General features: G+C 39.1%; 1 protein-coding gene and 1 long non-coding RNA gene across 5 annotated transcripts; one reads left to right on the top strand and one right to left on the bottom strand.

Moving 5' to 3' along the window:
• Nucleotides 1-39,167: 39,167 nt before the first annotated feature.
• On the bottom strand, nucleotides 39,168-53,308 carry sall1a (spalt-like transcription factor 1a). 4 transcript variants are annotated; one of them, XM_073070026.1, is made up of 3 exons: nucleotides 53,154-53,308; nucleotides 41,964-45,373; nucleotides 39,168-40,745 (listed from the first exon to the last, which is right to left on the bottom strand). In XM_073070026.1, the coding sequence occupies exons 1-3, from the start codon at nucleotides 53,224-53,226 to the stop codon at nucleotides 40,305-40,307; spliced, it is 3,924 nt and encodes a 1,307-aa protein (XP_072926127.1). In that variant the 5' UTR covers nucleotides 53,227-53,308; the 3' UTR covers nucleotides 39,168-40,304. The 4 variants fall into 4 exon arrangements, with proteins under 4 accessions (XP_072926127.1, XP_072926130.1, XP_072926129.1 ...); XM_073070029.1 differs by lacking the exon at nucleotides 53,154-53,308 and adding an exon at nucleotides 51,668-51,813; XM_073070028.1 differs by lacking the exon at nucleotides 53,154-53,308 and adding an exon at nucleotides 51,320-51,442.
• On the top strand, nucleotides 52,728-68,910 carry LOC140740653 (uncharacterized). Its single transcript, XR_012101895.1, has 3 exons — nucleotides 52,728-52,865; nucleotides 63,485-63,693; nucleotides 66,661-68,910. It is a non-coding gene; the product is annotated as an uncharacterized lncRNA (long non-coding RNA).
• The last annotated feature ends 3,179 nt before the right edge of the window (nucleotides 68,911-72,089 follow it).

Below are 72,089 nucleotides of genomic sequence, written 5' to 3'. Positions count from 1 at the left end.
GGTTTTGGGTTTTTGATCCTCCACATCAAACCAGCACGGTGAAGAGCACACTTGGGAGCGGTCTGTCACTGTATCGAACCTGGCGCTGAAACATTGGTTCTTAAGTGTTTTATATGCTGTTGTGATGGAAAATAACTGGTTCTTTGAATCTCAACAGTAGAGGCCTGGACACACACAGTTTTAATACTAAGGAATTTATTTACAAGGGGAAGTCGGGTCAACACAAACAAGTACAATACACAGGAAGCGGTGTGGGGACAGGGTACGGTTACACAAACAAAGAACAAGGGAAAAGCACTACAACAGCTATCCCCCCTTGACCTTGGATAGCTGTGGCTCCCTTATCAGGACAAACGATAGACCTTACCAAGCATAAATCAATGCACTTACCTCCAATTTGGTGGCCTGTAAGAGAGGGCGAGCTAAGGGCAAGTCTCACCTTTTAAAGCATGGGGCTGGGCGAGATAATCCAATTAAGGTGACCAATAATTTAGGTGTGCATTGATTAGTTGGGAGGGACCAAATGTTGATTGGCATGTGGTGTGTCCTCCGACCAGCCAGGTGGCAGTGCATCTGTCACGTGGCCAGTATCTCTGGATACATATGCATAGAAAGGTAAATTATATACTATATACTAAGACAAACGTTTGACTAACTGACTCTAAATAATACTGGATGTACCGGTTCGTAAGTAAGGTTCTTTTACTAACAGGTTCATTGTACCTGTTAGTAAGAGAACTTCCAATTTTTTTCAATCCAGATCCACAATAACCCACGCACATCCTCCTGTATACTTTAAATCATCTCTAGATTACTTATAATACCTAATACAATGTAAATGCTATGTAAATAGTTGTTATACTGCATTGTTTAGGGAATAATGACAAGGAAAAAAAGTCTGTACATGCTCGAACAACAAGTGCTGGAAGAGCACTTCCAGGTTTTCGTGATTCACGGTTGGTTGAATTCGCGCATGCGGAATTCGTGGATAAGGAGGGCTGACTATATACAGTTAACATTTTGGGCTGAGACCCTTCATCAGGACTGGACAAAAAAGATGAGAAGGTAAGGGGAGGGGAAGAAGACGTACAAGGTAGTAGGTGATAGGTGAAACCAGGAGTGGAGGAGGGGTGAAGTAAAGTGCTGGGAAGTCAAATAGTGGGAGAGATAAAGGACTGGAGAAGGGGGAATCTGATGATACAGTTTTACACATAGCTAAAGAGCTGGTGTAGGAGAGAGGATGTCAGAATTTTGGATCATCAGGCGCTCCTCCAGGGAAGGTGGGACTTGTACAGAAAAGATGGTTTGCAGCAGAATGGAAGGGAACTAATATCCTAGCAAGGTTTGCCAGTGCTGCATGGGGAGGAAGTGGGGATTTAAACTTGAGCTGCCAGAACAGATAGTGGAGAGATTGTGAACACAGATGTTGTTAAGATCTCAGACAAAGTCAGGAATCAGAACGTTGAACATAGTGTGACTGATGTTCTGAGGTGCATATAGAGTATTTCAATGCAAGTGGTGTTCTAGGAAAGGCAGATGAGCTCAGGGCATGGATCAGTACCTGGAATGATGACATTGTAGCCATTACAGAGACTTGTAAACTCATCCAGTGAGGCTTTATGAGTGAAACTGAGGAATGAGAAAGATACAATCACATTAATGCTGCTATATTTTTGGCCACCCAACAGTCAGTGGGATTTAGAGGAGCAAATCTGTAAAAGAGATCGCAGACTGTTGCAAGAAACTTAAGGTTGCTTTAGTAGGTGATCTTAACTTTGCACATATTAATGCAAACTCCCATATTATAACAAGACTACATGGGACAGAGTTTGTCAAATATGTTCAGGAAGGTTTCTTTAATTAACGCATATAAGTCCTAATGAGGGAGCATGCGATACTTGAGTGAGACAGGGCAGATGACAGAAGTTTGTGTAGGGGAATATTTTGCATCTAATAATCATAATGCCAATAGTTTCAAAGTAAAAATGGAAAAAAGATAGATCTGGTCTGTGGGTTGAGATTCTAAAGCAGAGAAAGGTCAATCTGGCAAGTGTGAATTGGGACAGGCTGTTTTCTGGCCAAGGTGTATTTGATGGGTAGGAGACTTTGAAAAGTGAAATTTTGAGAGTATAAAATTTGTCTGTGCCTGTCAGAATAAAAGGTAAAGATAGTAGGTCACAAACAAGAGAAAATCTGCAGATGCTGGAAATCCGAGCAACACACACAAAATGCTGGAAGAACTCAGCAGGCCAGACAGCATCAATGGGTTAAAAAGCACAGTCGACATTTTGGGCTGAAACTTGTTTAGGGGTTCTTGGTTTTCAAGAGATATTGAGGCTCTGGTAACTAAGAAAGTAGGTGCATAACAGGTATAGGTAGGTAGGAAGGAACAAATGAGGCACATATGGAGAATAAGAATTGCAAGAGAACACTTAAAGAGATCAGGAGAGCTGAGAGGAGGCATGAGGTTGCCCTAGTAGACAAGGTGAAGGAGAATCCCAACAATTCTACAGATATGTTAAGAGCAAAAGGATTGTTAGGGACAAAACTGGTCCTCTAGAAGATCAGAATGGTAATCTATGTGTGGAGCCAAAAAAGATGGGGGAGTTTTTAAATAGGTTTTTTGCATCTATATTTACTCAGGAGATGGACACAGAGTCTATAGAAGTGAGGTCATGGACCCGATAGAGATTACTGAGGAGGAGATGTTTGCTGTCTTGAGGCAAATTAGGGTCGATAAATCTCCAGGGCTTGACAAGATATTCCCTCGGACCCTATGGGAACAAGTGCAGAAATTGCAGGGGCTTAGCACAGATATTTAAATCATCCATAGTGAGAGGTGAGGTACTGGAGGATTGGAAGGTAGCTAATGTTGTTCCTCTGTTCAAGAAGGCTCTAAAAATAAACCGGAAAATTACAGAATCGGAATTAGTTTTAATATCAGCAGCATATGTTGTGAAATTTGTTAACTTAGCGGCAGCAGTACAATGCAATACAAGATAAATAAAGAAAAATAATAAATAAATCAATGAATTACAGTAAGTGTATATATATGTATATTAAATAGTTAAGTTAAAAATAGTGTGAAAACAGAAACAATAAAAAAGTGAGGTAGTGTTCATCGGTTCAATGTCCATTTAGAAATCACTTGGTAGAGGGGTGAAGCTGTTCCCGAATTCCTGAGTGTGTGCCTTCAGGCTTCCGTACCTCCTTCCTGACAGAGGGTAGTACCCATGACGGAGCTACTGGCCGGTGAGCCTGACATCAGTAGTGGGATAGCTATTGGAAGGTATTCTAAGCAACCAGAAATATGAGTATTTTGTCAGACATGGACAGATTTTGGATAGTCAGAATTACTTTGTACATGGTAGATCATGTCTAAACAATTTTGTAGAGTTTTTCGAGGATACCACCAGGAAAGTTGATGAAGGCAAGGCAGTGGATGTTATCTACATGGACTTCAGCAAGGAACTTGATGTGGTCCTGTATGTGAGGTTGGTCAGGAAGGCTCGGTCGCTTGACACTCAGGATGAGGTAGTAAATTAGATTAGACATTGGCTTTGTGGTTGTCTCTCAGTCTGGAGGCCTGTGACTAGTAGAGTGCTGCAGGGATCAGTGCTGGGCTCATTGTTGTTTATCATCTACGTCGATGATCTGGATGATAATGTGGTTAACTGGAGCAGCAAATTTGCGAAAGAAGTCAAGATTGGGGTTGTGGTGGACAGCAAGGAAGATTATCAGAGCTTGCAGTGGGACCTGAACCAGCTGGAAAAATGGACTGGAAAATGGCAGATGGAATATAATTCAGACAAGCGTGAGGTGCTGCACTTTGGTAGGAACAACAAGGGTAGGCCTTACATAGTGAAACAGCAGGGCACTAAGGAATGTGATAGAACGAAGTGATCTGGAAATACAGGTCCATAATTCATTGAAAGTGGCAGCAAACGTAGACAGGGTCATAAAGAAAACTTTTGACACATTGGTCTTCATAAATCCAAGTACTGAGTACGGAGATGGGATGTTATGTTGAAGTTGTATAAGACATTGGTGAGGCCTAATATACAGTATTGTGTTCATTTTTATTCACTTACGTATAGGAAAGATGAAAATAAGGTTTGAAAGAGTACAGAGAGAATTTACAAGGATATGCTGGGTCTGGAGGACCTGAGTTATAAGAAAAGATTAAACAGGTTAGGACTTTATTCCTTGAAACACAGAAGACCGAGGGAAGATTTGATGGAGGTATACAAAATTATGAGGGGTATAGATATGGTAAATGCAAGCAGGCTCTTCACACTGAGGTTGGGTGGAACTACAGCTAGAGGTCATGGGTCAAGGGTGAAAGGTGAAATGTTTAAGCGGAACATGAGGGGAGTCTTTTTCACTCAGAGGGTCATGAGAGTATTACATGAGCTGCCAGCACAAGTGATGCATGTGAGCTCAATTTCAAAGTTTAAGAGAAATTTGGATAGGTACGTGTAAGACATGGGTATGGAGAGTTATGGTCTGCATGTAGGTCGAGAGGACTAGGCAGCTTAAGTTGATCAGCATGGTCTGGATGGACCGACTGGCCTGTTTCTGTACTGTACTTTTCTCTGAATCTATATTCGTATTACTGGAGTGGAAGCTGAACATAAACCACCTGATTCGAGACAAGGATGCCAACAACAGAGTGTAATGGATGAAGTGCTCAGGGAGTGCTTTGATACATCTCGCAAAATTAAAGGTTATTTACAATGTATGTCAATGATTTGGACTACGGTATTAATGGATTTGTGGCTAAATTTGCAGATGATACAAAGATAGGTGGAGGTGCGGATCGCATTGAGGTAACAGAGAACCTGCAGAGACTCAGATAGTTAGGGGAATGGGCAAAGAAGTGGCAAATGAAATACAATGTTGGAAAGTGTCTGGTCATGCACTTTGGTAGAAGAAATAAATGGGCGGACTATTACTTAGATGGGGAGAGAATTCAAAATGCAGAGATGTAAAGGGACTTGGGAGTCCTTGTGCAAGATACCCTAAAGGTTAACCTCCAGGTTGAGTTGGTTGTGAAGAAGGTGAATGCAATGCTGGCATTCATTTCTCGAGGTACAGAATATAAGAGCAAGGATGTGATGTTGAGGCCCTAAAAGGCACTTGTGAGACCACACTTGGCGTATTGTTTGCAGTTTTGGGCTCCTTATTTTAGAAAGGATATACTGACATTGGAGAGGGTTCAGAGAAGATTCGCGAGAATGATTCCGGGAATGAAAGGGTTACCGTATGAGCTACGTCTGGCAGCTCTTGGGCTGTATTCCCTGGAGCTCAGGAGAAGGAGGAGGGATCTCTTAGAAACATTCCAAATGTTAAAAGGCCTGAACAGATTAGATATGGCAAAGTTATTTCCTATGGTAGGGGATTCTAGGACAAGAGGGTACGACTTCAGGATTGAAGGACGTCCTTTTAGAACTGAGATGTGGAGAAATTACTTTAGTCAGAGGGTGGTAAATCTGTGGAATTTTTTGCCACAAGCAGCTGTGGAGGCCAAGTAATTGGGTGTATTTAAGGCAGAGATAGATAGGCTCTTGATTAGCCAGGGTATCAAAGTGTATAGCAGGAGAGTGGGGATGACTGGAAGAATTAGATCAGCCCATGATCGAATGGTGAAGCAGACTCGATGGGCTGAATGGCCTACTTCTGCTCCTATATCTTAAGGTCTTATAAATACAAGTGTGCGTGATTGCGGAAGTGTCTGTATCCATGCGGTTAGTGGTAGCGGTTAGTGTGAAGCTACGACAGCTCAGGCTAATCTGAAGATCAGAGTTCAATTCCAGGACTGTTCTCTAAGGAGACTCCGTACATCCTCCCTGAGGAATGCATGGGTTTTCTCCAGGTTCTCCAGTTTTCTCCCACAATCCAAAGACATACCAGATAGGTTAACTGGTCATTGTAAATTGTCCCATGGGCTGAGATGGCTTGGCTCAGAGGGCTGGAAGAGCCTATTTGGTATTGTGTTGCTAAATAAGTAAATAAGATAAAATTTTAGAAAATCAAAAACTGTGTTACAAACTGAACTTTACAAGATATTTCTGGATAACAGACAGACAATTTAAGCAAGAGAAGGAAATGTTCTTCCTGCTCTATTATTACAGCTTCACTAGAACTGAGTCCAAGTGGCAGGTGGTTGAGTGTTGACAGGTACATAGGAACCACTTTATCTATGAGAGAGAGAGATTTACTCAAAAAAATCTTAATAATTATTTAAGTCTTAAGTTAATGCCATAATTAATTCAATTGAACCAATAGCTACACAAAGTTGAAAGTTTATCAATGTGCTATAGTCAACTTCAGATTGAACACTTAATACCAATGTTCACAAAGTCCATGTGCATTCTGTATGGAAGTCTTTTACATCCATGCCCACTTTTTCCACAACTCCATGTATTATGTTTGAATTGGGTTTCCACCCCTGCTGCAGTAGAGAATTAATCCTACCTAGTCATAAATGCTATCCAATATTTTTAATGTCTCTCCCCATTCTTGTCAGCAGCTTGATTATTCTGTACATTGTGTAATATCTAGCACAAGATTAGATGATTTTTTTTCAAAGTAAACATTTGGAAAAATGGGCATTATCTTAAAACTAGTCTATTTTGAAGCCATGGAAATTATTTCCTTCTCTGGCTACTGTCTTATGCCAAATTAGACAAAATTAAAAGCAAAATCTTGATCTTTCTTCTGGGTGTGGCTACAGCCAGTATATTTACCAGCCAAGCTGATGAAAAGACTACCTCATATGCCCAAAGGACATTTGAGGAGCAACATCTCATCAATACATCTAGAACGCTGCAACCCTCGCTTCTCAGCAATGAGTTCTACAAGTTCCACAATAACCAGCTTTTCCAGTTTGGACTATATCCAGTTTTTCTGATTCTTTTTGGATGCACTCAGTTCAACAATCTGTTATGTTTTGTAACTCCAAAACATAAAACTAATTGAAAGAAAGACAAGGGAGCCCGAGGGATGTATGTCTTCTTTAGTTTTGTTTGTATTTTTAGTAGAGGCACATACATATGATGTGGTGGTGTACTGCTGTATGGTATTCACATAACCCATAATGAAGTACATAAGCAGTAAAATAATCATACAATATATTTACAATATTACTCAAATATTATTTACACAACACAATCACAATAACTTATGGCACACCTATCCAGTTTGGCTGATTCAGGTATATAAGTATGTCACGTTGGGGATGTCCTATTTACCTTTCCTCCAAACAATTAGCTGTCATAAACAAGCCTTCAGAACCCTCTCCTAGCTAGCTGACACCAATCTATGTCATATATCTTCCTATGCTCACCCTATCACTTTATTTTCTTCATTTCTCTCCCTTCCCTGCAAGACTAAACATGCCTTTTTCCTAAAATTTTCACGTTCTTTATAATGCTCATTTGACTGAAACGTTAACTCTTTTTCCTCTCTTTTCTCGTTCAGTGTTTCTAGCATTTTCTTTCATTATTAATGAGGAAGTTAGCCATTCCCATTTTCCCTTAGATCATATCAAGCCAGTAATTGAGGATAACATAATCAGAAAGGGAAATGTTGGGAGCTGTACGTAAAGAGAGGGCCCCTCAGCTTTCAAGCATATGTACTTTCTTTAAAACTATGAAGAAAGTAACAACTATTATCTGCATGCAAATGAAACAGAATCTCCTGAAGAATCTATTTCAGATAACTTCCTTCAAGATTATCAAACTGTTTAAGAATAGGTATTTTTGAATCAGGCTGGATTCCTTCATTTTTCTGCAATATTTTTGATACCATACGAACCATGTTTATATCTTAATACCAGATTTAGAGAATTTCAAACCAAGTTTGAGAAAGTCTTTTAAATTTGGGCTATGCATTTACTACTCATTTCAATTAATAATCTGCATCAGAAATTCCTGGTGAAGGCACATCTCATCTGGCACAGCTGCTATGCACCATGCTGAACAGAATTGGGCCCCTGAGGAAAAGAAACACCAGGCAGTCTCCATCTGTGGCTTTATTTACTAGGAATCTACTGGAAATCCTATTTAATAGTTTTGTACTACTTTAAACAGGGCATCAAGACAGAATAGTACCGTGATACTTTCAATCAACCTCGTAATATTTCATTTGCATTATAAAATTAGTATTGTCTCAAATTCTGTAATTCACATTTTTTAAATCAGTTTGCATTTTCTTAAATTACTATGTAATTTAAACATTCAACTTCTAATGTTCAGCACCAGAAAATTAAAGTCAGATCGGTGAATAAAAATTCAAATTTGTAATGTACAAGTCTTTTTATAAGGGGGAAATTATTTAATCAAATATTGAAATCTTGAAGTCAAAATTCCTCATTTTTAGAAGCAATGACGATTTCATGTATAAACAATTAAATGAAAACACGCTTTGTGGTTAAATTTACTGAAATGTGTGTTACCTTGGTAATGGGCAATAAGGAAGTTCAATCCAGAGATGAAGTGGTAAATTGGATATCAATTGTATGTAAGAGTGCTAGAGCAAGCTCAAATGGAGCACTCAGCTGGATTGTTACGGACACATTCTTTTCTACAAGGACCCCCACTTCACTGTGACAGCAGCAAGATTAATGCACAGAAGCCGAGAAATGTTATGGCTAACTACCCATGAAATAAAGGGAATAAAGGGAATAAAGGGTTTGCACCTTCATTCTAAACTGGCCTTAGCCCAGCTTCAACCACCCATTCTTAGTGTGCTCATGAAATCAAATAGGAAGATCACACACAGTGATTAATCAATCAAATCATAAATATGTTGTAAAAATACCCAAGAAAAATGGATACTGCTGTGTGGAAAAAATGCCAACAGGACCTTCCCTGCTACTTTCTCAAATTTAGAAATGCCTTTTTTTTTAATACATTGAATATTGGTTCTCATATACAATTAAATAGATAGTTCGTCCTAAAAACAGGTTTAGTAAAAGAGGGAATGAAACTGAGTCATTGTCTCCAAGGTCATTGACCTGAAATATTTGTCCTAGGTTTTGCTGAATGGGGTTACCACCCATACCCGCTACTCAGTTACTGACTGTAATGTAATTAGAAAACATCAAGCTTGCCATGTGGAGAATTATAAGGACTTTAAAAACATTTTTAAAAGTAGTTCATAGTTTGCATCAAATATGTTTCCCTTGAAGGAACAAAAGCTCTAGAAGTGGTCTGCAGCTAACAATATACATAAAAGATAAATTAGACCACAGAAAAAAAACATATAGTGTCGCGATCTGGGAAACTTCAGTCTTAAGCAAAGAAATTGATAGGAAATTGAAAACAGAATTTTATCCCCTGGTTTAAATTGCCTCTTCCAACAGACAAGTAACATCTTGCATTAGCTATATTAAAGTTCATCTGGAATCGACTGTTAGTGGTAGGCTGGTGCAATGGGGAGTTAGAAAGCACAGAGGTGGATGTGGTCAGTGTAGACAGATTCAATCATGGCATTCAGAGGTAACTATTAAAGTACTTGAAAAGATAAAATCTAGGGGTGTGGGTGAGGTAAGGACAAGTGAGTGGAATTAACTGGATTACTCTTTCAATGGAACCAGCAGAAAGCAAGGGTCAAACGGTCTGCTTCTGTGTTATAGTGACTGCATGTTTGCCTGAGGTTTGATTAACCAACAGAAAATTAAGTATAGGCACATCTTCAAGTTGGCAGGTTGGAATAGTTAGACACTGGGGTCTCAACTTTTTACAATTTATAGTGATGACTTTGAAGGAGGTGCAGAGTGTATAGTAGTTAAGCCTGCTGACAATACTATGAAAATGGGCAAATGCTTGGTGAGGAGAAAATAAACATTTTCCAAAGGAATATAAGCAGGGTAAGAGAGTGAAAAGATGCCAGATGGGAGTTTGGAGACACAAGAGTTTGAAGGTGTTCGAATCAGCATAATTCAGGGTTTCAACCTAAAATGTCAACAGTTCCTTTCCTTCCATAGATGCTGCTCAACCCATTGAGCAGATCCAGCAGATTATTTCTTACTCCAGATGGGAGTATGATATGGTGAAATATCAGGTTATCTAATTTGATATGTAGGATATTATTTAAATAGCATGATTACAATGAATTCTGGTACTCAGTGTCGTTGGATATAGAGTTCTCCAAGTTAGTATACAGCTACAAGTACCTAGAAAGGCAAATAGAAAGCTGGGCCATTATTACAAGCGGGGCAGAGTTCAGAAGTCAGTCCAAGTGTTCAAGGTTTTGGTGAAGCCACCTGGGGCACCAAAGTAGTGCCAGTGGAGTTCCACAGCTCCAGAAACCCAGGCATCTCAAACTCAAATGGTGTCTGTGTTGACTGAGCTAGTTGACCACCAAATTAACTAACTCACAAAGATGTGTGACTGAGTCAATTAATACCATGAAATGGCCCCTACTGTACAGGTAGCAGAATCTGGGGGGGGGGGGGGGGGGGGGTGGAGTTGAGAGATTTGCAAGAGTCTTCGATGACATGCTGAATCTCCTCAACCTCCTAACAAAGTCGAGCTTCTGGCGTGCCCTCTACATGACTGCATCAATATGTAGGGACCAGAATGGATTCTCGGAAAGGTTGACATCCAGGAACTTCCTGCTGTTCACACTTCCTCCCACTGCCCTCTCAAAGACGATTGGTGCATATTCTCACGTCTTCCTCTTCCTGGCGTCCACAATGGATTCCTTGGTCTTGCAAATGTTGAGTGTGAAGTTGTAGCCATGACACCACTCAACCAGCCAATCTATCTCACTTCTGTGCAGATCCTCACCACTGCTTGAGATTTAATCAACAACAGCGGTGTCATCTCAGAATTTATAGATGGTGTGTGAACGAGAACGATGCTCAGTGTACAGCGAGTAGCGTAATGGGCGTGAGATGTGCCTATGTTAATTGTCAGTGAGGAGGAGACGTGGTCTCCCAATAAGAAAGTTGAAAATCTAGTTGCAGAAGGATGTACAGAGGCCCAGGTTTAAAGGCTTGGTGATTAATACCAATCGGGTGACGGTGTTGAACTGAGCTGGAATTGATAAACAGCAGCCTAACTTGTGTTTTGTTGTTGTCGTCTAGGAGCTCCAAAGCAGAGTGGAAAGCTAGTGAGATTGTGCCACTGTAGAGCTGTTGTGGCAGTAGGCAAATTACAGCAGGTCCAGGTCCAAGTTATCTCTAGTCATAACCAACCTCTCAAAGCTCTTCACTATGATAGGTTCAGTGCTACCAGTAGACAATCATTCAGAAAGCTCACCCTGCTCTTCTTGGGCATCAGTGTGACTGATGCCCTTCTGAAGCAACTGAGAACCTCAGGCCACAGCAACAAGAAGCTGAAGATGTCCACGAACACTCCAGCCAGTTGGTCAGCACAGATTTTCTGTACCTGGTCAGGTACACTGTTGGGGCTTGAAGAGTGTTCTGACATCGGACTCCAAGACAGAGATGACAAGGTTACTGGATGCTGAGGGGATTCACATAGGTATAGTTTTTTTGCCCATTCAAAGTCTGCATAAAAGGTGTAGAGCTCACTGGGGAGTAAAGCACCACTGCCATTTATGATGTTTGATTTTGCCTTATAGGAAGTAATAGCATGTGAACCCTGCCACAGCTGTCCATAATTTCACATGGAATTGTCTTTTCATTCTCTCACCTGTGCCTGTCTTTTCCAGTCTCTTTCTTAAGCACTCCAGGACTGGCAAAATCCTTGTGAATCTTTTCTGTACCCTCTCTAGCTTAATCAGATCTTGTATTATAAAATGACATATGACACTCCAATTGGTAGTTAAATGGGCCCCTATGCTTCACATTGTTTCAGAATTGTCTTATATTTTACTAAGCACAGTGAATCTAGGTATAGCTTCTGGGTTTCAATTTAGCAGCTGTAAGCAAATAGAATATTGACCTAGATGGAACACGTCTGAAGTGTTTCTACTCTCTATTGGAAAGATACTTGCTGCCATGGCTTGTTTTGTAGGTCCGGTGTAGTTCATCTTGGCTGAACCAAGCAAGAACACAATTTCTCTTTCCCCGCAGTACTGAGAATAGTGCCATTTCACCTAATTTATTTATTTATCGACACAGAGCGCAGAATGTGGCCCATCCAGCCACGTAGCCCAGCTACCCGTGATTTAACCCTAGCCTAATCATTGGACAATTTACAATGACCAATTAACCTATCAACTGGTACATCACTGGACTGTGGGAGGAAATCAGAGCACCTGGAGGAATCCCATGCGGTCACGGGGAGAATGTACATATTCCTTACAGGCTTTCAATAAGGAAACAAGAAAATAAAGGCCACACATTAATTGAAAAAGTACATTTACTCTGCTCTTTGTCTCATCACTCATCATATCATGGTGAGAATATTTAGAGTACTTGAGTGTGTGCTTTACAAATGAGATGTGATCACATGCATAACAGAAGTCTATTACAATATTTTTATTTAACAAAAATACATTAGTGATATTTGGGATCTGAATTTGTAACATGAGGCTCATAGCTATTATGAAATAGGAACATCCCTCTTCTCCAGATGCATAAGGACGGTGTGTAGAGCTGTGGTATTTCATCATCTGTCGACTGATTGTGTCGGTAGGCAAGTTGTAGGGGGTCCAGCGTGGGTGGACAAGAAATAGGAGCAGAATTAGGCTAATTAGCCCATCAAGTCAGCTCAACCATTTTATCATGGCTGATCCATGTCCTTCTCAACCCCAATCTCTTGTCTTCTCCCTGTCTCTCTTTATGCCCTGATTAATCAAGAATCTATCAACCTCTGCCTTAAATATACCCAATGACTTGACCTCCATAGCCGCTGTGGCAACGAACTCCACAGATCCACCACTCTCTGGCTAAGGAAATTCCTCCTCATCTCCGTTCTAAATGGATATGCACGGCACAACTGGCGGGTGTGTTTACAGACATTTTTAATCTCTCCCTCTGCCAGGATAGCGTGCCCTCCTGCTTAAAAACATCCACCATTGTTCCTGTACCTTAAAAGACCAAGGTAACATGCCTGATCGACTGGCGTCCTGTCGCACTCACCTCAATAATAAGAAAATGTTTTGAGAGGCTGGTCAAGGACTACAGCTACAGCATGCTACCACCCATGCTGGACCCTCTACAATTTGCCTACTGACACAATCAATTGACAGATGATGCAATAGCCCCAGCTCTACACACTGTCCTTACACATCTGGAGAAGAAGGATGCTTATGTGAGAATGCTGTTTGTGGACTACAGTTCAGAATTCAACACCATAATTCCCTTCAGGCTCAACAACAAACTCAAAAGACCTCAGCCTTCACCCTGCCTTGTGTAGCTGGATCCTGGACGTCCTGTCAGATCGCTGGCAGGTGGTAAGAGTGGGCTCCCTCAACTCTGCCCCTCTGACCCTCAACACAGGTGTCTCTCAGGGCTGTGTCTTAAGCCCTTTCCTTTGATCTCTGTATACCCATGACTTTGTTGCCACCCACAGCTCCAATCTGCTAATTAAATTTGCTGATGATATTACACTGATTGGTCTAATCTCAAACAATAACGAGGTGCCCTACAGGGAAGAAGTCATCACCATGACAGTGTTGTCAAGGAAACAACCTCTCCATCAACGTTGCAAAAACAAAGGAGCTGGTTGTGGACTACAGGAGGAATGGAGACAGGCTAACCCCTATTGACACCAATGGATCTGGGGTTGAGAGGGTGAACAGCTTTAAGTTCCTTGACATACAGATCACCGAGGACCTCACGTGGTCTGATCACACCAGCTGTGTGGTGAAAAAGGCACAGCAGCACCTCTTTCACCTCAGACAGTTGAAGAAGTTTGCTCCCAAATCCTAAGAACTTTCTTAGATTCCAGGAGAGCATCCTGACAGGCTGCATCACTGCCTGGTGTTACATACCCCGTGGATATCTTGTTACTGTCTTATGACCATGATGTAATTGAGTATCTGGTGAGCAGGATGTAATGGTCTTGTGATGGTGGGGTGATGTAATTTCCCGCCAGTGTGAGGTCACATGATGACATGTTCTCAACGGATATAAAACAGGAAAGCCTGCTGTGACGCAGGAGTTTTGTGTTGAGTCATCGTTCAATTCGTCAGTTACTCCGTTATGCTGTGTATTTGGTCTCATGACGCAGTTTCGTTTTAAAGTGGAGTTTTACTTTCTACCGTAAGGTACAGAGTCGTTGTGCTGGCGGTTTTGTTAATCGCTGCCAGTTATGTTAGATGTATTTTTGATTTAATTTTAAAGTCTAAGTATTGGAGAGTGAAGACTTTACCGAAGTACGGGAACCCGAAGGATCGGGCAAAGTGGTGTCGTCAGCGGTTTGCAACAGGATTGACCTTATAGTGACCTGCATCTGAGATAACCCCTACCTGTAAGAGTAGAAAGGGTTATGCAGTGTTCATTCACCAAGGAAAAGGTCAGTTCCTTTAAGCCGTTTTTTATTTCCTTCGTCAGGAATCCTTCGGACAAGGCCTATTTCGGCAGCAACGTCACGTCGTCGAGGAATTTGTTACATCAGGAAAGTCTCTCCTAATTGACTGTATAAATCACTTGGACTTCCGTATTTACCACGTCTAAGACTGTGTTCGCATTTACCATTTTAAGATTGTGTTTGTATTTACCACTTTAAGAACTGTGTTCCAGAGTTGCCGTATAGCAGTTAACTTCCGGATAAGTTAGTCGTTTGTTTACTTTTCATTTTTGTTGAGCAGAGTTTAATAAAATGTTTATTTGTTTATAAAAACCCCGACTCAATTCTATATTCATTGTGGCCGGAGACGTACCGTAACACTGGTATGGGAAATGTACTTCCCTCAATCGCAGGACTCTGCAGAGAGTGGTGTGGACAGCCCAGCACATCTGTAGATGTGAACTTCCTACTTTTCAGGACATTTGCAAAGACAGGTGTGTAAAAAGTTCCCAAAGGATCACTGGAGACCCGAATCACCCCAACCACAAACTGTTCCAGCTGCTACCATCCGGGAAATGGTACTGCAGCATAAAAGCCAGGACCAACAGTCTTCTTCCACCAGGCCATCAGACTGACTAATTCATGCTGATATAATTGTATTTCTATGTTATACTGACTGTCCTGTTGTACATACTATTTATAACAAATTACTATAAATTGCACATTGCACATTTAGATGGAGATGTAACAAAGATTTTTACTCCTCATGTATATGAAGGATGTAAGTAATAAAGTCAATTCAATTGAATGTCCCTCTATTCTGCGTTACTGGACAATGCTATTTTATAAGCACACGCAAGACTAAATTCTGGGGGACACAAGAGACTACAGATGCTGGAGGAGAATAAAACGAGCTGCTGGAGAAAGTCAGCGGGTCAGGCAGCATCTGCAGATGGAGATCTGGTGTTGATAAATGCCCACTGAGTTCTTCTAGCAGCTCATATTGTTGCTAAAGACAAAAATCCATTTAGTAGTGTTAATCTGCTCTTAGCCTTCCCATTTTTATTTTGAAAGAAAATTTTAAGAATTTTAATTGTTTTTCACTTTCATATCAATGCAACCAATTGTCATAATATAATTAAAAATACCAAATTCATTTTTTGGCATAAATTGATAAACAAAGCTACTCCAATTTTTTTCTGTTCCATTTACATATGGTTGGAGTTTAATACCATATCAAATTAATATCATTGAGTGGTTAATTATTTTTATAAGTCTTTTCATTATAGCTTAGAGATAGCTTGTCATGAAGAGTGTTTGGAATGAAATGTTCGGAAATTGTTAGCTAATGCATGACAATGAATTTTCATCTGTGAATGAGAATAACTGTGTATCACCATGCTAGATGAAAGCATGGATATTCTTAACAGTTTAGATTGGTTTGATATATCACCATAATTACTTGCTTCCCCACCAGGATGATGATACCCCTTCAGAACATAACAAACCATTTGATTAGAAGATGGTATTTCAACGTGAATTGCTGTTTATAAACATTTGGAGTAAAAGTTCAGTGTAAGGGAATTGTCCACTTAACCCTCAAAATGACAAGTCACAACATTTGTAATGCCCTCACGTTCAACAGAGATAAATATGGCTTTTCCCTGCCTAAATATAGGCTCTCCCCAAACTGCACCATTCGGCTTCCAATAGGAGGTATGTCTCAGTCCATCTATGAGACATACAGATTAATAAGCTACATCTTTAAACCGTTTCACAGAATAAATATCTGCAACAAGTAAAACATAAAGTTTGCACTATAATAACTAGTGATAAAGCTGGTGCAGTGAATGAGAGGTATATTATTTCAGATGTATAGGAACAGACAGTATTCAGGCGAAGATAGGAACTTTCCCCAAGAAAGATAACAAGATGCAATACAGTGGGCCATAAATGTAACTAGTTGTTGGAACACTTTAAACCCATGGGCCTATTCAATAGAGGCACGAAGCATCCCCAACTTCTCTTCAGTTCCAGATATTAGAGTAAAACATTATTAAATGGAAAAGGATAGAAAGAGACCTTAAACACAAGAGATTTGCAGATGTTGAGAGATCTTAAGCGATAGATACAAAGTACTGGAGGATCTCAGCAGGTCAGGCATCCTCTATGGAGAGAAATGAACAGTCAGTGTTTCAGACCGAGACTCTGCATCAGGGAATGGGAAGTTGAACTGAGATGGGTGGCCACTGGGAAATACCAGCTTTTGTTGCGGATGTAGCAAAGGAGCTTAAGTGGTTCCCAATCTACGTCAGGTCTCACCAATGTACAGGAGGCCAGACCACAACAGATGACCTCGACAGACTCTCAGATGAAGTGTTGCCTCACTTGAAAGGACTGCTTGGGGCTCCAAATGGTGTTGAAGGAGAAGCTATAGTAACAGGTGGAGCAATTGTCCCCCTTGCAGGGATACGTGCTGAGGGAAGATCAGAGGGCAGGATAGGAAGAGACTCTACAGTTGTACGATCAGGATGTTGTAATCACGTAGACTTTTTATAAATCAGTCAACCTGTTGGATCACGGGGTTAATGCCACTTTTCAAACATTGTTCTGCCAATCATGGAAAAACAAAGAGAAGAGGAGAAACAGGTGTCAGACAATCCAAGCTCATTACGAATATCTTTTCAGCACAAATAAAATAGTCCCTGGTTTCAGAGAAACAATAGGATGCAGTACTAAGTACAGTACAGGATATATCTCTAAATTAATAAATATAAAAACACTGCAAGATGATCTGTACCTAAATTAGCAGCTTCCTTCATTTTCTTCTGAATGTGTCTTTGAAGCATAATTTTATCTGCTGGCACAAGTAAAATAATTCTCTCTGTTTCTACGTATCAGGAAGATGGATCTATCTCGATCATATCTGCTTCGATGTAACATTCAAGCCTACCATCATGATAGACCTATTTGATCTGATTTGTTTTCATGTGATGATGATTGATCTCCAACAACTGCAATCATCTTCTTAGTGTGAAGTACGTTTGCGAATGCTGAAGTGTTCTTTTCCCACCAATGCTCAGTGACTCCACTTCCACTGAGCTTCTTAAATAGCTCTCTCTCAGTCAAGTGTTACCTTAATGTCAAGGATAGTCACTTCCACCTCACTTACAGAACTCAGTTCTTTGGTTGTTGTATAGATGAGATTAGGATGAGGTCTGGAGCACAGTGGTCCTTCCAGGACCCAACCTGGACAGTGTTCCCATGTTATTGATAAGCAAGTGCCTTTTGCTTGCTTTGTCAATGAAAACCTCCATCAGTCCTTAGAGTTCACATGCTGGGTCCTACCATCTCTGAGAATAGAGAATTTCTCAGGGCCTCTTCCTGCCATTAGCTACTTAATTGTCTACCACCATTCACTGTGACCTTGAATGTAACAGACAGTAACTGTACTGTGTTACGAACCCCGTAACTGCGTGTCTTACCAGCAAAGATAGGAGTAGCCGTTGAAGTCTGATGATACTATTTTTAACAGTATTTATTAGTAAAAATAATATCAATGCAAATATACAGATAATATATGTCATCAATACTAAACCTAAAAGTGCGGGTATAATAATCATCAATAAGAAATAAGCTCTATCGTTGTCTAGGGGATAATGAATTGTCTGATGGAAATATAAAGTTCGTTTCAGTTCACACAGGCTCCAGTGTTTGTTTGTCGCTGTGTTGCAGTTGTTGGAGAGAGAGAGAGAGAGAGAGATAGAGAGAAAGCAGTAACAGCTATTAACTTGCCGACTTTCCTTTTTACGATCTTGATCCGTATCCGTCCTTTAGCGAGACCGTTCCGTGGAGGACTTGTCACCCAGGCAAGGGTGGACACACACACAAGCCCCCTCACCGATCTCATAGCATTTCTCCTGGTGCGTCTGAGGGGTGTTCCCCAGACCCTCCTTTTATCCTCACTCACGGGGTCTCGGAGGTCAATCAGGTTGGGATGATGCAATCCCTCAACCAGACCACTTTGGTTGTCCCTGAGGGGTTTCAATGAATAGTACAGTACTCAATACACAATTCCTTCTCCAAGAGACAATAGCAGTAATCAGTGGTTTTGTTCCGCTTCTGTTAGGAGACATTCCACCCTGTTGTGTATTCTGCGTCTCTCTCTCTCTCATTTCCTGACATGCTGTGTATCTCTCTCATTTCCTGACATGCTGTGTATCGCTCTCATTTCCTGGGTCTCAGACCCGAAATAATAGTGATCTTGCGATTCTCAAAAAGGGGTGGGGGGGCCACTTTGCTCCCTTCATTCGTAACAACTGGTTGTGGCAGTGGATTGCAACAGGATTAGAAATTCCTTCAGCCACAAGAAGTGCTTTGAAATTATTTAAACATAGAGAAAAATAAACAACAAAATATTAGCATTTTGTCTCCCACAGCCTTCCAGTCTTTCACCTGATAACAGCTGAAGAGCACTGTAACTAATGTTGGAATTATGACCAAGCAGTGGTAAAACACAGAGATTATAATGGCAATAGAAGTCTTGACCAGTCAACTAGATCCTAATTTCCATTTCTTCAATAGCCATCATCTTTTCTAAAATTAATCTCAAAAACCAGAAAAAGACTACACGTAAGTATCAATGATCCCATTTCCCACTCAACACTTGTCCTAGTTTGAAGAGGTAATAGCATGCTAGTACACAAAAGTCACATCCTATGCTGAAGCCATAATGCCCTTTCTAAAAGAAAAAATTAAGATTACAAATTATCAAGGTAAAATTTGTTCCCTGTTAACCTGTGACAAATGATGTTCCATGCTTGTTCATACACTTTGAACTTAAGATAAATAGATTAACGAATTTCTAAATAGTGTGATGGAATGAAAGATTTAGTGGTCCAAATAGAGAAATGTGAAAAGCAAAAACATGGGCAGAAAAAAACTTTAAAAGAGCTACTTAAAGTTAGTGCTTAGGTGAAGGAGACAGATAGAAATTACGTTGCAATTATAGAAAACTTTAGTTAAATCAGATGTCTGTTCACTCTCTGAATCTGTGCTTCCTAAACTTCATGAATTCCCATTGCAACATCTTAATTTTAAGATATTCATCTTGTACTTTCCCATTCCACTTCTGTAAACTCTTCCAGCCCAACAAGACTTTTAAGATTGTTTTCATTCAGGACTCATGCATAATCTGATCTTCAAACATGCATTTAGCATACCTTCAGCTGCCATGACCCTGGAACTCATCCCCCCACCACCATCTTTTCCTTTAAGACACTTTTTAAAACCTATCTTTGCCCAGCTTTTGGTCATCTACCTTTCCATAACTCAGTACCAAATTCTGTGAATACTCATGTTGAATGCTTTAAACATCATTTTGTATTTGAGGTGCCAAATAAATGAAAGACTTGCTCTCGTTGACACTGGGATGAGAAAGATACAAGAAGATAAAAATAAAAATATATTTTTGGTATTGCAATTCATTATCATAAGTCAATATGCTCCTCCATTGCAATGAAAAGAATTTGCACAATTAGAGGAGGAAGCTTGAAATTTCTCAAAATTTTGTTAAGTTAGGCCATCTGAATATGTGAAACTTTAGTTTACTAGATATTTTTAAGAATATTAAGGATTACGGAATTAAGAGTGGTTGGAATTAAGATACAGATCAATTATATTCTAATTACATAGCAGAACTGCTTCAAAAAGCTGGAAGGTCCATTTTTATGTATATAGTCTATTCCTAGGGTCTTTTAAAAAACTAAACTAGTGCCTGAGAGTGCAAAATTGCTTCAAAAACTGCTGAATCTGCAACCTTCTATCTAGCGAGTAATCATTGCACTAAAGACACACAGACTCTAAAAGTATGAGCAAGAATATACTCTTATCTCCCTGGAAAAATACAATAATTGCCATTTATGTCAGCATAAAAACAGTAACAAAATACAATCTGAAGCTGATCAGTGAGTAATTAACAATTGCCTCTTCATAAACCTTTCCTCTTAAGCTGCCAACAAACATAATTCAACCATTCCAAATGTTATATGAAAAGCATTCAGAATGTTCAGTAAAAATCAGGGCATGGATGATCAGAAGGCAATGCCAAAAAATATACTGGGAGAGCATTAATGAGTTAAATCTCCTTTTAATTTTATTGAAAAAGGACAGCACACTACAACAGAAATTTCCCATTCTAATAATGCTATTGTTTTCATTTGTTTTCAGAAATAAGACGAATATGAAAGGAGTAAATGAACGTGCACATCTGAAGAATTGTATCTTTCAAGATCCCAGCAAACTCCAGATTATTTTATAGCCAGTGAAGTAAATCTGAAGGTTTACCCTGATTGAAAGAACACTGGAAAGACTACAGGTGAAGACTCCATTTAAGGCCTTGATTTCCTTTGGTATGTGCTTAAGTATCTCTGGAACAACCTGGGCACCAAGAGCCAGCCTGAGCATCAGGTCCTGGACATAGTCAGGTGTCTCATTGAAACTATCAGCAACTTTATTTTTTAATGACCTGTTACAAGAACTGTGAACTGGTAGATCCCTGTCTAATTTCACTCACAGATTTACTCTTGCCAGCGTCCAGAGACAGGAACATGCATGTAAAATTTAGTGATTCATAGATAAAGCTGATGCTCAAATGGCCATGGTTTTGAATATCGATAGGGGCAAGAGTTAACAGACTGACCTTCTGAGATTGAAAAGGTGGACTGCTAACTTGGTGATCCAGGAAAATTTGGCTGCATGGATTCAGAGTTGGCTTGCCCACAGAAGGCAGGAGGAGGGAATAGTAGGTGTGTATTCTGTCTAGTCCATTATTAGTGGCATCCCGTAAAGATCTGTTCTGGGATACTTGGTCTTTGTAATTTTATACATGACTTGGATGAGGAAGTGGCAGGGTAGGTTAGTAAGGTTGGTTAAATCGCTGAAGAGCTAACCTGATCCAAAAATATCGATGCCGCAATAAAGAAGGCAAGACCATGGCTATATTTCATTAGAAGTTTAAAGAGATTTTGTTTTTCACCTAAAACACTTGAAAACTTCTATAAATGTACCACGGAGAGCATTCTGACAGGCTACATCACTGTTTGGTATGGGGGATGGGGGGGGGGTGCTACTACACAGGACCGAAAGAAATTACAGAAAGTTGTAAAATCCACAGTATCCAAGACATCTTCAAGGAGCGGTGCCTCAGAAATGCTGCCATTATTAAAGGCTCTCATTACCCAGGACGTGCCCTCTTCTCATTGTTATTGTCAGGAAGGGGATACAGAGCCTGAAAGCACACACTCAGCAAGATTGGTGCAAACTATATATTCAATTCATCCGCTAATTCCTTGGTCCCCGTTATTACCTCTCCAGCATCATTTTCCAGTGGTCCAATATCCACTCTCGCCCCTCTTTTACACTTTACGTATCTGAAGAAACTTTTGGAATTCTCTTTAATATTATTGGCTAGCTTACTTTTGTAATCCATCTTTACCTTCTTAATGACTTTTCTAGATGCCTTCTGTTGGCATTTAAAAGCTTCCTAATCCTCTAACTTCCCACTAATTTTTGCTCTATTATATGCCCTCTCTTTGGCTTTTATGTTGCCTTTGACTTCCCTTGTTAGCTATGGATGTGTCATCTTGTCTTCTGCTTTGGGATGTACACATCCTGTGCCTTGTGAATTTCTTCCAGAAATTGCAGCTGTTGCTGCTCTGCTGTCATCCCTGCCAGTGTTCTTTTCCAATCAATTCTGGCCAACTCCTCTCTCATGCCTCTGTAATTTCCTTTACTCCACTCTAAAAGTGAAACATCTGAGTTTAGCTTCTCCTCAAAATTCAGGGTGAATTTGATCATATTACATTCACTTGTCCCTAAAGGTTCTTCTACCTTAAGCTCTCTAATCAATTCCAGTTCATTGCACAAGACCCAATCCAGAATAACTGATCCCCTAGTTGGTTCAACCACAAGCTGCTCTACAAGGCTATCTTGTAGGCCTTCTGGAAATTCCCCCTCTTGGTATCCAGCACTAAAGTAATTTTCTCAATCTACCTGCATATTGAAATTCTGAGGGACTATTGTAACATTGCCCTTTTGGCATGCATTTTCTATCTCCTGTTGTAACTTATAAACAACAACCTTACTACTGTTTGGGGGTCTGTATATAACTCCCATCAGGGAGTTTTTACCCTTGCAGTTTCTTAGCTTCTATCCACAATTATTCCACACCTACTGACCCCATGTCACTTCTTTCTAATGATTTAATTTCATTTTTTACCAACAGAGCCATGCCACCCCCTCTGCCTTTCTGCCTGTCCTTTTAATACAATGTGTATCTCTGAACATTAAGCTCCCTACTACAATCTTCCTTCAGCCATGATTCAGTGATGTCTACATCATATTTGCCAATCTGAAACTGCTACAAATTCATTAACCTTATTCCACATACTGTGTACATTTAAAAAAAAACCCATTAGTCCTGTATTCAACCTTTTTGATTTTGTCTGCCTTTTATGTTGGAGCTCATCCTGTTGACTGTAATTTTGCCCTATCATCAGCCTTTCCTTGCAAGGAATCTCTCTGCACATTGCCTCAGTTTGTAACCCAACTACTTCATCTTTAGCTCTAACACTCCAGATCCCATTCCCCTGCCAAATTAGTTTAAATGCATCTGAACAACTGTAACTAACCTGCCCACAAGGACACTGGTCCTCCTCGGGTTCAGGTTTAACCCATCCCTTTTGTATAGGTCATACATTGAGATCCCGATGATCCATAAATCTGAATCCCTGCACCTTGAACCTGCCAAATTATTCTATTCTTACCCTTACTGGCACGTGGCACAGGCAGCAATCCAGAGATTACCACCCTGGAGGTCCTTTTTCTTAGCTTTTTACCTAGTTCCCTAAAATCTCTCCTCAGGAACCTCCTCACCTTGACTACCTATGTCATTGGTGCCCATATGTACCTAGACTTCCAGCTGTTCACGCGCACCCTTAGGAATGCCATGGACGTGATCCAAGACATCCCTGATCCTGGCATCAGGGAGGTAACGGGCCATCTGGGTGTCTCTATCACACCCACAGAACCTTGTCTCTGTTCCTCTGACTAAAGAATTTCCTATCACCACTGCAGTCCTCTTCACCTCTCTGCTCTTCTGAGCCACAGCTCCGGATTCTGTGTCAGGGACTTGGTTACTGTGGGCTCCCCTCTGGTTGTTTGTCCCCCTCAAAAGTATCTAAAATTATATATTTATTATTGAGGGGAACAGCCACTGGTGTGCTCTGCACTGACTGTGCATTTTCCCTCCTTCTCCTGACAGTCATCCAGTTACCTATCTCCTGCAACCTAGGGCTGACTAACTCTCTGTAGCTCCTGTCATGAAGCTTCAGCTTCGTTTCCTTAATCCATTCTCTCAGAAAAATGGCCACAAAACTCTGCTTTTGAAATCTTGACTGCCACCCTGTTCAAAAAGTAGCTCTCTTCATGCACTCCTGATGTGGATTGTCCAACTCCAAGGTTTAACTTTAAGGTTGTCCAACTTTGAGAAAAAATGTGAAAACAATGGGGTTGTTGTCATGAGGGACCCCAACTATCCCAATACAAACTGAGACTTTCTGAGTGCAAGAGGTTTAGATGGGGCAGGATTTCTTAGGTGTATTCAGTAGAGCTTCTTAAAGCAATATGCAGATAGCCCAACAAGAGGAGGGGCTGTGCTGGACCTCGTGTTGGGTAATGCACCTGTCCAGGTGACCAATCTTTCAGTGGATGAGTAGCTGGGGAAAAGTGACCACAACTCCTTAAGCTGTAAGCCAGTTGTAGATTAGGATAAGCATGGACCTTGTGGGAGAGTATTAAATTGGAGCAGGGCAAATTACTAGACCATTAGGCAGAAACTAGGGAGAGTTAATTGGAACAGCTGTTTTTGGGTAAATCCGCATCTGACATCCAGAAGGAGTTTAAAGACCAACTATGCAGAGTACAGGATCAGTGTTCCAGTCAGAAGGAAGGACAAGGATAGTAAGGTAAGAATACTTTGGATGTTGAGCAAGCTAATGAACTTAGTCAAGTAGAAAAAAGAAAAGTATGTAAAGATAGGCATCTAGAATCAAACAGAGCCCTTGAGCATTATAAAAAAGCCAGACAGGAACTCAAGAAGTGAATTAGGACAACCAGGAGAGGCCATGAAAAGTCCTTGGCAAGTAGAATTAAAGAGAATCCCAAGGCATTCTATACATCAAGAATAATAGAATAATTGGAGAGAGGGTAGGGCCACTCAAGGATGTAAGGGGGGGGGGTAACATTTGTCTAGATACAAAGGATGTGGGTGAGGTCCTTAATGAGTATTTTGCATCAGTATTTACCAAGGAGAAGGATATGGAGGAGATAGGGAAATCAGTGCCAAGCATATTGGTATGCTAGGGTATTTTGAGGTAAAGGCAGTTGGGTCTTTTAAAGAGCATTAGGTGTTAAGTTCCCAGGGTTCATTGGGACATACCCCAGGATATTGAGAGGCAAGAGAAGACTAATAACATTGCGTCCTCTCTATCTATGGGTGAGGTCCTGGAGTACTGGCAAGTATCTAATATTGTTCCATTATTCAAGAAGGAAATCAGGGATTATCCTGGAAACCTCAGTGGTAGGGAAGTTACTGGAGAGTATTCTTAAGGATAGGATTTATGAGCATTTGGAAAACCATGGCTTAATTATGAAGAACAAGGATGGCTTTGTGTGGGGCAAATTGAGTCTTATGAACATGACTGAGTATTTTGGCAAGATGATGAGGGTGACTGATGAAGGTGGAACTGCAGAAGTTGTCTACCTGGATTTTTGTAAGGTGTTTGACAAGTTCATCCCGACTAAGATGCATGGAATCCATGGCGAATTGGCTATTTGGATTCAGAAGTGGCTTGTTTATAGGAGGCAGGGGGTATGTTCAAATGGACTGACTCGAACTGGAAGTCTGTGGTTTGTGGTGTTCCACAGAGATCTATACAGGGACCCCTACTGTTTGTGATGTATGTAAATGGACTGGATGAAAATATACATGATTGGGTTACTAAGTTTGCTGATTGGTGGTGTTGTGGATAGCATGGAAGTCTGACAAAGAATAATGTGGGATATAGATCAGTTGCAGATATGGGTGGAGAAATGGCGGACGGAGTTTAAACTGGCCAAGTGTGAAATACTACACCTTGGTAGGTCAAATGTAAAGAGGAAGTACATTGTTTAGGGCAAGTCCCTTAACAGTGTTGATGAGCCCAGGGATCTCAGGGTCCAATTTCTTAGCCCCCTGAAAGTGGCAACACAGGCTAATAGTATGGTTAAGAAGGCATATGGCATCCTTGCCTTAATAAGTCAAGGCACTGAGTTCAAAAGTCAAGAAGTCATGTTACATCTTAATACGACTCTGGTTAGCCAGCATCTGAAGTATTGCGTACAGTTCTGGTCACCCCATTACATGACCATAAGACCTAGTAGCAGAAACAGGTCATTCAGCCCATCGAGTCTGTTCTGCCATTCCAACAATTTATTATCCCTCTCAACCCCATTCTCCTGCTTTCTGCCTGTCTTTGACATCCTGATTAATCAAAAGCCTATCAACCTACACCTTAAATATACCCAATGACTTGGCCTGCACAGCCACCTGTAGCAAAGAATTCCACAGATACACCACACCATCCTCTGTCTAAAGAAATTTTTCCTCAGCTCTGTTTTAAATAGACATCCCTCAGTTCTGAGACTCTGCCCTCTGGTCCTAGACTCCCCCACTATAGGAAAAATCCTCTCTACATCCACTCTATCCAGACCTTTAAATATTCAATAGGTTTCAATGAGATTCCCCCCTCATTCTTCTATACGCTAGCGAGTATGGGCCTAGAGCCATCAAATACTCCTCATATGTTAACCCTTTCATTCCTGGGATCATTCTCATGAACTTCCTCTGGACTCTCTCCAATGCCAGCACATCTTTTCTTAGGTAAGGGGCCCAAATCCATTCACAATACTTGAAGTGCACCCTGACCAAAGCCTCAGCATTACAACCTTGCTTTTGTATTACAATCCTCTCAAAATTAAGGTTAATATTGCATTTGCTTTCCATACTGCCAACTCAGACTGCAAGTTAACCTTTATGGAATCCTGCACAAGTACTCCTAAGTCCCTCTGCACTTCTGATTTTTTAAATTTTCACCATTTACAAAATAGTCCACATCTTTATTCCTTCTGCCAATGTGCATAACCACACACTTCCCTACATTTTATTCTATCTGCCACTTCTTTGCCCATTCTCTTAATCTGTCTAAGTCATTCTTTGACCTCCCTGCTTCCTCAACACTACCTGCCCCTCCACCTATTTTTGTATCGTCCACAAACTTCACCACAAAGCCAATTCCTTCATTCAAATCATTGACTTACTATGTGAAAAGAAGCAGTCCCAACACCAACCCCTATAGCACACCACTAGTAACCGGGAGCCAACCAGAAAAGGCTCCCTTTATTCCCACTCATTGCATGCTGTTAGTCAGCCAATCTTCTATCCATTCTAGTGTTTATCCCATAATTCCATGGGCTCTCATTTTGTTAAGCATCTCATGTACGACACGTTTTCAAAGGTCTCCTGAAAATCCAAACAAACAACATTCACTGACTCTCCTTTGTCCATCCTGCCTCTTATTTCCTCAAAGAATTCCAACAGGTATATCATGTAAGATTTCCTCCTTAGAAAATCATGCTGACTATGGCCTAATGATGTAATCATTTATCATTATAGGAAGAATGTCAAGGCTTTGGAGAGAGTGCAGAAGAGGTTTACCAGGATGCTGGACAAACTTGGGTTTTGTTCTCTGGAATGGCAGAGGCTAAGGTGAGACCTGACTGAGGTTTATAAGATTACAAGAGGCACAGATAGGGTAATCAGACAGCATCTTTTTCCCAGGGTTGAAATGTCTAATACCAGAGGGCATGTATTTATGATAATTTCAAAGGAGATGTGAGCAGCATTTTTTCTTCAGTTTTTTTTTGGTGACGGGAATGTGTTGCCTGGGGTGGTGGGAGAACCAGAAACATTAGGGACTTTTAGGAGGCATTTACATAGGCGTATGGATGTGAAGAAAATGGAAGGATACGGACATTGTGTGGGCAGACTTCAGTTAGCCATTTAATTTAATTGGTTCAGCACAACATTGCGGGCCAAAAGGCCTGTTCCTGCACTGTGATAGTATGAGTAAGATGGCAGATGGTATATTGGCCCTCAACAGTCAGGGAATCAAGTTCTTGAGCTGTGAGCAGCTGTATAAAACTCTGGTTAGACCACACTTGGAGCGTGGGTGTTTGGCTCTGGTCGGCTCATTATAGGAAGGATTTGGAAGCTTTTGAGAAGTTGCATAAGAGATTTACCAGAATGCTGCCTGGATTAGAGAACATGCTTTATGAAAAAAGCTTCAGTGAGCTAATGCTTTTCTCTTTGGAGTGAAGGAAGATGAGAGGTGACTTAATAGAGGTGTATAATGTGATAAGAGGCTTAAGTAGAGAGCAGCGCCTTTTTCCCAGGATAGAAAAGGCAAATGCGAAAGGGACATAATTTTAATGTGATTGGAGGAAAGTACAGGGAGGATGTCAGCAGTACATTTTTTCACACAGAGTAAGGGTGTGTGGAACACTGCCAGATTTGATAATAAAGACAGATACTTTGAGGACATTTATGAGACTCTTTGCTAGGCACAAGAATAAAAGGAAAATGGAGAGCTATGCAGGAGGGAAGCTTTAGATTCATCTTAAAGGTTAAAAGAGTAGAGGGGCCTGTATTGTGCTGTTCTGTTCTATGATTTATGTTGTATGTTTATTTGCCATCATCCAATCTTTGGGTACTACTTCTGTAGCCAGCGAGGAGACAAAGACCACTGCCAACGGCATAGTATTCTCTTCCGTCAATTTCCATAATAGCCCTGGAGATAAACAAAACATCCTACGCTGCCTCTTTCTTAACTGTGACATATTCTAGCACAATGGCCTATTCCACACTGACCTCACATTCTTCAAGGTCCCACTCACTGGTGATTATCAAAGCTAAGTATTCTTTAAGACCTTTCCCTAACTCCTCCGACTTTAGGCATATGTCTCCTCTTTTTACTCATGATTGGTCCTACCCTCACTCTAGTGATCCTCCTGTTATTCATAAACATTTAGAATATTTGGGGTTTCCCTAATTCTACTCACCAAGGCCTTTTCATGTCCACGTCTAGATCTCTAAGGTTCTTTCTTGGCTAGCTTCTTCTTGGTTCCCTTATTACTCTCAAGAGCCCAGTCTGATCTTTGCTTCCTAAACCAGAGGCATGCTTCCTTCTTCCTCTTGACTAAATATTTCACCTCTTGTCAATAAAGATTCCTTCACCCTACCATCTTTGCCCTGCCTCATTGGGACAAAACTACCCTGAACCACTCCATATTGCCCTGAGAACATCTGTTCCCTACTTACACTCCCAAGTTTCTGTCTAATTTATTCAGGTTTCATTATATCACTGATAAGCTAAAATACCACGTCCAAAATTATGAACCATGTGCCACATTTTCTTAATGTCTAATGTACAACATTGTTTTTTTCTGTACTAAATATTTTAATCAGACTTTGGTAAAATTGTAAAACTTCATGATCACTAACAGAAAACAAAATTCTGCATTTATATAGAATTTAGTATTACTATAGATCATCCAAAACAAAGAACTAACAATTAACCTTTCCTGATGCATTGTTACTGTTGCAGTTTAGGAAATCCAACAACCTAATTGTGAATAACTAACTCATCATACGTTATCAGAGCAATCAGCTAACCTCATTAATCACCTTCATTGAGGGGTATATGATGCATAGGACATTCAGGATAACTCTCCTGGTCTTTTTCAAATAGTGTGTTGAGTTTCTATTTCTCATCCACCTGACAGCACAGACGAGCCCTGGTTTAATGAATAATCTGATTACCTCTACAGTACAATATTGAAATTTGGTTCAACTCAACTCAATGAAAGAGACCTTTTTCCCCCCTTTTTAAAATAAAATCATTCTCCTATTGAGAGAACCATCAGTTATAGAGGAGGGAATATATGTTTGGGGAAAAGGGAAATCCTGTCAGAGTTACTGGGGTAGAAAGTAGGGTTTTCAGAACTAATGCAATGAAGATGGAGAAACAAGAATGGAAATAAGTCTTTACGGAACGCAGGCAAAAGGAATTGTGTTTAGGGCCAATGTTGGAGTCCATGAATTTATAGTGAATACTTATTGCAAACCTAAATGGAGAAAGGCAAGTCAACAAAATGAGTCAGAAATGTACAGTAAAAGGGGAGCAAAGGAGACTAGTTTTACAATCCACCTTCGGGCACCACTGCTTGGATCATTCAACCCCCTTTTATTTTCTCCCCACATATCACGTTTTTTTGAAGTTTCGTGCAGATCATTGGCCTCAAATGCTAAACATAAGTACAAAAGCTCAGCAACTAGGGCAGCATGTGTGGAAAGAGAAACAAAGTTAATGTTTCAAATTAATGACCTTTCATCAAAAACCTGAAACATCACTCTCATTTCCATCCACATATACAGCCTGACGTGCTGAGGATATCCTGCATTTTCCCATCTTCAGATTTCCAATATCTGCAATATTTTGCTTGAGGGGAAGTATTATTGAGAATGACATCATTATTTTCACATTTTGAATAACAAAAATTATTTAAGTTTATAATTAGTCACACTATAATCTAACTGAACTTAAAATAGTAGTTTAGTTTGGTAAATCTAATATGCTCACCAAGTCCTAAGAATTCTGAATACAATGTCTATTTTACAGGCACATGTATGAACTGGTGCAGAGAACTATTTACGTAAAAAAAACCTAAAGCCTGATGCAAATCGAAATCCTAATTGTCAATTAGCCCCATGAAATCTTGAGTAACTGCCCCAATAATGTTACTTCCCCAAGAAGACCATAAACCAATTTAGCAAGTGACCCAAATAACTTATAGTTTAATGTAAAAGTATAGAAGTTAAGAAGATATGGGAAAAAAAGTCTTATTCTTAAACTGTGGCCTCTAGTTCTGGACTCACCCATCAGCGGGAACATGCTTCCTGCCTCCAGCGTGTCCAATCCCTTAATAATCTTGTATGTTTCAATCAGATCCCCTCTCATCCTTCTAAATTCCAGTGTATACAAGCCCAGTTGCTCCAATCTTTCAACATATGACAGTCCCGCCATTCCGGGAATTAACCTTGTGAACCTACGCTGCACTCCCTCAATAGCAAGAATGTCCTTCCTCAGATTTGGAGACCAAAACTGCACACAATACTCCAGGTGGGGTCTCACCAGGGCCCTGTACAGCTGCACAAGGACCTCTTTACTCCTATACTCAATTCCTCTTGTTATAAAGGCCAGCATGCCATTAGCTTTCTTCACTGCCTGCTGTACCTGCATGCTTGCTTTCATTGACTGATGTACAAGAACACCTAGATCTCGTTGTACTTCCCCTTTTCCTAACTTGACTCCATTTAGATAGTAATCTGCCTTCCTGTTCTTGCCAGCAAAGTGGATAACCTCACATTTATCCACATTAAACTGAATCTGCTATACATTTGCCCACTCACCCAACCTGTCCAAGTCACCCTACATTCTCATAACATCCTCCTGACATTTCACACTGCCACCCAGCTTTGTGTCATCAGCAAATTTGCTAATGTTACATTTAATCCCTTCATCTAAATCATTAATGTATATCGTAAACAGCTGCGGTCCCAGCACCGAACCTTGCGGTACCCCACTGGTCACAGCCTGCCATTCCGAAAGGGACCCGTTAATCGCTACTCTTTGTTTCCTTGTCAGCCAGCCAATTTTCAATGTCAGTACTCTGCCCCCAATAACATGTGCCCTAATTTTGCCCACTAATCTCCTATGTGGGACTTTATCAAAAGCTTTCTGGAAGTCCAGGTACACTACATCCACTGGCTCTCCCTTGTCCATTTTCATAGTTACATCCTCAAAAAACTCCAGAAGATTAGTCAAGCATGATTTTCCCTTCATAAATCCATGCTGACTTGGACTGATCCTTCTACTGCTATCCAAATGTGTCGTAATTTCCTCTTTTATAATTGACTCCAGCATCTTTCCCACCACTGACGTTAGGCTAACCAGTCTATAATTCCCTGTTTTCTCTCTCCCTCCTTTCTTGAAAAGCGGGACAACATTAGCCACCCTCCAATCAGCAGGAACTGTTCCTGAATCTATAGAACATTGGAAAATGATTACCAATGCATCCACGATTTCTAGAGCCACCTCTTTAAGTACCCTGGGATGCAGACCATCAGGTCCTGGGGACTTATCAGCCTTCAGACTTAACAGTCTATCCAACACCGTTTCTTGCCTAATATAAATTTCCTTCAGTTCATCCTTTACCCTAGTTCCTTTGGCTACTATTACATTTGGGAGATTGTTTGTGTCTTCCCTAGTGAAGACAGATCCAAAGTACCTGTTCAACTCATCTGCCATTTCCTTGTTCTCCTTAATAAATTCACCCGTTTCTGTCTTCAATGGCCCAATTTTGGTCTTAACTATTTTTTTGCTATTCACATACCTAAAGAAGCTTTTACTATCCTCCTTTATATTCTTGGCTAGTTTACCTTCGTACCTCATTTTTTATTGGTGTATTGCCTTTTTTGTTATCTTCTGTTGCTCTTTAAAAGCTTCCCAGTCCTCCGGTTTCCCACTCATCTTTGCTATGTTATACTTCTTCTCTTTGATTTTTATCCTGCCCTTTACTCCCCTCATCAGCCAAGGCCGCCCCTTACTCCCCTTAGGATCTTTCTTCCTCTTTGGAATGAACCGATCCTGCACCTTCTCCATTATTCCCAGAAATACCTGCCATTGTTGTTCAACCGTCTTCCCTGCTAAGGTATTGTTCCATTGAACTTTGGCCAGCTCCTCCCTCATAGCTCCATAGTTCCCTTTGTTCAACTGTAATACTGACACATCCGATTTTCCCTTCTCCTTCTCAAATTGTAGGTTAAAACATATCATATTATGGTCACTACCTCCTAATGGTTTCTTTACCTCGAGGTCCCTGATCAAATCCGGTTCATTGCACAACACTAAATCTAAATTGCCTTCTCCCTGGTAGGCTCCAGTACAAGCTGTTCTAAGAATCCATCTCGGAGGCACTCCACAAACTCCCTTTCTTGGGGTCCAGTACCATTCTGATTCTCCCAGTCTACCTGCATGTTGAAATCCCCCATGACAACTGTATCATTACCTTTGTGACATGCCAATTTTAACTCTTCATTCAACTTACACCCTACATCCAGACTGCTGTTTGTGGGCCTGTAGATAACTCCCATTAGGGTCTTTCTACCCTTAGAATTTCTCAGTTCTATCCATACTGACTCTACATCCCCTGATTCTATGTCCCCCCTCGCAAGGGACTGAATATCATTCCTCACCAACAGAGCCACCCCACCCCCTCTGCCAGTCAGTCTGTCCTTTCGATAAGATGTATACCCTGAATATTCATTTCCCAGCCCTGTCCACTTGAAGCCATGTCTCTGTTATTCCCACAACATAGTACTTGCCAATTTCCAACTGAGTCTCAAGCTCATCTACTTTATTCCTTATACTTCGTGCATTCATATATAATACTTTTAATTCATTACTCCCCTCTCCTTTCATATCAATTCCTATTTCCCTTACAAAGCTGGGAAACAATTTCAAGAGCATAATTATATCCAATGCTTTCATTTCTGCATCATAACACTCCAAAAATAACATTCTCAATCAGGTTCTCTTCCAATACTGAAGCAAAGTAATGTGCAACCTTTCAGAAAAAGATCTTTGTTTTTGCTTAGTATCAGGCATAGAGTAATCGCAGCACAATGTTTTGGCAAGGTCGATCAGACTAATTTATAAATTCAAACAGAACTTATTTAAACATTTCGCGAGTGTGGGTCCTCTCCCTATTTAAATCTGTGCCAGGAGTGGAAGTTTGCAACAAGGAACCAAAGACCTCTCTCCTGGCCAGGAAATTCCAATTTCACAGCCAGGCAGAATAAACAAAATGTTACCTGCCAAACTGCAAATTGATTCTTCAGCTATTGATTTAGGTTGTACTCGGTTCTACTAACCATTTTAGAGCTTGAAACTATTTTTTTCTTCAGGATTCTCAGTTTTATTTAGCTATTCTGCTGTCAGAACACAATTCCTTCTGCAGCAGCTTTGCATTTTTGAAGTGATGTACCAACACCCTATCTCTCACACTAACCTCCACTTCAGCAAGGGGCCAAAGTGATTCCACTTCCTCCAGCCGGCGGCCTCTCAGAAGCGTGGCGTGTGGCGTCAAGGGACGAGGACGAGCTGGGCGCGCGTGCTACCTCCGCAGCGGGAACGCGCCGAGGTCTGGGTACGCGCAACGCCGGGAGCTGCGCTGGACAGAGTAGTGAGTTCCGGAGCAGCCGGCATTTCTGCAGCATAAACTTACCCACAGCAGGTTTATCAATGCTTTGTTATTTCTTTCTAAATTACCAGCAAACGTGCATTGAAATGGGCGAATGAACAATAAGGGTGTGTTGTCATTCTGCCCACTCTCCGCAGAGAATGCGGATCCAGGAAGGGCCAGCACGGGCTCCCTGAAGGTCGGCAACTGCGGAACAGAGACACGGAGCCGGGCTCCTAGTGCACCCTGTCAGCAACACTTATATCAAACTGTAGAAAGTCGGATTTCTACTATGTGATCAGAAAGTAAATTGGTGCAAAGTATTAGTGTCCCTCGTTTTAGGGTTTAAATCGGGCATCTTCCGACATTAGCATTTAGCAGATACAGGCGATTCTTGGCTTTTTAGATGACACAGTCAGATGTTTTTAAAAGGAATGAAAAAAAGAAAAGATGAATGGAGGCAGAACTATTGATACATTAGGCAACATCTCAGATTTCTGTAAATATTTGACAGCGCTTTACTGGCTTTTGTTGGTGTTTTGTTTTGAGGATTGTGCACTGCACTGCAGTTGTGATCTTCGAGTTTGGTAATCCTCAAGGATTTGTTTTAGGGTCAGATAAGTATCAATTCAAATCAAGAGGATTACTGAAGAATCCAGAACGGAGAACAATGAATGAGCAAGATCTCTTTGTCACCCGACCTGAATTTTATACTTAGAAGAAACAAATCTATTTAGCCCAATTTTAAATAACAACTTACGTTCTAACTAAAGTTTTCGTTTTTTTAAATAAACACATTGAGGATATATAACAAATAATTGTTCCACAACATTTACTTATCATGGGTTGGTTAAAGGCCCAGAAATATTTAGTGTCCATACATTGTTCCTTGAATATTAGGCTGGTGCTATTTCCTGGAGTTACGCTTTCCACCGTTTAAGGGCTTTGGTGTTAGTAGATGACACGATACATGACATTTCCATCTTTAGAATAACATCGCTGGAGGAAATATGTTTTGCATGTATCAATGATAGGTGATATATTTCTTACACTTCTCTAAGTTGAAATATGATGTAATGCCAGATATGAATATGAATTTGTATTTCAAACGAATCAAACGGGTAGAACGGGACAAAATTATTAACAAACCAAAATATAAAATCCATACCACAATTATGTTCTGTTTGTATGTGAAAAATAATCAAATACGTCGAACTCTTTCCAGCACGCATTTTATTCAGGTTTCATCTAGTCGGTGCAGTGCGGAACCCTCAGCTTTTATTAAGGATAAAGATTCCGCAGTCTGATTCTTAAATGTGTTCCATCTTTTTTTTAAAAACAGCAGATAAATATTACAATCCTGCGTTATGATCTTCACTTTTGAAAAACAAAGATATCCCAGCAGAAACAAGCAGCAATGCACGTTTTACTTACCAGCATTAAAATGCGATTCGCTCAATTACGGAGGACTTAAACACTGTAATTAAATGATTAAAAAAATTAAAGGTCAGTGTATGGATGGCCATAGGGAATTGGCTGTGCAAATAAATGCCAAACGGAAGAACTTTTCAGAACAATTTACACTTAAGCCGTGTGATTTTTTTTCTGAGCGAACACCGCAGGCGACGAAATAATTCGTATTTAAATTTCAAGTAAGGTGAAATTTCAGATGAAATTAAAATAACGCTGAAAATAGGTAACAAATGATTAAATGTGTGTGATAGATGCTATGAAACATGTGTAATCATTATAAAGTTAAATTAGTATTCCGATTCAACAACAGATGATACGGAATTAGTTGGGAATTACTGCGATAGCATTAGCGTCCGTGGGGTTGTTAAAAGATTTAAATACACAACAGATATCGAAGGTGAAACGTGTCGATATTATTTATAGTGATATTTTGCTAGATTGTTTAAGTCTCAGATAAATAGGTTACACGTGAACAGGGTCGCTTTCATTAGAATTTTTTTATAATGAAGACAACTCCGTTGTTTACTGATTTGCATGTAAATGGCCACGATGAAAACCCTCAAAGCTGGTTTTTATAATCGCTAAGTAGAATATATTAATTTATTTCTCATGGCTCTTATAAAGTAGTCCAGAAAACGGGCATATGAAACGAAACGACGTGGTAACAACTTTCGAACGGATAACTTAAAATGTTTCTTTTACTTGGCAGTTTTCTTCGTTTGTTTTCTTTAAACAAAAGATTCAGATCGCTGCACTTGCATTGAATATCGTCACGTTGGAAACATTATTTTGTTCTTTAAATTTGTTGAAATACACGACGGCCGAATGAATGTTAAATTGCGTTGGCTACGATGGGAAATTTAGCAAGAACTTGACAAACTAGTTTGATTAGTGGCTTTGTTTGACTTTAAAACTAAATAAAGGAATATTTCCTTCACCTATCGTTACGCGTTTGGACAAGGAAAATTAATCGTCTTGCAGTGAGAGGGGACAGATCAGAAGTAATGTTTTAACAATACATAAATAATGCCTTCGCTGACAGTTTATCTGCAGATAAACATGCCGGAAGCTGAGGCTTCACGGACAAACAAAGTGTTCAATTCAATCTCCTTTGAATACCAGGAAGACAAAAAAAGGCAAAGCGAATACCCCAGAACATTTGCAAGGATCATTTAGCGTCTAGTCCCGAAAATATTGGGGAATTTGGCTTGTTGAGGATGCCGTGCTCGAATTAACTGTTCCTGCATTGCAGGAAGTGCAACGATGTGTAAAATTAAATGCAGCTGTCGAAAACGGGGGGAAAAGATCACTTCAATAAAAGAAATGCACTGTTCAAGGCAAATACCTGCGGTTTCATTAGTATAAAGGCTTTGCGATCTTTATTGGGATTCGTAGATCTTAAGTTCCAAAAGAGGCCGAAGCAGTCTTTCAGGGAAATGTAGTAAAGTAAAAAGCATTATTGGAACAGGGCTTTTGTGTTTATTTCACCCGATGTCCCTGCAAGTGATTGGCCTTGGTAATAGGAAAGCAAACATGAAAATGTGGTATAGATTTTTAGCCTCATTAAGGAAGCGCTCACCATTTAGCGTCAGTCAATCAATTATAATCAAGAGCGAAGACAACAGGGCATTACTATAAGAGCACTCAGTCGGTGTTGCTATACTGTAAGGAAGATTCGACTGCAGTACGCAACTCACTTGCGGAGAATAATCTTTTAAAATCTACTTTCCATTTTAGCAAAAGTTGGCCGGGGAAGACTCAACAGGAGGGGAGGGGTTCCCATTGCACACGTAGCAACCGCACTCTAAATTCCGTATCGACAAAATGAGTTTTATTTTGGTAACTTAATGCCATATTCCACCGTTAGATAACCAAATCTCTTCTAAACTGCGGGTGTTTTGTATTTTCGGATTGAAATTATTCAAACACATGCTCGTTTCTGGAGGCATTTTTTTCCTCTGGGAAATGGTCTGCCACGTAAGATTATGTGATGGGTGGAAGACGAATCTAGACAACCTCAAGAACCAATTTTTAGTTAAAAACACATGAACTCCAATAAATAGTGGGATTAAATTATAAACATGTAGTTAATCGCAATGTCTTCATTTTCTTTTCCGTTTCACCAACGATTGCGATTGGAAACCGGTAACGCTCACTCCTACACAACGTTCTCAACCAGTGTTGTTTTTAATCGTAGTTCAAAGGTGATTGGCACCTCCATTGAGGTTACTATTACAAACGTGCAAAGCGTCCACAATCAGACGCACCCCTGTAAATACCGTGTTCCCTTTCAAATTCGTACTATTGTTGCTGAAACACTGCTTTTGTTACGCTTAATGATAAACGTAGAAGATATTCCACATTCCTAAGCACCGACGATTACCCATCTCAGTGTAGTTAATTTGAGCCAACTGGTTGCATTCAAGAGGAAACTATTTATACTGTTGGGGGGGGGGGGGGGAGGAGAAAGAGAAGCGAGACATTCTAGATTTAAGAAAACAGGTTTCAAAAGCATCGTGGTAAAAATAAACTGCACAATCGACATTACATCAAAATTAATTTCATTTTTAGTAAAATTCCAATCCCAAAATGAGTTACAATTGTCAGCAGACTTTATCCCCGATTGCAGCATATTTGACTTGCACGACTTTAAACATACTGTACACTTGCTGAAAGGTGACTGCTTTCTACATTCCGCACATAGATAGTGGCCAAGGCGCGATAACTAATTTCAGAGATAACAGAAAACAAATATCCAGCACCAAAGCAATTACTAGGGCCAAAGCGCAACTCCTCCCATCAATAGTGACTGAAGGACGGAAGGAGCCTGATCTAATCAATACTGTAATTAAAGATCCTATGAAGCGACCACAGAGTGAGGAGCACGTGAGGAATTTATAATCCTGTCCCTGTGAGCACTTTATGAAGGGAAATCATTGGGAAAAGCTCCCACTGTCTCCTTCGATGTCAATACTGTGCGAATAGCAAGTAGAGACAGCTCGAAACGTCTGTCAATAAGATCGCGCTTCTTTCATAGAAACAGCAACAAGAATTATTTCCAGCGGAAAGGGGGCGTTTTGGCAAAGTGTCGGTCCAATTCCCCCCCCCCCCCACCCCCATGATTCCCTAATAGCAGACGGCAGCGAAAATACCTCAATCAATTGGGTCAATATTAAAACGCAGTTTGATTAAGTTGCCAAACATCCTACACAATCTACAAGGCTTGGGGAGGAATCTCTTTAACAAAGAGGCTGACATTTTGCTTTCAAGTATTCATACTACATTAATCCATAAAATATAAACGTTCTATATTTAAATAAGGCACTTGGTGTGGCTCTTTATACATAAAGTAGGAATAAACAGCAGGATCATATCTCTTGGGTCAAATTGTACATCAAATAGTTTGTCAGCAGCACTTTTCTTAACTACCCAGTTTACCAAAAATGTGTATTGAAATATTTTACTTCCATTTATCATTGCTGAAATAGGGTCCTATCTGACTTCTAGTCTTTGGAAATGTGCTCATTCAGTTACCCAGTGGTCTTCACATAGGTCAGACAATACAGGAGTGCTCTTATCCAATTTTCTAAACAAGATACTAATCACATTTTGCATTTGCTCAAAAACTTCTACAATGGAATACGTCATATTGGTAGATATTTAAATACAACATTGCACAACTTTAGTTTAAAAACCTTTTACAAATAGAGACTTACCAAAGTTAACTGCATTATAAAAATTGCATAGGAACACTAAAGAAAGTATTCAGAGAAAGCAAAAATACACACGCTTCAAGAATGGCTGTTGCAAAACTCATGTATTTGATTAAATGAGTAAGAATTACAGTACCTCAGCTGTTAGTAGGTATTAAATTTTAGTGAAACTGGAATGTCCCTTCCAGCTTTCCAAGAAAGTGCATATATCAGTCACAAGGGTTTTTTCATACCTAATACAAAATTATTACACAATAAAACACTATCTCTCGGTCGGTGAAGATGAAGCTTCGTCTTAAGCAATGTACCAGTACAGTATATACATTAATGATTTTCCCAAGACATGTCATTATGATATATAAATATATAATATATATATATTTATACACACACAAGACATAACCTATAATAGCTTCATATTACTCCCTTCAAAGTTGTTCAAAAGATGCATTTACGTAGCAGCAATGTGAAAGTCCAGCACATTTTTCTTCTATACTAAATATACCTATGGGGCAAAAATCTTTATTTTATTTAAAGGTACAATAACAGGAGTTTCCTACGATGACCATCGTGCTTGTTACTTCACTGAAACTCATCAACATTTAGGATGGTGTAAGTGAAAAGCACAATACAAAGAACCATTTTGAACAGAAATTATGTAACCTACAAAAAAAACTTGCAATTTCACTTGATGTTAAAACAGTAAAGAGTAAACTGCTTACAGAGTGACAGCATCAACATTTAGTTTGAAGTCTGCAATTTACAGTTATTTTGTTAATGGAAGGTATGACTGAACAATGAACTGATTGTGAATACTCCAGCAGACTACCAAAACTTTACATTATATATACAGACCTTTCTTAGTGAGGAATGGTCTTTTGAGGCATTGCCACCAATGCCAGTCATGTTAAAACTAGATTACTCACAAATCATAAAATAAGTTAATGCAAGGGCAAAATTCACCTAACAGAATAGATCTGCAAATGCTAGGAAACTTACATGTTTAAAACACTCTAGTCCATTAGTATAGACGGCAAGATGCTGAAGACCAGTAGTTTACATTTGCAACTTGTTTGCAAAGCAAAGTTATTATCACTAATAAATAAGTCTTTTTTTCATACAACACTAAAAGTTAGGCATTGTACAAAAGGTGTTCTCACAACACTTTGGTCCATTGGCCTGAAAGATGCCCCAGATTACTTCCATTGTTGGAATGTTGACTATCACTTTAGCTTGATACAATTTCTTTGTTGTCTTCCACTAAATGGGTGAATCTGTGGTTTGTCCCATTTTCAGTGGCTGATATTTTCTCCAGACCAGCTAGAGGTGCACTGGGATCAGCACTATGAAGCTTCTCCATGTTTCCTGTCAAACCACTTATGGGCGAGCTGCCACCATTGCCCAGACTAGCAGGGTTTGGGGGAAGACCACCATTCTGAATCACTGAAATCTCATTGGTCTTCATTGCTAGGCCATTTGTTAGTGCTGCTGCATACTGATTCCAAAATGAAGATGGGTCTCCATCGCGAGCCCTAACAGCCAAATCCTTCTGAAGCATTTCAGTGAATTTAATAGGATTGCCACCAAGGAATGCCATTGGACCATCCACTGAAAGGCGCCTCCCTCTTCTCGCAGGGGCGCTGTTCCACATATGTGTCCCCATATGAACCTGTAAAGATGGTACAAAGTTAGACCATACAACTACAGCCACATTGGATACAAATGAAAGCCTTTCCATACACATCCATGCAGCTTTACGACTTTTGGTCTGGATGTCACTTAAGGTAATGAAAGCCATCTGGTCCTGCAGTTGACTAATTCAGCAGGATTAAGTTTCTTTTTGCAATAACTCTTATTAGGTCTGATATCACTCACCTTATGAATACACATTCTCAAACTAATTTGTGCTTGGAAATCCAGCTGCTTTTCAGAGTGAAGTGATTTAAGGGTGCTGTTCCTCAAATATGACATGGGATATCTCACAAGAAATAATTGAGGTGGAAAAATTAGCAGAGCTTTGTACTTCAAGTAGCATCTTATGGAAGGCCTTTAAGTATACTATGCTCAATCTGGATAAGTGATCATCAGGACACACAATGCTTCAAATTTTATCAAGTAAATAAAAATTCATCAATTCACAAATCACAAACAAATCAGCAACCAGAAGCTTCCATATGCTTTAATTATAAAATCACACTTTTATCATTTTGACCCAAGGCCATTTTTTCCTTACTTTTGCCTTTTAAACAGCACAGGTTACCTAAACCTCTGTAATTTACTATGACACTGAGAACATTACTTTCCCCTTCAGCTAAACCCGCAGTCTTGCCAGCCTTTAAAGTTAAACCACAAATGCTTGAGTGTTTGACCAAACCGCATTCAGCGAGGTGAGTGATAACACTGGCATTCAGCCTCAGGGTCCCCATCCAAACCAGACTTCAATGTTGAAACCTCCTCTTTTTAATTTTCCAATTACATTGCAAACATTTTGTCTACCATTTGGTTAGAAAGATTATATAAATATGATGAGCAACTACAGGACAAAGGTCCCAAATTGAGCAGTTCTTTGATAGGTAAAATCTTAAAACAATCTGTATATAAATGAACCACAATGTTCAGCAACCAGTTGATAATTACTGTGCATTACAATAAGTTATATCATTTAAATTTACCCTAACTACATGCATCATCAAACTTGCACAAGCTGTAAATATATTATTGTACAGATATTTAACCAAGAAATATTATTTTTTCAGTTCATCACTAAGCATGGTATCGTTTCAATTTGTCTCCCCTCTTCCCACCCCCCATACATATAAAGCTGGACAGTGGCACTAAAAAACTTGAACTATTTGATCATATTTAATAATAAACTGCAGTAAAATACCTTCAGATTGCCTTTGGTGGTAAAAGCTCTTCCACATATAGTACAGGCAAATGGTTTTTCTCCTGTATGTGTTCTCTCATGTATTTGGAGAGCGCTGGATGAGGAGAATGTTTTCCCACATGCTGTGCAGTAATGTTGTTTTGGAGTTCTTCTTTGCTGTGCTGGCAGGACAGGTGAGATAGCAGATGCAGACAGAGGCCCTGATGAAATAAGGCTAGCAGGTGGATCTTTGCAGTCCTGGGAACACCCATGCACGAAACCATTGACCTCAGTTTTGATTAGGGATGTCAAACTGTTGGCAGCCACATTTGAAGAGCTCTGATTAGAACCTATATTGGAGTTGTTGGGTTCAAACAGTTGAGATGGAAGATCCCGCATCTGATGTGTCAACATGTGCTGCTTCAAATTACCCTTAGTGGAAAAACCACGATTGCATACTGTGCAAATATATGGACGCTCTTTGGTATGGCTTCTGTAATGAATGTCCAAGGCACTCTGACAAGCAAATGCTTTGCCACAGATATCACAAGATGTATTCCTCAACTTCCCACGGTCTCGACTGGGAAACAGCAAGTTTAAAGTATCATCTTTAATCACTCGTTCTGCATTACTGGAAGTCAGGTCCAAGGCAGCACCATTCGTAGTTGCTGGAGACACCGAATTAGATAAATCAGATAGCAAAGTTCTGTGCTGTCTCTCTTCACAGCCTGGTGACTTTGACCTACGACTGTCTGTGTTGCTGTTAGTAGGGGATGGAGCCTGCATGGAAGAGGTAGATTCTGAAATGGCAGGACTTCCAACACTTTGGCTCTCTATATCCCCAATTATTGAGAAAGAGTCACTAGTCATTTGGTCTCCATCAGCTGATCCATTCTCACCTGACCTGAGGCTTGCTTGGAGTTGCTCAACAAGACCAGTATTAATCATTTTCATTTGATTCTCAAGAGCTGCAATACTGGACATTTCTGACGGCAATGGAGATGGAGATAAACTGCCTTGAGAAACCTCAGCAGATTTGGGTGTATCTGGGACACTACTATCTGGACAATCTTCCATATTCTCATCAGAGTAGTCATCTATATCATCAAAATTTTTGTCTTCAAATGATGCTGTGTCAGATTCCATAGATTCAGGATAGTTGTCCACAACAGGAGTATTAGGAATCTGGCCTCCCATATGCATTCTGATGTGCTGTTGCAATACAACAGCATTTGTGAATTTCTTCTGGCAGATTGGACAAGAATGTTGAACTCTCAGTGGTGGCATGGCACGATGAACACCATAATGAGTCTTCAGGTTTCCCTTGGTGGTAAATGCACGCCCACAGACTTTGCATTTGAAGGGCCGCTCACCAGTATGTGTACGATAATGCATCTTCAGCGCACTATGGCAACTAAGAACTCGGTGGCAAATCACACACTGGTTGGGATCAGTCACTTTTCTGTCAATATTTTCTACTAGCTGCTGCAATTTTGATGTTTCAGACGTCTGTAAAGAATCTAAAAGACCTCCAAATGGAAACTTTGACTTAAATTGGTCTGACATAAGTGGTATAAGTGGCGTTGTAAAAGCAGAAGTAGTATTTAGACCTGAATCAGATGCACTTGAGCTGACGGGGACAGCCAAGCTGGTGACAGAATTAATAGATTGTGTGTTTTCATCTAGTTTACCATTTGAGGTAGGTGAAGCACTTTCTTCCACTTCATCCAAATCATTAGCATTTTTCATGGATGGCTCTGTTGCCGCCATATCACTCTTAACCGATCCGGGAGGACTGCAAGAAGACTGATTAATTGAGATAGGCGGACATTCCTCTGACTTAATGATAGCAGACAAACCTGATATAGTTGATGGGAGTGGCAGCCCAACAGATGTGGTCAGTGTAGGTAATACCGGCTTACTATCCAGCCAACTTGTTATTGGTTTCTCAGGTGGCACAGACATTCCATAAGGAATACCTGTATTTGTTGGAACATTGTCTAAGTGTTCTGGAACTGGATAGGGGTTCATATGAATGTGGGGATATTTCTCTCTATGCCTCTGGAAGTGAACCTTCAAATTTCCTTTTGTGGAGAATCTGTTACCACAAATGTTGCATTTATAAGGTCGCTCACCAGTATGAGAGCGCAAGTGAATCTGCAAGGCACTGTCACTTCCAAACACCTTAGCACAGAACCTACATTTATGTTTAAAGAAAGCCTCATCAGAACTGCTTTTAGTCTCAAATACTACCACATTTGGTGGCTTGCCTTTCCTCTGATTTGCCAGGGCTGTCAATGAACCAAGGTTTCCTGAAGTTGTTTCAATGCTCGAGAGAGGGTTGGAAAACACGGAAGTGGATGTGGAGGATTGAGGTAGCAGTGAGCTGGACAAACTGGATGCAGGACTTAGTAAACTGCTGATTCCAAGAGCTGGTGTGGACACTGTTGATACCGAAGGACTGATTAGCTGAGAGCCACCAAGTGTATTTGTGGACATGCTTTCAGAGGACTGTATAGTACCAGGCAATGAGGATGTGTTTACTTTTGGAGAACTACTGCTAGGCTGAACTATGGTGCTTCCAGGGCTGCTCTGAGGTAGATGAAGTTGCTTTCCACCATTTATGCTGGCAGATTGGCTGGCAAGGCTCTGTGCTAGCCCAGCTGCAGCAGCAAGTTGCTGAGATAGGTGTGAACTAAGTGTAGTTAATGGATTAACAGCAGTTCCTAAATTACCTTGGGAATTGTTGACTGATGGAACTTCTGCATTTTGGGAAGCCAATAAGATTATCTGGTGACGGATTTGTTCAATAAGCTGTAACTGATGGATCTGTTGTTGCTGCAAAGCCAGTAGTTGTTCCATAAGCGCTGGAACAGCAATTTTACTATTCGACGAATTATTAGATCTTGTTTCCTGGGAGAACTGGGCTACTGCCACTTTTGTACTTCGAAGATTTTCAATGATCACATTACTATTTAACATTGAGAAATTTCCCAGAGCTGTTAGATCACCTATGTGAGGTAGAGGTGTTGTGACAGCTGAGGTACCCATTGTGGGATAATTACTGCTTGTATTACTGTGGTTATTACTGTTAGAACTGCTGACATTACTGTTGCTAGTGATGCTGGAAGTGTCCACCTCCATGGATTCTTCCGGGTCAACTTTTTTATGTTCTACAAGGTCACTGCAGTCCGCTTGACTTGCATTCTCAGTCTTGTCATTTACTTCTTCAATAGGATTATCAGGAGATTGTGGAGAGGAGGTTTCCGAAGGAGAATTTTCATTTACAATCAGAACCAATTGTTTCTTAGTGCAATTTTTTTTGTGATGAAGGAAATCGGGCAGTTCAAAGAACTCAGCACAACATCGGCCACAGACATGAGCATCCCCATTCTTAGTGACTCGTTCTTCTTGTCCTCCTCGTGAAGTTCCTAAAACAATCCAAAGGGATAGGAAATTAGTTGTCCATCAAGATGATGCAAAGTTTCTCATCAAACACAGGACAAGTACTCTACAGACGCAATAAAAAGGGTTGGGGGTAGGGTGGAATCAATGTTTCTACATTGTACATTTCACTAGGAATGAAAACCTCGGAGGGCTGCATTTGGATCCAATCATTCACCAAATCCCAGTGAATCTTGTATTTTAGACAATTCATCAAAATATAGAATTCTCAAAATTATAGACATTGGAGCTTAATGAAATTCCATATAAAGTATTGATTTCCAATATTTCATACACATCATCATATCCCTTGTCCACTGGATGAAAATCAAACATTTGAGGACTCGTTAGACTCTAGCAACTGTCAGCTTTCTTCATTTCCAGCAGAATAAGATGGGTCTTTGACAGTTCACTCCCTGTCACTAAACCAATTTGTAATCATTCAGATCCCAATCGCCATTTGACAGGTGAAAGAGGCCAGTCAAATCACTGTAGACAAGAGATACTGGGGTATATTAACAGTTTCATCAATTTCCTGAATTATACAGGTCTCAAGCTTTTAGAAACAAAGTAAAATGATACAGTAAACTAATTTTGCTATGATGACTAAATGCAATTAAATGTCGAAGTATTTGACTATTATAGACACACATTTGCCTGATTAAAAATATCATTTAACTATTCTAAATGGGGCATTACATTTATAGCTTTACAAAAAGGTCTGCTGATGCTTATGCCAACTTCAATTAAGTATAAAAATTGTTAACTTTTTCCTCAATCTTTCATAGCTACTGCTTTATATCATCATATTTTGAAGGATACTTAATTAAACTGGATTAGAAGATTATGTAGTTACTTTGCTATGAATACATTGGTAGCTGAACATAACTGATGGAAACTTTGGGTATCCGACTGTAAAATTACAATATTTAAATTGTGTGGACCTCTTGACACTTGCAATTTAATAATCCAGGTGCTAAGTAGGGACAGCAACATTGCAATTTACTCACCACATTGGTACCCTTGATTTCCTGTAGGCATGCAAAGTAATCAAAGGCTCTCTTTACAACCAAAGGTGGTTACAAAACTGACGCAATGCCCCATATTTTAGAAATGGAATGCAGGAAGATACTTGGAATAAACATAGTGATGTCATTAGGATTCAAGTTATGATGCATCATGTATTAAGAAGTTTATTTTCATTGTATTGAAGATTTAGGAATTTCTGCTGGTGTACCACAATGATTTAATAGTTCAGTGTATCATTCAAGAAGTTGATATAAGTGAGAAAAAATGCACATCCTATTAGAAATGATAAAAACATTTATTTACTTAGTCTCCTCCATGACCTAAAGAGCTCCCACATATCTTTGAAAAATAGTTAATCTTGTAACAATGTTACACAACTGTTTTACTTTCCAAAGAATTGCATCAATTTTAAGCTTACTAAACATTATTATCCAAAGTGATGATGATTCATATTCAAGTGCAAACTTGTGATGACAAGAGTGGTGAAATGCTGATTATTCTCCTGGTATTGCTAACATCAGCCATAACAGCAAGGTCAGGCCGTGATCAAGATAGATATCAACAACTGAACAACGCAGAAACCAGCAAAAACTCTCCCTCGCTTGGCTGCATAATGAAGTCACTGAGGAGAAACTAAACAGGGGAATGTACCCTTCTGTTCCAAATCAGTACTGTATTCATAAGCAACAGAATGGTATACTTATCCTTTATTTCCACTAACATAGACACTATGCACTCAAGTAAAGCAAATATCGTTTCCCCTTTCCCAAAAGAATGAGGTACACCTAGCCAACAGGTCAAGACACATTCATAAAGGAACGGTGTACCCAGCAGACATTAAATTCTCCTCTAATATGTCACAATTTCCCAAACTCAGAAAAGAACCACACTGTACCAATATTTCTTTTAAAAAGATCCCAAGTGGTTGTCCATATGGCTTTTCTTTCAATGCCAATTTGTTAGCAAGCCTACTGGGCAAGAGCTGCAAAATATTTTTGTACAAAACCGATTCAGCTAAGGCAGAGAGTAATCCAGTCCGTTCTAAGGTCCAATATCATTGCAGATGCCAAGACAATAACCATGTTAGCATTGTGTCAGCTGTCTTCCTAACCAAATTGCATCTGATAAGATTAAGAAAACTGAAAAATCTGTTGGATTATACTTAACTCTCAAAAACACAAACATGTACATGAATAAAAACAAAGTGGCAATGTTATTTTCAGTTCAAAACCATCTAATGTCTGCAATTTGTTAATCAAATTCCAAAACAATTATAAATTTGCGTCACTTACTAAAAATAAAAGAACTTAATGTGAGAGGGAAATATACATTGATTGTGGTATATAAACAAGCTAAGTGGAATGAATGCTTTTAAAAGTTGAGTATGTAGCAAATACAATAGAAAAATGTTATACTCTGCAAAGACTGACAATTTTGTGCATTAGTTAAACTAATTCAAAGAAGCTTTGGAGGTAATGGTAAATGGTACATGGCAGAGCCAAATTCAGGAATAATTTTTTTGACAGAGGCTGCACAGTAGGAAATATTTGTCAACTTGAAACATTTAGTTCTAAAATCTGATTTATTGATAAGCAAATTGTCCCCATTCAGGCCATTCACTGGAAAAATCCTTTTACTTCCTTTCTCATTCGCACTGGTTGCTTGCATTTCTCATCAGACTGCGGATTAATTTGCAAATCAAACAAAAAATTTCAGCACTCCAACCCACTTCATCCTTTTCAAGGACAGGATGACTCCCTATTGTTTGCTCAGCATGAGGACAGCAACTTCTGTCTCACAATGGTGTGTGGTCATGAGGGAAGGCACAGAAAGCTGATCTTGTTTAATTCAGGGATTATCTCCCTGCATGTTTCCCTTTACTACAGCATTAGATAATAAAAAGTTGCCATGACATCAGAATCCAAGTCCATAGCAGAGCACAGGGACAATTAATTTCAGATATTGGGGAGATCATCTGAAATAATGTGATTCAATTGCCATACTGCCCAAGTGTCCTGGGATGCATTCAGAACAATGGCCATTAATGTCATCTCCTGGAGTACATTCAATTTAATATGTACGAAGTTGTAATTCTGTGACCTGCTGCACTCTCTACTTTTAAGCACAGTTCTAGAAGTTATTTGTGCATTGTTACACAGATATATATTCAAAAAACCATTGTTTATTTTTAAGATGCAAGAAGAATTGCACAAAAAAAGATTTCTGAATGGCATTTTGAAAACATGGGTAAGCTTTTAGGAAGGAAATCAGAACAAAATTACTCAAGGAAAACCGAAACAGCAACAAATCACCTTGTTGGAACCAGACAGTTTTGAAAATACAGAGCCAAAGTATAACACTGAGACACATTTTACTAAATTACTTGGTTCACAGATTTCATGTTACACATGTGTTCATTTGCCAAACTAATAGTTGTGAAAGAATGACAAAATTCCTCTAATACTCATGTTATGCTCTCATTATAAAATAATTTTTCCAAAGAGAACTATGGGCAAATCTGAGAATTTAATAGAAATTCTAAATGCATGGTCGCTATAAAGTTGTAATGTTCTACCTCAGTGTTAGCAAGACTCCCTTATACACATAGATTTTCTTTTCAACTTGATCACATTTATGAAAACAAAGACAATCTAGAAACTGGTCTGCTTGGTCAGCTGTGCTTAAACAAATAATTACTAATGCAAACTAAATAACTACTGTGGGAAATAACAAAACCCACTTTTTCAGTTTTGTAACACATCATGAAAAAAACTGAAGTACAAACCCCCACAATCTTCACGTGGAGTGAACCTATCTGTAAAATTATTCAATACTGGAATGTCAAATCGAGCAGAAGCCAATCTAATTCCATTTTTTAAAAAACATGCAAAAACAAAACAATTTATATCTGATATTAAAGCCAACCTCAGAGCCTAGTTACCAGCCACAATCGACAAAATAAAGCCTCTAATTATTTGTGTCCCTTCACATTTTATAGATTAAAACAAGTCTCTAAAGTTCTTATACAGAACAAAATATCAACTGAAGACAGCTTATTTAACTATTAATTTTATAGCATACTCATACCAACGGTTTTTAAATCTTGTTACAAAGCAGTTTGTATTAAATATTTATTGTCAAAGGTTTGAAACTTTACATTCATGACTTTATAATAAATGAAACCCATCAATACTATAAAGACACCATATACTTGGTGTGTTGCAGTTATTCTGTACATTAAATTATATACTTATTGCACATAGAATAAATTATTAAATTTAGTAATTAATAAGCATAACTGATAACGGTTCAATTACCCAAAAGACAAATCACTTTTAGTTACTTCAGATTTTGTTACGTATCTTTTCGTTATCTTCAATACTTTAAGACAATTAAGTCAAGTATATCCCTGAACATATACAGTACTTCAAATTTACGCCGAAGCTGCGGTGATTTGCCAGTTATGAGCGAAACTCGATTATGAAATAATCCCCGCAGTCAGATGGAAAGATGGGTAGCTCAGAATGAACACTAGATGGGGTACCGGTTGCAACACTAAGTGAGAAAAACTTAAAGTCCCACTGTCCCACTCACACGTAAAGTATTTCTGCTTTGGGCTACATACAAGCGTTGACTGCATAAATATTGGCAATGTGACAAGAAACTAAATCCCTGTTGTAGGTAAGGTAAAACTGGCGTGGGAACCAGCCGTCAATCACCTCATCAGGGGTCTGGCATTTAAGGGGAAAGGGGAAAAGGCTTAGTGGTTGGTGTAGCACTGATAAGGTTAAAGCTGAAACAAACTACTGATATCCTGCTAGGCTAGCTGAGGAACAGAGTTCTGGGGTCAATTCAAAAGGTACTGAAGTACATCTTGTATTATGAACTCTTGTCACCTTAGGATGGAGGGAGGCCGGCAAAGGTTAAAACAGCAGAACACTAAAGTACTTCGTCGCTTCCACTATTAGGAATTGCACAAGATACCACTATTTACTACAGCGCCGGGATAATACGGGCAATACTGTTATCTTTACAGCACTGAGAGATTAAAATCATTTATAAACCCTTAAGTCTTCTTACTAAACCGTTTAACAAATAATCTACAAAGTAACCACTTTACAACAGCAAATATTTGTTTCATCAATAAAACCAGAACAACTTCCAAATCCAAGTTCCCCCCCCCAAAAAATAATTCCAGACAACCAATCCGCTAAACTATGGATCTTTAAATTACATAAGGAAAATGCATACTTACTGCAAAGTGACTTCAGATGCAACTTGAGAGCGCAAAAGGCTCATGTTTATTTAACTGTGCCAATGAAGCCCACTGCAGTATACATACAAGCTTTACGTTGCGCGAGGAAATAAAGCAACATAGCCTAAAAGTATTTTCATCCAAATGGTGTTTGTGCAGTTTACGTGACAATGCGGCATTTAAAAACAATGGAAAGTATTTCAGCTCAAGACGAAACTAAACTAAAAAGTACAAGCAAAAAAAAACGTTTTTAATACAAGTTACAAAACCAACAAACTATGATTACAAAAAAAATGGAGGCTGAGTTCTTCAGATTACGCGGTGACCACATTGCTAGCTCGTTCGCTCAGTATCTTCGGAAAAACTCAATCTCCCCAAAAAAATCGCTTTTTGTCTTGCAATTCTCCTATGAAGTAGGTTAGATGGGCCACTTTGGTCTCAGATGCAATAATAATATAGCTTGAAAAAACATTTCAATTGCCAAAGTGTCATCGATAAACTAACTTAACATTTTTTGATAAGGCGTCTTATCTTCAATCAGTATTCACACGCATTGATGCGCTTTATATACACACACACATAACCTGAAATTATTGCAACGCAGATCTGATAAATATAGTATTTGCAAATAGTGGACCAAAAAACCCACCTAAATTATATAGAAGTCTCTTCATTTTAATGTCTAAATTACATCACTTAGCACCTCAACTGGATATGAAAAGCGCCTTAAGTTCCAACAGTGCAATGCAAGTAATTTTTGTTTCTACCTGTGAAACTACACGGAACAAATCTATTCTTACATGGCCAATAATCCACAAGTATAACTGGCCTTCCACTGTCTCAACATTTAAGTTTATAAAGGAGATATGAAATCTCCCCTTACTTGTCAATTAAATACAATACAATTTTTGAAAGGTTTTGAGGAAATATTTACAATTTATGCAATATTAATTGCCTTTAAACAATGATAATTTTGTGGAAAAGTGAAAATACATACCCATGTTCAGTTTTGTAGTGATAGCAGTGTTTAATGAATAACCCTGGTTGAGTGTTGTTGGACTGGTTTAATAGTAAATCTCTGGCTGATCCAGGAGGCTGACTGCACTGTGCGCTCTATTCACAGATCAGGATGAGTCACACACATCCGAACTGGCACGTCAGCTCCTGCAAATTCCCTAATAGTGCAATTTGTTGTTTTTTGTAACGGGGTGAGCAATCGTGGAGTTTGCATAGCGGACTTGTTATCGCCCAAAAATCGTCCTATGTGTCTGGAAACAAAGTCAAAGGTGCTTCCTAACCCCGGGGCTACGAAATATAACCAGGCTCCTCCGAAACGACACGAATGGCAATTGCGAACAAAATCATTTCCTATTTATCTGTTTTTTTAAACAGCCCGGCCTTTTCATTCTAGTGAAAAACCAGATAATAAATATTTAGCAACTCAGCAACGTACAGACATAAGTTAGTTAATTGTTGTATTTTAAACAAATGGTCCAAAGCTTTACATTCATCTCCAATGTAAACAGTTTTTCAAATAGGAATAAGAAAGAGGCTTGTACAAGTTATTGCGTCGACTAATTATTTTCAAGATCGTCACAAATGACTCGTACTCAAAAGAAAATTCCGCACCTAAGTACAACGCTGAGACTATTAACAGGATGTTAAAATACTCAGAACTTTCTCGCACAGATTCGGTGGTTTTTGTGAAAATGCCGTAAACTATCCATATTCTACATGAAAAGGGCCAGAAAAACAACAGGGTCACGTTCGAGTATCTCCCTCAAGATCCTGTTGCCTCAAGCCCTCAGCAAACGCTCCTTATTTTTGCTCTTGCTCGTTTTTATCCAATTTCTCCGCTGAGTTCCTTCGCCTTTTAACCCACAAAGTCGCGTTCTGGCTTTCCTTGCATACCCACAGTAACCGAGCGAACTTTCCCCCCCAAACAAGGTGTTCGGCTCCCAGTGACTGAAGTCACATTGGGACACACACAACGCTGCCATCATTAGAGGCAGGTTATTTTTAAACCTAGCCTACGGTCGCGGGCTCCTTTCCATCAAAACATTCAGCGTTATTTCAGCTGAATACTGCCATTTAAATCCACCAGCGAACCTAGAGGGAGACTTTGGAAGACGTGATACTTGGATTCCACATGTGCTGTGCTGGATGGACCAGCTTCCTTCCACGCTCCCACAAAGGTACGAAATTAAACTTTTGGGGGGGGGGGGTTAAGTGGGGGAGGAGGGAAAAGAGAAAGGAAAATACAGCCAAAGGCTCAGTCACATTAAGTGGTTCCCCCCATCTCTACTCATCTCTGTGTATATCAGTCTAGTTGCAAGCAGATCGTGACTTCTGTACAATTAGTATCAGAGCCTCCAAACAAGAGGCAGCGTGCTAATTACTAAATAGTGTTAATTTCAAGCCGCCTAACTCCAGAAATCTCCCCTTTTCAAACTTTGGGAGATTTTACTCACAGTCAGACTCACCATTCTCTGCGGATAATGCTGTATCCTGGTCCGACTTGATGTGTTGCGGCTTCGCCTGCTTCCGACGCGACATGGTGGTTGATACATCAGCAAGCGAATAAAAAATTACAAATTCTGGAGTTGCAAAATTACGGAAATTGACCCTGCCGCCTTCAGTGCGCATGTGTGGGGTATAATTATGATTATCAATAATGCATTGCGATTAATCATCCGCTTCTTGAAAGCCGATTGGCACGTTTCCAGGCGCGGCTTAAAGACTATTCAAATTACTCGACTTAATCAATTAGCTTGTGATTTGCTGGCGCGCTCTGGCTCTGGGTCCCGGTCTCCGGGCTCTCGCCCAATGAGTGGCTGCGCGTCAATGTGGAAGAGCGGGGCCCCGGCCCCTGGATACCGCAGCCCTTAGCAACACACTCACAGCCACATTGCCTTTGCACGCGCCTCGTTGCTAGGGCTACTTTAAATCTATAATGCTCGCCTCAAATGTATTTACAGTTGTATTAAAGTTTAATGCATTTAATGAACATGGCTCCCCCCCCCACCCCACCCGATTCCTTCTCACTTCTGTCGCTGCGGTTTACAATACTTGCATAGATGTAGGGTGCAGGTTAGGAACAAATCGTTTCCTTTCAAACAAATGAATCGTCGCAATTTGACAAGAGCTGGTAGAGGACGGGCTGCCACTTTACCCGAAGCACCGGGGGACGGAGCCGCTGATCACGGTGCAAAGGCGGGGACATGAGCATTGCCTGCCTTTTCACAACATGCCGCCAGTCCGGGGACCGGCCCGACGCTGCGATTCACCAACAGGCCAGACGGCGCTTGCTGCGCATTATAGCGGGCCACTCTGCTGGGAATTGTGCATGCGCTCGGCTTTACTCTGATCTTTTAGTTAGGAATTCAGCGGTGCGTTTCGATTTAAATACATCGAGTAGTATTCGCCCTTCTGAGAAACAAATATAACTTTTTAGCAATCAAAGTCGTCCGCAGAGAAAACTTTTTTTTAAAAAAAAGAGTTGCTGCTAACTTTCACTCTGAGTTGAAAGTTAAACAATTGTCACAGGCTTGATCCTGCCCCGAAGGTCCGCCCGCACACCGGAGTCACACTGCCCTTCGCTCCGCGCATTGGCTACTCGCAGTCACTGACGATCACCACAAGATGCGCCAGTTATTGGCACTTCCAACTGTCAGTCAGGGGTCGCCCAGGGAGTCAGTAGTTACTTGCGCTGAGTCGTGCAGTCCCGCGGTTACTATTAATGTAGCAGGGGAGACGGCGACGCCATGGCTGGAACTCACCAGCTTTCGGAGTTCAGCCACGGACGATCACTTTTTTTTGAAACGAAACGTGCCTTCTACCTGTATTGATAACGTGTGTGTGGGGTGGGGGTGCTTGACGACCACGTTCTACTGGTGGAATATCTCGCACCGACTGTGCGATCGTATGAACGAATTGATATATTCCCGCGAGTGGAGATATGTTAGGCTGCAACAAAGTACATTATTGATCAGAGCGAGACATCAATGGAGCTTTTGGAATTTCTCGCACAGTAATTTATACCCAATTAGTGCTGTGGATACGTTGCTGGGGAATTATGCCCATGTCAAATACCCATGTCTATCTAACGTTCACAGAACATACTGTTAGCTTTTTAAAAAAACATCGCAACCTATCCAAATATTACCTGCATTCGTTTTCCCCACGTTTAATTACTGCAAAGGAGTAATGATAGTTATTGAATGGACTTTTTAAAAGGGCAGCCTTCAAAGCTTCGATAGTATGTTCCCCTCCCTAAATACTTAATGAAATGAGCAATATAAGACCAAATAGTACGAATTCGTGGTTAACCGAGCCGAGTCATCAGCATTCAGTATTGAGTAAACTTTCAGACATTCCGCTCTGTTGTTGATATGCCGCCTCCAACTCGTAGGATCTGACAGATTGCAAAAATTTCTAAGTGCAACATGTTAAGGTGCGCGTTCCGTGAATTCAATCGAATTAGTAAGATTCATTTAACGTAGGAATCTTGCATTCTTAATATTTAGTTTTCCCACTTTAATCGATAACCGACAAACTGTAGATAATAGTTATTTGGTAATATGGAGACTTATTAGAAATATGCCGATAAACAAACACAGGAAAGAGATTACGCGGAGAATGCTCCGCGATTTCAAAGAAAAGGCTATTTTGAATAATTAATTACATATCTTAGCTTGTTTAAAGTAATGTCATTTTTAAACGCATCTTTCAGCCGTGGTTATTTCTTCCTTAATCAGACGATTTTTCTGTAACGTTTTATGGAGTTCATTTTACTGGTAAGACAAACGAAGCTATCACGGAGAGATGATTTTGAAGAATGAAGATAATAATGTGGTTAGGTGCTTCTGGAGTTGCCATTATTTTTCACGGAATATTTAACTAGGCACTTGGTCAGTGATGGATATTCAAGAGTCCTTGGTTCCATTTTTAAACGCATCATCCTCAAAGCCATGCAATAAAATATTTGTTTAATACTTCTGTATATATTTTAAAATTAGATTTGTTAATAAAGCTCTCGTATCAATATTTATGATTCCTATCATAAACTAATACTGCGGTTTGACTTATAAACTACTATTTCTAATAAGCAAGATCCCGTTTTGGCAATATCAATTTTGAGTTAATTGATGCGACTGTAAACAGGGTGTGATCTTCACGTGAAAGATGACCAAAATTTAATTCCCCTAGGCTAGATTTTTAAGCCGTACAATCTAAGTACAATTAGCTTCATAATAGTAACTGGGTTTACAGACGTATGTGAAAAACACAATTAATAAATAACCTCACCAAGTATCCAGAGCAGCTAATGCATTCTAATTGACTTTTATTTGAGAAACCATCTTTTCCTTGGACCTTTGTTGACGTCGGTAGTCATATTGGTGAACAAATAAGATGCGTGTTTCACATTTAACAAGTAAAACAAAACTGCATTAAAACGATAACCAGAAAGTCGTGGAATAATCGGTTATGTGGGATCCTAAACAGGTTTAGAATATTAAAAGGATTCTTTAGAAATAATCCTGTAGTTTAAAAAAAAGCTAAATTATTTAGTCAGGGAACTTATTTTTTTCTGCAGTGTTACTTGTGATGGGAAATAAAAGCAGGTAATTCTGATCGATTGCAACCTCTCTGATTTCTGAGGTTCGAACTGTCCAGTGTGGTCTGACGGGGGCACTACAACGTGGAACATCAACCATCATTCCACATAGTGATTTATTTACTAATAATCGATACAAGGAGGGAACACAATTGAATCACCCTTGATTATTGCTGACATTGTATAATTGATCATTGTTCATGAACAGAGGTTCTCACCGCATAATTGAATCATCAGCAACATGGGTCAGCGAAGGGCGCCAACTTAATACTGCAGCAGCCAAAAAATGATCCTGATTTTTCAGAATGTCCGGAGGGTATTAGGGGCGAATCTAGTGAAATCTGCTAACCTTGTAACCAGATGAGGTGAAACATTTTAACTCGATTTGTTTCTTAACACATTTGATGGCTTTTGTTTGACCTGTTTGTCAGCAATCCACTAGTGCTGTCCTTTTAACACATTGATAGACATACTTTAAGATGATTAACTACAGATTTACAGTTGACAACCCACCTGTAACACATTCACCTTTATGGAAACGCTATGTTATATTTCAGATGACAGCTTGTCACTATTTATAAATGCATATGTTAATTGAAAACGGACCACATAAAACAGGCTGCCCGCATTTCCATATTTTCTGTCGCTAGCGATTCAATTGCAGCTGCCTTGCTTGCACTTCGAGCAGTTAATCTTCTAACTACGAGCAGCAAATATGTTTCATTTTTTGTGTATTGGGAAATGACAGCAAAAGCTTACACATGAAATAGTGATCAGAGGTCAAAGCTTTTCAAACGTTTTATTTGTTGCAGACTTGGGCACAAGATGTTTATCTACAGCCACCAGACACATACCCAGGACAGAGTACCTTAATTCTGTCTGAGACAGGCTGTTATTGTTATTGATAGTTAGCATCAACGTCCAGGCTGAGAAATGGAGCCGCTACAGGGAACTTCATGCAAGACATGGTATTGATCTACCTCCCTGAAGCTAGGTAGAAAGAACAGAAGATATGCACGCTTTATTCAGTTTCTATATCAACTATTATCAGTTTTGGAACATATTGTCAATGACAGAGACGATATTTTACTATTCAGCACCTCCACAGGCTAGAGTAGGGAGTTTTAAAATATCATACAATGCATTAACACAAATCGTGCAGCGGGGTCGTCGACGAATGCATTCTCTTGTCAATGAAGACCCACGCAAGGGGAATGAAGAATTAATCAGACTACACATATCTAACATAGCTGCTATCGATTGTTTAGCTAAATCAACCTCCGAAGTGTAAGCATTGTTTCACTGGCTTACCAAAACTTAACTACGACCTCAAAAAAAAAGTAAAATTCCGGGGTTCCACGCGAACGAACTGTCGCTAACTCCGACAACTTCTCCACGTGTGCACAACAAATTTCTGCATTTAATTTTTGCACACAAGATTATAACAATTACTGTAGTTCAGTATCAGAATTTATTAACTATTGATTTCCTTCAGCATTACGGTTTGTTTTGCTTTGCTTTTTAAAGCTGTCATTTATCGGCTTATGTAAGGTTCTCGTATAATGAATGAAAATATTTGCGTTTAAGCCATTCCTATTAAAGTCTGAACGCATTTATAACAGACGCCTCTCCAGTGAGTTTAAATACTGGTTCTGCTTAAGTGTTTTACCACATGGGGATCATATAGAAAGTTGTTACTTCTTAGGTTGTAATAATAAAATATAAAACACTAAAACATTCATTTGTAAATATTTGCATCTTACCTTGACTATCTCAAAAGTAGACAAGTAAAACATTAAGTATTCAAAAATAATACATGTAACATATGGTAATTATAGACATACAGTCAGCCTTTTGACATAGAACAACGTGCATTTTGAGTTTATTTTGCAACGCCGTTAACCACCAACGCAAACAAACTTAGCGATAGGTGATGCTGTGTAATTTCGTTGCGAAGTTACTCCAGAGAAGCTCCGGTGATTATCTTGCTGCAATGAAGTTGAAACTATTTTCGCGCTTTTTTAGCGCGCGATTTCCCACGAATCTTCCACATATTATCAAATCTATTCTTTGATATGAACACAATTAGGTATAATGGTTTGGAATGCTCAAACAAGGGAAGACACATTTATCGGCTTTAAATTATTCTAATTAAATTAAAAAGAAACATTAAGTGGAAGTACGCAGGAATGGAAAATCAAACTAGGTTATAGAATCTCTAACATTTTAATAATATTGCGACGTTAACTCATTTAGTCTCTCACTCATACGTCACCTAATTTCTTGTACTACTATTGTAGTTGTTCGTATAACATCGCGGAACTAAATACAAACGATGAGAAATTATTCTGATTTCTGAACCTAAATTAAAACAAATTCAGATCCACAAATAAAATCTATTTGCAGTTATATCACTATCTAATTAAACTGAAAACATGAGGAGAATACTGTAACTGACATCACTCCATCAGATGTACTGCAGCAGCCTCTTTGAAACAAACCCCTTGCAAGCAAAGTATTAAAGAGGACCAGAAATTAAGGTAAACCCTATAAAGTATGTTTTTTAAGAGTTAAACTAAATACTAAACATGCAAGTAATTATAATTGATCACTGTAATTCTAAATCATACCAGTTGTGTTAATGGGCTGATTGTATCATTTGTCTCCAAGAACAAAGAACTTCCATAACTGAAAAACCACACATAAATACACAATCTGTTGACTTTGGACAAAGAGAAATTTGGATGCTATGATTATTTTTGTGAGCATTTACAACACAAATGATTATTGTACTTCAAATCCCCAAACACAAAGCATTTCCTTCTCAGGAAGATTTCATTTAATGCCAGAAGTTGTTCAGCCCTCAGTGTTGTTTGGCTGAATTTATCTGGAAACTGTGAAATGTAGAATTTTTAATTGTCTGAAATACACATTCAAAGGTGTAAGGAGATATGTTCAAGTATTTGCGCCAATTCCTTCGAGTAACTGCGACTTTATATCTTAGTTGTTTTATTTTCTTTTTATTTTAAAATATATACAAGCTTTTCTACAATTCCTAATCATAATTTTAGTAATCTCAGAGACAGTGGAGAAAATGAGGCAATCTTAAGCATATGCTTGTACATCCTTGCATCCATATGTGGAGCTTGAATTTAATTCCAGATTTTATCTGGCAAAAAAAACTGCCCAAATTATTTTTTGTATATTTGGCACAGGCATGAATCCATAAATGAGGCACCCTCATCCTCTGCTACTTTTAGCAGCACTTATGTTCAGGATCTTTGAAGAATTTTTTTTAAGGGGAGAGGGAATTGTGTCTAATTAAATTGTCCCTGTCATTGGGATGGCTGGCAGTCAAGGACTAAATCATTTGAAATCAGAGTAGCTGTGAGCTAATGTTGAGAGATAAATGTGGAATGACACAAAACTGGGGGAAATGTATCATTTACACTGAAATAATGGAAAGATCAGGCATTAACAATTAAGATGCTAAGGACAACAAAGGATGATTATTTTAACTGTAGGGTTTCTTTTACAGATTATAGTATCTGTAAGAAATGAATTTTGATTATTTCCTTATGCCAAATATTGAATATAGAATAAACACGGAGATTCACACGACTTTCCCAGGGTAGCAGACAACCTTCAAAGAGAAAAAAATTGTGAGCATTCTGGAAAAGAAGGGAAAAAAGTAAATATATTCTAGATTTGAAATTTTTAATTCTTCCAGTCCTGCATCCCATGAACACAGTGAAGTAGTAAAATAGCATTATTTATGAATAATTTGTACAAATTTTGAATTATGACAATTCTATGAACATGCCTAGAATGCAATTAGAATTGTGCCTGCAGTAATCATAATGCTGCTGCAATGAAATCCAATGTATCCTGTAATTGAAAACTCATTTCCAAGGTTCACTTCAGCCTGCTATCACTGTTGTGTGTGTTTGTGCACCAAGTTTGAGGAAGCCCCACACTGACTTCTAAGTCTGTATCTCAGCTTTATTATCTATCACATCCTCTTTCCTTCAGCTATCTAGCATCCTCACTGCCACCACAAGAAGATCATTAAGGCTTTACTTTTCCCACAGTTGTAAGAAGGAAAACAACGTTAATCACCATAAATGTAGATAAAAGGGATGATGTGGATTTTTATAAGTTTTTCATTCATATTTATATGTCTATCTAAAAAAGCATTAAACACCACTATCATATCCATTTTAAAAAAATCTCTGACTAAAAGAAATACGCGCACAATTTCTTCAAAATAAGTTTTAATGCTTTAGGCCCTGGCATAACAGAAAAGCAAAATTTGGAGGAAAATTGAAAGATTCAGAAGTAAAAACAGAAAATTTTAGAAATACTCAGTCTGTCTGGCAGCATATATAGAAAGAAGAATAGAATTAATGCTTCATGTAATAACCTTTTATCACATTACTCTTTATCTCTCAGCTTCTTTCCTGGCTTCTGTCTAAGGCTGGACCACAATGTTTACAGTCATGGTACCCTATTTGACCCTAAAGTGAGCTTCGAACCCTCCATACCCTCAATCACCAAAAATATCAGTTTCTACCTCTCCAATATAACGCATTTCCACCCCTGTCTCTGATTTCATTATTTTCATCTGTTTTATTGGATATGGACATTACTGGCAAGGCTGACATTCAAAAGAAACCTTTAATTAGGTTAAATTGCTGGGCACATGGAAAGCATGTTAGTGGTTGAACATGAACTTTAAGATATAATTTCCATTTCAAGATTCAAGATTTGTTCAATGCCATTTCCAGTACACAAGTGTAAAAGAGAACAAAATAATTGTTACCCTTGATCTGATTAAGTACAAAATAAACAAAGTAAGATAAAGAACACAATAATAAAAAAACCACAATAAATATAAATGCATAATATAACTTATATGCATTGATTGATTGTATGTACGTAAAGAGATGCTAGGTACTGGAACGTCTGCACATAGTGTGATTCTGACAGGAAATAATAATGTAGTGGTGGTGGGGGTGTAGTGGGGTGAGTTTGTTGGTGGAGGAGTTGATCAGCCTTACTGCTTATGGAAAGTAAATGTTTTTAAGTGTGGTGGTCCTGCCATTTGTACTTAAGGGGAAATATTTGGATAAATCTTAGAAAAGTAGGGTGATATTACTTAAACAAATTAAAATGAAGAGCATTTTGTTATCTGCAGGATGGACTCTTCTATCCTCTCCTCCCAGCTTCCACTTCCCATATAAGCTCATTCTGAAAGTTTAAAGTTCAAAGTAAATGCATAACCAAAGTGCATACCATATACAACCTTAAGATTCATTTTCTTGTAGGAACTCACAGGAAAACAAAGAAATGCAATAGAATCCACTTAAAACCACACACAACAAGACCGACAAACATCCAATATGCAAAATTTTGATCAAATAATAAAAAGTAAACAAATAATACTTAGAACATGAGCTGCAATATCCCCAAAAGTGAATCCACAGGTTGTGGAGTTTGTTTCGTGCTGAGACAAGTGAAGCTGGTCCAGGTTGCAAAGCAACAACTGCTCCTGAATCTGGTGGTGTGGAACCCAAGACTCACGCGATGGTAATACTGCAAAGAGAGGGAGATGGATAAAATACAGGGAGTGTGCCTTCTCAGGTGGGGGACCCTGGCTGGTATGGAGTTGTGGGGATGAACATGGGTTCATTTTCTGTGCATCGTCCTTGATGCTTTATTCTGCCCCAGGAATGGCTGACCTTCTTCCTCAGGGAACCATACTTGCATTCCTGCCGAATCCTTCAGAAGATCATAAAATCACTTGTTCAATTAGATCAGGGGTTCCCAATGTTCTTTATGCCTGGACCCCTACCATTGACTGAGGGCTCCATGGACCTCGGGTTGGGAGTCCCTGGTTTAGAAGGTTCAAAAGTACATTTCTTAAAGGGAAACTACAGGCTGTTGTTTGCAGTGATTGTAGTTCAGAAGTCTATCCAGGGGATACATTGTACTTCTGTGAGCTGCTCGCAAAATGTCATCATATATCACCAGCACCATCTTGCGTTCCAACTCAGATTGTTCCAGTTACCCATTTTATTTCCCTTCTTAATCAGTTCTTTGAGATTAAAAATGATTTATCTCAAATAAAGTTCTACTCCAGCGATTAATGAACCCTTGTGCGGGATTTAAAGGCCACATGGTTAGATTTTCCTCTTTCAAATTCGCTGTGTCTCTCTCTTCTTCTTTGCTGAATCTTTTTGGTCACCTGTCCTAATGTCTATACCTTGGAGTCAATTTTTGTCTAATTTTTAACAAAACAAAATCTGAATTTATTTAGGATAATTGATTATTTTGAAGACAATGCAATATTTTATGGAGTAAACTAATAACAGTGAAAGAATGCACTTCATTTTTTAATCAACATGCTTTCTTGTTCATTCTAATCCTAGTCTATCTCAGAGAAATTTTTACAGCTCTCTTTCTTTCACTTTTCATTATCCCACTTAAAATTCCCCAACAGTCACCTTAAGGGTAATTAACATGTGAATACAGTATGACTTTTGAAAAAGACGTTGCACACTTTTAAAAAAAAACAACTGTTCCTTAACTTTTCTCTAACCTTCCATCTTTGCTACCTCCTTTCATTAACCCATTGTTGCAGTTCCCATTTGGGTGGTATCCTTCAATACCGTGCCCAAGCAATCTTTTTTTGTGTATGGAAAATTGGACAACTGATGGGCTCTTCAACTGAGGTCATCGTAATTGAGCCCAATCCTGTTTCAGCCAGTGTCCTTATGGATGTACCTGCAGAGCAATCAAGATCAAAAACCAAGGCAAATATTCCCTTCCTTAACTTAGAGTCAAGCATAATGTCTCCATCACTGCTGAACCACATCATGTTCTAAAATCAGAATTTAAATAAGCATTACTGACAGCAGAAAAATAAATAGTGAATTTTCATTTATTATAAGTAACAAAACTTTTAGAATGTATTTATGACAGTAATATACATAATTCATAAATTGTTTGAGTTTTGCTGCTGTTTGTCATTTCATCCATGCATATTATAGTTTCGTTGATGTGTTTTCCATCAGCTGACCTACTCTGTGTTCTTAATTTTTAGTTGGTGGTACTTGGTTCTTTTTGATTAGGATGTACCTCTAAAACTCCATTGTGTAATATTGTGATGTTTTACAATTTCTCCTGCTTACTCAGGCCTCCGTGTGCTCCCAGTGCAGACTCAATATCATCTCAAATGCCCTTTCTCCATTTCGAGTGGTCCTGGGGTGAGAGGTTCCAAGGAGCATCTCTTCAAGGAGGCTTTGAGCACATTGTTGATTTTTTTTTTTCACTCTGTCCACCTGGTAATCTGTTTCCATGACTGAGCTCAGACTCGAGTGTCTACCTTGGATCTTTGACGTCAGGTAAGCAAAGTTCATAGCCAGCCAATGCAGCTGACTGAGTATTAATTGATTCTCAATGCTACAGATGTTGACCTGGGAGAGGATGCTGATGTTGGCTTGTTTATCCTTCCAGTGAATTTGGTGGTATTTACAGAGGCAGCATTAGTATTATCTTTGCCATACCTGCTCTAGGTACTGCAGGTTTCAGACTATAACTGATGCCTAGTGGACCATAAAGACCTTGTCATATCTGAGGTCTTGACTTTCATATACCCTTTACCCAACTTGATAAAGGCTCTGCAGGCACATTGAATATGTTGATGAATTTAATCAGCGGTGCTTACTTTCTCAGAGAGATATTTCCCTAGATATGTGAAGCGGTCCATGTTTTTCAGGGTCCCAACATGAACCACTATTGTCAACATGTCCCTGGAACTTTGACAACTGGTACGTGCGATATTCAGTGAGTTTTTAGCCAGGCTTCAAGGCTGTACAGTAACAGTGAAGATCTCTGTCATATTTCAAACTCTAGGATTAGATGACTTCCATGCATGTCTTTCTTTCATTTTGTTTATTGTAGGTTTGGACTATCTAAGTTAAGGAAAAGTTTCATTCCTTGTGAATGGCTGAAAATGTCGTGAGAGTTTGGAGTGCATGTCACCAGCAATCACCATAGCCTGCTTAACTCTTTATTCTCTTATGGTAATCCAGTGACAGCATTTCCTTTGGTTGGTGTTTCATGGTTTGCTTTGCTCTTTATATTGTCCAGAATTCATGTTATCATTTGTTTGACATGGTTGACATCAGTCCAGGAAGTAATTAGAAATTGTAGGAAAAACTCAACAGCATTGTGAACACAAGCGATTATGCGCTTGCTGGAAATTTTGATCAACACACACAAAATACTAAAGGAACTCAGCAAATCAGGCAGCATCTATGGAGGGAAATAAACAGTCAAAGTGTTGGGGTTTTGTGTGTGTTGATCAACAACATTGTGACCTTGCATTGAATTACAACTCTATCTCTTATCATCTCTTCAGAGGTACTGCTAGGCCTGCAGAATATTTCCAGCAATTTCAGGTCTTATTTCAGATTTCCAGCATAGGCAGCATTTTGCCGAGATACTCAGGTAGTCCTGCCTTTCACACTGTTGGGGGGGGGGGGGGTGTCCTACCTCAGCGTTTAGAGGTTAACTAAAAACAACATGCTCAGGTTGGAGCTATAACTAGATCCGTTGATCCATCTGATGAACTTCAATGATGAACTAGAAAATCCCCTGAAAGCTTTTTCTTAGGAATGCACAGGAGTCCAGACTCACACCTCCAACAACCCAGGTTCAACCCTAACACTCGGTGCTGCCTGTGAGGAGTTTCCTTGTTGTCTCTGTTACTATATGGGTGTTCCAACAACATTTCAAAAATAGGCAATCCGCACAAAATGCTGGAGGAACTCAGCATGTCAAGCAGCATCTATGGAAAAGAGTATGGTCAATGTTTCAGGCCAAAACCCTCCATCAGAACAGGAGAAAAAAAGACGAGAAATCAGAGTTTGAATGTTGGTAGATAAATTAGTATTTTACCGTCAGTGTCTCGGTGAGTGGTAAAGTCGAGGGCAAATTGAAGACAATGTGGGGAGAATATGTTACAAGAAAAAATACTGGTGGAATAGGATTGCCAGGGCCTCAGTGGGCTGAAATTGTTTCACTCTATGTGATAAAGGAAATAGGAAATAAACCTCATATATGAGTTTTATGGAATGCACACACAGCCTTGATTTGGAGAAACAGTGGTGTTAATTTCTTCATAAGGTTATACATCTTAAAGAATAAAATTGTAGTGATTTTGCATTGTCCCACAGTGATCAGTGTCTTACTGCTCAAATGTTAGGGAAAATCGAAGGGCCAGTATTATTTTCTATAACTATATTTGTTTAGTATTCCTAAAGTAAAACTGCATTAACAGATGCTGTGTATGTAAGTCAAACAGTGAAAAAAGATGAGCATTTATATAGGAACTTGAAGGTCATCGGAGAATTTCAAATGTATTTTAAAACCATCCAATTGCTTTTAAAGGAGTCACAGGTGTTTAGAAGGAAATGGAGCAGTTAATCCATGTGTTGCAAGGTCCCACCAAAACAATATTAAGACTAGTTATTCTGTTTTGATGGTGTCCGCTGGGGATTGAAAGTGGCTTTAAAAAAACTGGAGAACCCACTTAACCATCTAATACATTCAGCTTGACCAGGTAACCAGGACACACAACTTTACACCTGTAAGACTGTAGCTTCAGCAATGGAATTTTCCTTAGCTCTGCATTGTACAGTTAGCTGAGATTACATGCTCATGCCCTAGTATACGATTTCATCTGCAAAATTTTGACACAGAGGCTAGGGTGCTACCGTCGAGCCATATTAAAACACAGGCAGTAAAAACACATTTATCACATTTATCATCCTTTATAATGAGTGCCTGAAAAATAACTAGAATGAGGTTTAAACAATTGTAGCAGGTGCCAAAGTTGCCCTCAGCATCCATGAGTTTTGGAAGGTAAAATAAAAGCAAATACTAAATATTTGATGATTGTCAACTGATGCCCAATGCAAGGTGCTCATGTGTAACAATAAGGTGAGAGGAAGCAAGCATCAAGGCTCAGCCTTGACAAAATGGCAAATGGGGGTGGGGAGGGGATCAAGAGTTTTAATACCAGTAGGAGGCTTTCACATGAGTCAGCAGTGAAATAGTAAACACACAAAATGTCTGCAACCAAGATTATCTCAAATACAACTTTCCTTTATTGTATGAAATTGGTTTCTCACAATGCTGGAAACCAAAGAAAAACTGTATTTTCAAATGCAGCTCACAGGTGAAAATATAAAGTACTGTATATACAAAAACCTTGGTGACAAAATGTAACAAACTTTATTTCAAGGATCAGAAGCAAATAATGCTGATGATTTGACTTAACTAGTCTTGTGTATATCTACTTTCAGAACTCGGCAGCTACTTTCAGAATTGCATATATTCAGTCTATTTGTTCCCGATACACAGCTTAACCCTTTGATCAGTGGATAACTCATTCAGCTGGTATGTGTAAACAGCAATGATAAAAGGCTACAAGAGAATCAAAATACCAGACAACAAGCAATAAAATCTAACTGAACATTGTTTTTGAAGATATGTACTAATGGAATGTTTTACTGCTTCCTGTTTTCAACTTTGAAGTAAATTAGTAATAAAAGCCATTATTTTAAAGCAACAAACATTTCAAGTTAGAGGGAATAAATGGTAAACTGACTCATTTTGCCATAAAAAGGCTCATTTTCCCCTTTATTTTACAAAACAATATTACTTGGTTATTAGCCCTGAATTTTACATAATCTTTACTGATGGCCCATAGCTAGCATTTTTCAATGAGCCATTTTTTCCCCCATTATTTTGTCCCAGCTCTCTTTCAGCAGCAATTTCTAGATTCATTTATTAAAGCAGTGAAACACACAATTGAATGATTAAAATTTAAAGCTAGCTGGTTGGAATTGGTTACACAGGATGATCTCAGCCAGGTTTTCAAGTTCACAGTTCTGTTCAACAAATACAATTTGCAACTGTGATTTTCCCTAAAGATGCATTTGAATCTTTTTAAACTAAAGAACACCTGGATAGCTTTGACAAATACCAGTCATCAACATATCTAAGCTGTTTTGACCATCTTAATGTCCACATGCAATGAGATTCTTAACTATACAAACTGCAATCAATTTCAATGATTGGGATTCTGGAATAAATCATGAATGGGGTGGGGGGTTGTTGTTTAGTTTTGGTAATTGCAAGCTCTTTATTAAATTTAAAACTAACAGGTCGATTAAAGTGAGATTCCAGAGGTGTGACATTAACTTGCACACAGAACAAATACATTACAATGAAATCAATGCATGAGGTTTCCTTAGACAACAATAAGCATGTGCAGATAGGAGCTCTTCCAAGAAAGAAATGAAATGAAGATCATATTACACCATTTATACCTTTATCTAAAATGTTATCTCTGATCTATGGTTCATTTTATAACACTGCCAGTACATTTGAAAATGCACAAGATAAGGGTCTCAATCTCAAGGATTAATCTAGCTAGTTTCTGCAACAATTTGACCTCACATGACTTTGGATAGTATTACTTGTTTGAGTCCTCAAACAATTATCAAGGGACTGTTAGAAAAAAAACGGTTCGTTAATGGTGCAAACTGCAATTGCTTGTTGCAACAAAAGACTAAATGTTGACCCTTGAGATTTTAAAACTCTGGAAAAATACTGTCACAATGCTGATGCTGCTCTGACGACAGATAGGAAGTGAAGTCACTAAAATGAATTAAACAAAAGGGAAAATAGCCACTAACAAACAAATACACAAAACGAGAGAATGGAATGCATTGTGCCAAGAGTCTGCTTTCTTTAAGAGTTTAGAGTTTAGACCATCTGTTTTATTAAATGGCATGCTGTTACCATTATGTCAAAAATAGGTTTAATGAAAAAAAAACATCCAAACGGTACCAAATTGGAACAAAGAAGGGAAAAAGAATTTGCCAATGTAATGACTGGCACTTATTTGTTACATGCATATTAGTTTTAAATTCAAAGGCAGAGATAGCAGCAAGAGAGAGAAGACACCAATAGAACACAATTTCTCTTTGTTATCAAGTGAAATGACTCAACAAATATGACAATAAATCACTGTAGAAATCAATCTGAGTGTAGGCAACTGCTCTGGGCTGATAATGCATCAATCAATATTTAATGTTTACACTTTAATTAATCCACGTTCAGGAAGCATTCTTTCAGTGACAAAATAGTGATTTGGAATAAAGCACCTTTTATATCAAATGCATACAAGTTGCTGGCTATCTATTACTCTTTGATTTGACCGTCAATTGATCATCATGCCCTTTCAAATTTCATGAGTATACAGAGTGACAAAAGCTGGTACATTGCCATAAATACAGTTATTGAAATCCCATTTTTTAAATAATAAAATCTGGCTAAAGCTGATTATAACATAAGGATTAAAAAAAGGCAGCTTGTAGACAACTGCAAAATGCAAAAGTGTTTATACCCAGAGTTGCTACTCAGCGTGAAGGCGGTTGATATTCTGATGACTGAGAGTGGAGCTTCTGAAAGAAATCATAAATATCAGTGAACCTACACACCCACACAGAAACATCCTTATTTAAGTGATTGTTTTAAAAGTAACTATTGACATATCATATTTTTTTGCTTTAAATAAAAATGATGATAATAATATAATACAATAGTTTGTCATTAAGTAGTTATTGTTATATGGAAGATATTCACAAATTATCTTTGTTAATGTTATGGACTGTAGTATCTCCTGTGTGATTTATCTGAAGAAAGTTGCTATCTTTCCCATGGTGTGTGTGTCGATTTATAAACTCAATCAAGTATCTGAAGAATTTTACAATGAGAATCACACAAATGGATAAAATCACAGTCTGATGCATGCTTTAGTAGGCTACATTGACACAAAAACAAGAGTTTGATTCTGAATCCATTTAATCTATATAATCAGAAACATAGGGATAGATGCTTTTATTCTCAGATTACATCAGAGTAAATCTCTACTAATTTTTGTTGACCATTATAATTTTGAACAGTAGCATAGTCTGAGGCAATGGTAGGAACATCAGAATAGGAGCTAATAGCTCTTTACATTATTCAGTGAGATTATTGTTGTTCTGCTGCAACAAAACAACAAATTTCACATCGTATAAATCAAAGACAGTAAATCTGATTCCAATTCTGATTCTGATCTGAAATCTGACACCATTCAGCCAGTTTTGCCCTATACACTTTAATATCTTTGACAAACAAACATTTGTCACTATCAGAGCTAAAATTAACAAATGACCTGGCATCAATTGCCAAGTTTTGGAGTGAGTTCCAATCCCCCACCATCTTTTTAATATCCAGTACTTTTATGTTGGGAAGAACGTTCCCCAAATTGTAGACAATAACCCTTGGTCCTAGATTCCTCAATCGATGATTACCTTTCTTGAAAATTGTCCTACTTATTCTTAATATCTTGAAAACTTTGGTGAAATCATTTCCCCTTCCAAGTAACTTCAGATTTGTTCATCTTTACAAGTGGAATGTCACAGGGTCAATGCTGGACCATCCGTTGTAATACCTTTTAGGACCGGTATGGTTTCCTGGTGGTTAATGTAACCCTATTACAGTACCAACAACCCCTGCTTCCGTCTCTGCCGCTTTCCGTTGGGAGTCTCTCCCTCTGACTGTGTGGGTTTCCTCTGGGTGCTTCAGTTACCTCCCACATTCCAAAGATGTATGAGTTAATAGGTTAACTGGTTACATGGGTGTAATCGGGCGGCACAGGCTCATTGGGCCATAAGGACCTTTTAAAGTGCTAGATCTCCAAATAAAAATGAATAAGTAACTTCAATGCTTTATTTGTTTTTTTTATTTGTACATACTTTAGATTTTCTTCCATCTACTCCAAACCCAGACCTCTCTACCTCAGTTACAATAATTAATTAAAACTATTTGTTTTTATGATCACATTGTTGCCTCGTGAACGAAGTCACCAGAAAGAAGTACAGGTAGGTATGAAGTAGTCTCTTTATTCGACAATATGAGACAGAGCAGGCATTAAATGGAGACTCCTTTCAGAGGAAGAGGCCTCCTCGACCCAATGCTACATGACATTTTATGTGTTAAAGATCAAAGGACAATTCCATATTTACAATGCCACCACAATGCTTCCTTTGAAGTACACACAGTCTTCACACCTCCCACTTTGCACCCACACCACAACACCCAAATGAATTTTAAGCAGCATTGTCTGGTCTTCCTGTTAACTGCGATTCACAGCTCTTAGTTCAGAGCTTCATTTAAAGTTTAATCTACAGCCCATATTCAGATTTGAAGATTGGTGACTGAAATTAATTGCTGAAGTTACTTGCTATGTGTGCTAACCCCCAAAAACACCTAAAACACATCCTTTATTAATTTTACACATTCTCCACCTTATGAGCTCTCATCACCAAGTTTGATATTTTGATGAAATTGCAGATTTGGGGATTGGGGATTGCCAAACGTTATGTGGATTTTCTGGTGTAGTCTGTTTTGTCATATGCTTTTGTGATATCCTTCTGAAGGAATGTTGCCTCATTTTTTAACTGCATTGCATTTGTGGTTTCTAAATGACAATAAACTGAATCTGAATCTGAATCTTGGTGTAAATTTGTAAGTTTGCTGATAATCTAAACTGAGTGAGCAAATGAGTTGTTGTAAGAATTGAAAGAATCTTCTAAAGAAATAAACTCTGGTTAAGTGATTGAACAGGAGTTCAGTAGATGGTTTCACTGTAAGAAGCTGGAAGATTATTCATTTTGACAAGAAAGGTAGAAAAAAATGAAAAGGTATGGTAAATAATGGGAAATTAATTAATTTTAGTATGCCAGAAGTAAATATATTAAGTAGAGCAAGAAAAAAGACATGCAAATGGTATGTTGGCCTTATTGTTCAGGAGAGATGAAGTACAAAAACTAGGAAGTCTTACTGCAGTAACTTGGGGTTCACCTGAGGGAGTGTTGCTTGGCGTTCTGGTCTCTACTTTGAGCAATTCCCAGGAGTCAGCAGGGCTGATGCATTTCTTCAAGGAAGACTTGAACTTATCCCGAATCACTTCCTTTGTTTGCCTAGTAATCTCTTTCAGTGATTGAGTCAGTCTGCTTTGGGAGTCTGGTATCAGTGCCTGCCCGATGTTGCCAGCAGAGTGTAACTAGGTCTTCCATCACATCTATCTTCCGAATTCTTCTCAATGACTTTTGATAGCTCAATGTAATCATGTCTCAATCTTCCAAATACTATTGAAATTAGGCCGTTCTTCCTTATTCGAAGCATCAATCTAGTAAATCAGCGCAGAGCGAACTCAAGACCAAGTGGACGGCTATGTAGGAGGGAGGCTTTAGAGTGATCTCAGAATAGGCTAAAATGTTGGCACAATATTGTGGAACAAAGGGTCTGTACTGTGCTGTACTGTTTTATGTTCTAAAACATGTAGGACTGAGATGAAGAGATTTTCTCAGAGAATTTTAAATATTTAGTTGCTCTGATCCATAGTTCTGATTATGCTTATTCAAGATCAATATTTCTTCATTGTCACATATCATCAAACTGCACCAACCATTTTCTCCACATGTATTGCACAGGTTAAATATGGCAGCCTAATTGTACTTTCTGAAATGTAATTGAGCTGGACATGAAATACTAGCCTTGCCATTATACCTGCTTGCCATGAATGAATGAAAGATAATCCAGGACATTTTATAAATCAAGTTAATTTTTCAGGTCAATGACCTTACATATGAAAAAGAGGTTTTGAAGAAAGGTA

The sequence above is a fragment of the Hemitrygon akajei genome, chromosome 17 (assembly GCF_048418815.1).
Source record: "Hemitrygon akajei chromosome 17, sHemAka1.3, whole genome shotgun sequence".
Lineage (NCBI taxonomy): Eukaryota > Metazoa > Chordata > Chondrichthyes > Myliobatiformes > Dasyatidae > Hemitrygon > Hemitrygon akajei.
Note: the sequence above shows the minus strand (reverse complement) of the source record. Positions and strands in the feature narration are given on the sequence as shown.

Excerpts from the sequence above, each read along its gene's own strand:
- sall1a (XM_073070026.1), bottom strand. The coding sequence starts at position 53,226 with ATGTCGCGTCGGAAGCAGGCGAAGCCGCAACACATCAAGTCGGACCAG. Across the intron at positions 45,374-53,153 it reads AGCATTATCCGCAGAGAATG|GAACTTCACGAGGAGGACAA; the intron begins GTGAGTCTGACT and ends GGATTGTTTTAG. Across the intron at positions 40,746-41,963 it reads CCACCAAAGGCAATCTGAAG|GTTCATATGGGGACACATAT; the intron begins GTATTTTACTGC and ends CCATCTTTACAG.